The sequence below is a fragment of the Panicum virgatum genome, chromosome 8K, assembly GCF_016808335.1.
Source record: "Panicum virgatum strain AP13 chromosome 8K, P.virgatum_v5, whole genome shotgun sequence".
Lineage (NCBI taxonomy): Eukaryota > Viridiplantae > Streptophyta > Magnoliopsida > Poales > Poaceae > Panicum > Panicum virgatum.
This window is the reverse complement of record NC_053143.1, coordinates 10,857,394-10,928,585: the sequence shown is the minus strand read 5'-3', so window position 1 is coordinate 10,928,585 and position 71,192 is coordinate 10,857,394. Positions and strand designations below refer to the sequence as shown.

General features: G+C 43.9%; 4 protein-coding genes and 2 long non-coding RNA genes across 9 annotated transcripts; 4 read left to right on the top strand and 2 right to left on the bottom strand.

The window, feature by feature from the left end:
- Positions 1-1,247: 1,247 nt before the first annotated feature.
- On the top strand, positions 1,248-7,246 carry LOC120643915. The gene is made up of 4 exons (XR_005663243.1): positions 1,248-1,498; positions 2,408-2,488; positions 4,954-5,065; positions 6,570-7,246. It is a non-coding gene; the product is annotated as an uncharacterized LOC120643915 (long non-coding RNA).
- Positions 7,247-36,172: 28,926 nt separating this feature from the next.
- LOC120645431 lies at positions 36,173-37,221 on the bottom strand. Its single transcript, XM_039922215.1, has 4 exons — positions 37,053-37,221; positions 36,833-36,931; positions 36,587-36,734; positions 36,173-36,501 (listed from the first exon to the last, which is right to left on the bottom strand). The coding sequence occupies exons 1-4, from the start codon at positions 37,092-37,094 to the stop codon at positions 36,173-36,175; spliced, it is 618 nt and encodes a 205-aa protein (XP_039778149.1). The 5' UTR covers positions 37,095-37,221.
- A 227-nt stretch (positions 37,222-37,448) lies between these two features.
- On the bottom strand, positions 37,449-38,022 carry LOC120646149. The gene is made up of 3 exons (XR_005664295.1): positions 37,967-38,022; positions 37,735-37,869; positions 37,449-37,648 (listed from the first exon to the last, which is right to left on the bottom strand). It is a non-coding gene; the product is annotated as an uncharacterized LOC120646149 (long non-coding RNA).
- Positions 38,023-49,601: 11,579 nt separating this feature from the next.
- Positions 49,602-51,003, top strand: LOC120643914 (cysteine proteinase inhibitor 8-like). Its single transcript, XM_039920430.1, has 2 exons — positions 49,602-50,276; positions 50,929-51,003. The coding sequence occupies exon 1, from the start codon at positions 49,650-49,652 to the stop codon at positions 50,172-50,174; it is 525 nt and encodes a 174-aa protein (XP_039776364.1). The 5' UTR covers positions 49,602-49,649; the 3' UTR covers positions 50,175-50,276; positions 50,929-51,003.
- Positions 51,004-52,643: 1,640 nt separating this feature from the next.
- Positions 52,644-56,344, top strand: LOC120643913 (putative F-box/LRR-repeat protein At5g02930). Of its 4 annotated transcripts, none has more exons than XR_005663242.1 (4): positions 52,644-52,988; positions 53,064-54,167; positions 54,263-54,462; positions 55,355-55,487. XR_005663242.1 is itself a non-coding variant. In XM_039920427.1 (4 exons), coding segments are annotated over exons 2-4 (1,269 nt in total). In that variant the 5' UTR covers positions 52,644-52,988; positions 53,064-53,090; the 3' UTR covers positions 55,965-56,344. The 4 variants fall into 4 exon arrangements, 3 of the variants coding, with proteins under 3 accessions (XP_039776361.1, XP_039776363.1, XP_039776362.1); XM_039920427.1 differs by lacking the exon at positions 54,263-54,462 and adding an exon at positions 55,964-56,344 and having other exon boundaries at positions 55,355-55,545; XM_039920428.1 differs by having other exon boundaries at positions 52,645-52,988; positions 54,263-54,276; positions 55,206-55,497.
- A 6,360-nt stretch (positions 56,345-62,704) lies between these two features.
- LOC120643912 lies at positions 62,705-65,872 on the top strand. The gene is made up of 3 exons (XM_039920426.1): positions 62,705-64,939; positions 65,019-65,137; positions 65,234-65,872. The coding sequence occupies exons 1-3, from the start codon at positions 62,953-62,955 to the stop codon at positions 65,375-65,377; spliced, it is 2,250 nt and encodes a 749-aa protein (XP_039776360.1). The 5' UTR covers positions 62,705-62,952; the 3' UTR covers positions 65,378-65,872.
- The last annotated feature ends 5,320 nt before the right edge of the window (positions 65,873-71,192 follow it).

Below are 71,192 nucleotides of genomic sequence, written 5' to 3'. Positions count from 1 at the left end.
CCGACGAAACGAGTCCGGCACCGTTACCTAGTCCTAGGAAAGGGGATGAAACCGCACTGGGACACCTTCGTTTCTTCCGCAGATCCTGGATGCGGCGATTTCCTCGGCAGCGACGGAGCTCCCCGCGCGCCTCCTCTCCCTCTGCTCCCGCGATCACGCTTCCCCGCGCTCGTGCCCGCAGGCGTCCGACAAGGGACCATGCCGTGTGCGGCTTGATTTCCATGGCTATCGTTGGTCAGGGGATCGGAGATTATTGCGTCGCGCGTCCACAAGCCACGGATAAGATTTTGGAGCTGTCTGCCAAATCTGGTGGTTTGGTTATCTAGAGTATTCTAGTGTGTGAGTTCTAAACATATACAAGTGGCTACGGTAATCATATGGAGCGGTAGATCACAGCACCATAGTAGCAGTAATATTATGGGTGGCCTAAGAAACTGTGAGACGAAACTGTGGCACTGGGAGTTTTAGTTTCATTTACCAGTTTCATTCTCTTGAGATAATGTGGCACCCTTGGAAACTGCAGTATGAAATCCTGCATTGGGATTAGCCTTAGGTTCAACTTATTACTCCCTCCGTTCCAAATTGTAGGTCGTTTGATTTTTTTTTACTACAAGTTTGACCACTCGTATTATTCAAAAATTTGTGCATAATATCACTTCTTTTGTTGTGGGTTTCTTTATCAATATAAAATCTTCAAAAATGACTTAAATTTGGCAATATTTGCACAAATTTTTTAAATAAGACGAGTAGTCAAATTTAAAGTCGAAAAAGTCAAACGAATTACAATTTGGAACGAAGGTAGTACTTTTTTGTTCTTGTCTCACGAAAATGTATATTACTCCTTTTGCAACACAAAATATGTCAGCGTTAAATGATTGCTGCATCCAGGACGGTCTGAAGCTGGTGCTGGCGATCGGGAAGAACCTTTTCGGCCGCCGTCATGTTTTTCACACGGACGTCATGTTTTCGTCACCGTAAACCCTTCTTCTAGCTGTAGTTCATCGTTGATTCACACGGCTGCCATGGTAGTTCAATGTTTCGCCTTTTGGTCTTGGGCTGCGGCAGGCAGGCTCCTCTCCTGCCGGCATTTTTTTCTTCAGATTTGCTCCTTTTAAGTTGACTGAAATCTTGTTTTGGCGTAAGTCACCACTGTGAATCGTCCGATTACTGTTCGACGCTTTAGATGCTCATAGTCTTATCGGGCCCGCTCTGTTGTGTCGTCGCCTATTTTGATGGCTTAGCGAGTCCACTTTCATTTATCTTCCTGTCTCCCCCTCTCATTTCCTCTATCGCTCTTGTCTCTCCAGTCTGTTCCTTGTGTGGCTCTCTGACTCCTCTCATTTCCTCTCTCGCTCTGCTCTCTCCAGTCTCTTCCTTGCTCTCACGCGCACAACAGCAGGAGGGCGGGAGGGAGTGCTGCTTCATCCATCACCGAATCGGGCGCCGCCTGCTCACATTGGAAGCAGGGGATGGCCCTGGACATTGCCGATTGTTCCTGGTATTTTCGGGTGATTTTTTAGGTGCCTTTTGTTCCTCAGATTCGAGTGCGATTTGAGGAAATTTTTTGGGGAAATCGGTGTTAGGATATTTGTGATTATCGCCAGGGAGATCCCCTAGCAAATTCTCCACTTAAGCTTCACGAATTTATTGCCCCCCCTGATTTGTTAGTCACCTAGGGTTTGATGAAATTCACAAAACTGATGGTGGTTTCATGATCCTTTGAAGTTCTTCTTCCTGGATCTGTTTTCCCTAGATGAGAGGAGCTTGTAGTTTAAATTAGGTGCGAATCAGAGTTGTTTAGATTGAGATTTGGCATATTGATGTGGAGCACAGGCCTATTGTTCGTGTCTTGATTCTGTTCATGGCCTGCAGCTCAGTATTTGTTACCCACTGATTCTTCAGGTACACTAAAATTGCAACTCTCAGTCATATGCATCTGATTGAAACTAGCACTTCTAGGTACAACGAGAATTATCTATAGTGTGTTTGTTAGAATCATGCATGACTTTATTTGTATAACGCCCATGAGAGGCATTAATGGGTCTGAGAGTGTTAAATGGATTTTTACATTTTGGCACGGGAATGAACAATATGTTGGCCTACTAGTATATGACTCTGTCAGTTATAATATTCCCCTGTTGTGGCCAGTAAGTGTTAAATTACTCTGTTCCCTGCGAAAAATTCAGGGTAGACTTGCTGGTGTAGCTTTGTGAAATTTGAGAGTTTTACTGGGCCAAACTTTTTTTTTAACCAAATCATGTGTGATCGTGTCCTATAAATGTACAATTCTTGCATGTCGAGGTCTTGCTTGCCTATACAAATATCTTTCTGTATCATGGACAACTCCTTTTTCTGGGTGCATCTTCTCCAGTTTACTAGTTCTTATGGGGATGAACGGATGATGCAGTAATCAATTACTCCTTGGGAGGTACGAGGCACACAACCAAGTGCAGCTGAACACCAACATTGCAAGTGTTGATTCAGAGAGGTAGTGTTTTTGTTGCTGTCATCATGCCAGTTTGTTTGGTGTTCCTGTTAACACTAGCACTGTTGTTGTTTTATTCTTTGCTGCTAGTGACTCACTTTTCAAATAGGTTAATTATTTTAGAAAAACTGGATGGCACTAGTAGTGTTTAAGCTGCATATCTCTCTATGAGTATCAAAACTTAGAGCTTATTGCACATTCTTTTAATGTTCTTGGTGTCAACATATTTAATGTCCCACCCAACCCATCCTCCAATTTCTTGAAATTATTTCATTTCTTTAGTTACTAGTCCACAGCACATTATACTGTGATGTTTCGTGTAAGTATTTTTTTTGTTCCTCTTATGTGCTACCTCTTCTTGTATTTGTGCATGTTACGCCCACTTGACCAAGCATAGTGATTTTTCTATTTCTTTTTACCTGTTGTTGTATGGAAAAAATTGTTTACAAACAACCATTAGTTCTTTGTCAAGTGTAACTTTTTATTATTTTTCATGATTATGCTAATTGTAAGAAAGACTTATGTGAGTGGTATATTTGTATGGGTTTACGAAATCACAACTTGAATATTAAAAAGCTACATAAAGTTTTCTTTGTATCTTGTAATTGTGTTTTTAGTGGTTAACAAATCTTGTAATTGTCATGGCCTATTAGGTTGGATTTGTGGTCTATTAGTGTTGGATTTGGGTATTCTAGGTTAGGATATGGTTTTTTTTCTACAGGTTGTTGGGTTTTTTTTTGTTGCTAATGGTTTGATTTGTGGCATGTTAGTGTATGATTTGTCTAATTCCAGTTGGTTTGTGTCCGATTCATGGCCAATTAGGTTGGATTTGTGGTGTGTTAGTGTTGTATTTGGGGATTCTAGGTTGGGATATGGTCTATTTTTCTACAGGTTCTTGGATTTTCTTTTTGGTTACTAATGGTTTTCAATTCATTTTAATTTGCGTGGTGCGTTTGGCAGTTCCTATTGGAAAAATTGCATGCTCATTGTTCTAAATTTACATCTGGAGAAGTTTGTGTAATTTCCATATTTCTCCTATGTATTTTGCATTTATGATTCTTATGGCTTTAGAAATGCTCATTGACAAGGTTGATCGTGAACTCATGACAAGTGGAAGTCCTTGTCTGATGCTGTGATTTCTTTTTGCTTCCCGTGCCACCCTTAACCATTCATATGTAGTTAGTTTTTTATGTGCTTTGCTGCTTGGCCTCATGATGAATGCTCTGCTATAATTTTGTCACAGTTTTGCGGTCCCTGTGGGTGTTGAAATTATATACTTTTCGAAAATGAAAATTTTATTGTTTCTTCAATTGAAATTTAGGATGGTTTTTCTCTTGATTATAATTAAAACTTCACCATGTGTCATGTTTCTAGTATAAGTTACTTTTCATTTCCATTCATGTTTCTGATCTATACATTCTTGTAGCCAGGATTCTTGTAGTAAAGGGTTTAACCTATCTATATGTGCTAACCTAACTATGTGTGCAATACCCCTTTTTCTCATGAATCTGACGACAAATGACAATGTTGCTTTAATTTGTTCAAGCACTATGTGAGTGAGATATCCTCTGGATGTACCCAATCTGTTTTTTTATGTTTGATATTTTCTATGAATTTGTTAATATGATGTCCTAGCAGACTTTTCTTTATTCCTCTTTTTTGTGTGTTTTAATTCTTCACACACCCTTTTTATATTTTTATAGCACACTAAATTGAAGATGCTCAAGAGGAAGCTTGCAAGTTCACTGAAACACAATGCCAGCATCCTATATTTTTTAAGTAGCATTTTCAACCTAATGAATATCTGTTTATCCTACATTTTTATTTTTGGAATGTATAGTTTTATTTACATACAAAACACACTACAACGACAATATGCGTGACACTGTAATTGATGTACAAATGAACTGTAATTCCTATTTCCTTTGTGTGCCCTTTGTGTCAAGGTATAGATTACTAATTGTAATGACAATTGTTTATTTCATATTTATAGATTATGTATATTTTCTGCACCCTTTGTGTCATAAGGTTGTAGTGCTTAGTAATTAATATTTTTTGTCTGATGCATTTGCAGAATAGCCAACCCATTAATGTTATTTTATTACTTTTGTGTCTACCTAGTGCATGATTCTTGTATTTCTGCCAAATATATACCTACTCTTTGAGTCTTTGTTGAATATTGCATGTAAATATGCTGAAAATTTCTTCAAATGTGCTTCACTCTAAATTAGCTATTTGTCATATTTAGTTTATCTGTAGTGTTCCATCTTACCTTAAATTTTTAATGTCTAGTTCTAGTTGACTTATTACATACAAAGCATACTATAATGACATTGTGTGGTACACCGTAACTATTATGTAAATGAACTGTAATCCATATTTCTTTTGTACCGTAACGACACATTTGTAAAACATTTGTTGTCTTCTTTCTTTGTTTGGAGCTAATTATTTAATACATATTTTTGTAGTTGTTAAAAGGCATTCCCATCGTAGTGCTGCTGTCAACTTCTAAATGGAGAACCAATCAACTTGTCTCCATGTTCTTGTTTTGATGCTCTTGGGATCCGAGGTGGTGCGCAAGTGAGATTTATGCTTGCTTATGGTTGATTTCTTCATACTATATGAATTTTGTACATATAAACTTATTCTATATTGTTTTCTGCTTACTTTATACTTGTTTCCTAGAAGATATTTTTGAAGATTATAACTAGAACATAATAGATAAGATGATGTTGTTAAGGTTATTTAGTTCTGTTTTTTATACTACAGACCATTCTTGCATACGATTTTGCGTTTACTGTACTTCCACTAGTGTCAGCTTTTTTTAGTGCTGCTTCCTTGATCTGTTTTTCCCCATTCCCCACCGGTTGGATACATTAGAAATTTTAATATATACAATTGACTTGCTGCTTAGTGTTAGGTTGTATTAAATTTTCCTATCCTATATTTTGTCTCTTTGAGTTATGCATGTTGCTATTTTTCTCTTTGTTACATTCAGGCTACACTAGGCAACAGGATCGTATACTACTTCTAATAGGATCAATAGCTCTAATTTGATGTGCAATGTATTAATAAATTTGAGCTATGACTTGCTTACACTTTTCAATTCTCTGCCCTCCTTTTACCTTCCACTTTTATTTATCCCCCGGCCAATGCCTATGGAATTTGTATCCTATATGTATTTTGTGCCATTTCTAAGTGGTAGAGAGGAGGTTTGTCATGAGCGTTCTCACTTTTGTCTTTCTTACTTTTACTATTTCCAATCCTTTTTTAATTATATTTTTTATAGTTTCCAAACATGCACTCATGCAGTCTGCTCGTTTTCATTTTAGTGATATATGTTCATCCACTGCATAATCAAATGAATGAAATTTTATTGGTAACCTAGTGCATTCTATATAAGTTTGTTCACCTTATATTATATTGCAATCTATTACTGTTCATTTTAACTCTTGAATTTGAGTTACATGTACCTTTTGCTGGAATTATAGTTTAGATACTTATAAGTTTCAGTTCATATCCTGGTGTAAATCTTGAAGAATTATCATGTAAGTAGAGTGATACATCTATATTGTTTTAATTCCTATTCTATTTTTAATATTTGGCTACATGTTCAAAATCTTTCTTTTAATTGATCGACTAAGAGTTTAAAAATACATTTATGTATATGAAAGGTGATTTATTTCTAGTTTTTCTTTATGTTCCCTTCAACCAATTACACTTTTAGAAATTGTCTGTTGATATATATTATTATGGTTTCATTTCTTATCAGTTCCAGTTTATAATATCTAAAGTTACAGTGGTGATTGTACCGTGAGATGTATGTCAACAATGTGTAAATGATGCAATATTTCAAAAATTTCCATTGAACACATTTGTTTGGGAGAGTGCATTTGTTCCTGGTATTTTGCATTATGTCCAATTTGCATCTGACTGGGTTCCTCAGGCACCATTGAAAATTTTGCATCTTACTGACTATAGATAAAACCTGTGAAGTTGAAGTTTGCTTTTTCTTTTGTTTTTTTATTCTGAATTGATTTAGCTTCTTGTGAGTGGGCTCTTATGTTTTGGTTGTTTTCTTTAGGTTGTCTTTAGACATGCCGACTCGAGCTCTTCAACCCAATGCTTTTGTACGGGAGGACATTCCAGTTGCTCGGGACATTTTCACCTATCTTTATTGAAGAAGGTCCTCAGTCTTCTCTGATTCTAGGGTGGTAACCTTCTAAAGATTTGAGCATTCTTTTAATGTTGTCTGTTTGTGCTTCGGGACGGTTGGTGGGATCTGCTAATGTTCCAGATTACCGTATTGCTGTTGACCAGCTCGCAGTTATGCATTCATCCGATGCCCTAATGATGTTGCTGCTTAGTCTTTGAGGGCTACGAATGTTACTGTTGGCAGCTTTCAAGTTCTTCTTTGACTTGGTTAAAAGTGTTGAGATGATGCCTTTCTATGATGACATCAACCAGCACCCAAGAGTCTGCATATGGATTGAAGATCAGGGTGGCTCTTCTTCTATTTTGGATGGCAATTTGCTTGGTGCGAAATTCTGGTCATTTTCTGTTGACATCTTTTGATGGGCTTTGTCATATGAACATGCTTGACGTTCTCATGTTTTCTTATCTTTTTCTTGTATGAAACAGTAAGGAGAGAGCAGCACCTAAGGGCTTTGTCATATTTGGGTTGTTAATATATGTTTGGGCTTTGCTCCTTGTAATTTGAATTCAACACTTACAAAACATAGCGAAGCCCACTTATAATCAGGCTCCCTAGGATGGACATTCAATGGTCCAGGGCATTGACTTACACATTAGCAAAAAATAAGTTACCCAAAAAATACAGTGACTTATACATAATAAAAACTCAGTCACTTTACACGGAGGCAGACCCTTTTTTTTAGATAAAGGAAATCTCCTGCCGGCATGATATGGGAATTTTCTAATAGCCTCAAATCAGTATAGACATAGATAGATATAATATAGATATAGGTAGATATAATATAGATACAGATACGAAGATAGATATCCATACATAAATAGGGTGCAGATTTGAGTATCTATATTTATCTGTTGACATCCCAAGCATCCATCACGCAGAATAAATAAATAAATAAATAAATAAAAACAAGTACAATATCCTAGGTAGACCTCGCTTCCATTCCTTTTCTATATATAGAGAGGTGAGAACTGCACCACACTCTCAACTTCAAGACACAGCACGAAGCTTAAACTTGGCCGGCCCTGCTGGTTCATCAAACTAGCCCAAATCCCAGACTAGCACCGATATAGTAAGATGTTGCCTGCTGGGAAAGCAGCCTGCTTCCTCCTCGTCATGGCAGTGTTCGCAGCAGCTTGTCTAGATCGCTCTGTGACTGTGAGTGGCAATAGGATCTGTACCGAGCAAGACAAGAAGGACGTCCTGGTGAACTGTAAGCTGAACATCAAGAACGGGAAATTCACCCCGCCCGCGCCCAAAACCGGCGTCTGCTGTCAGGTGGTGAGGCACATGCAGAGCAAGGACAGCAAGATGATGGACTGCATCGTCGAGATCCTCACGGATGACGAGAAGAGGGAGCACAGCGCGGTGAAGATGATGGAGCTTGTAGGAAGATGCGTGGTTAATTAACAAAATCAATAAGTTGTAATCTTCTTGAAATGTATCTTTCACTGGATAACAGTGTGTTGGTTATGGTTTCCAGTTCCATGTTTATGCTCTCCAGCATAATAAAGCATATTCTGATAACTTTTTGGAAGCAATTTCTAAAAATGACAATACATAAGGGGAAGCCGGCTCCAAATCCGGACAGGGAAGAAAATTTTGACTAAAAACCTTAATAGGGGGTCAAGTTGCAAGTGGGGCGGGTGCAGCAGCCCGCATAGCGCTCCTTTGCTTTTGCGGGTTTATATGGCAGCCTGCATGTATCCACTGGTACTGACGATACTGTATGGTTGTAGCTAGCAGCTGGATTTTGCAAGTATCCTTAATTTTAGGTATACATAGTTCATGTGTTGTTCAAGCTACACTGTTTTGCACAAAATATATGCTAGTCATACCGATTCATCTCCAACAAATTTTAATAAAAAATTATAGTGTGAACGTGAGATTTTATTTTCAGAGTCCGGCTCTTGACATGGGGTCCACGTGTAGTTCTAGCCAATCTGCTTTGCATAGAGTAGCTGCCAGTCATACTGAGTCATCTCCAACAAATTTCAACCAATTTCGATAAAATTCTTAAAATATCAGTACCGCCGTGCTGCCATGACGGGGGATGTTGTCAGCGCCTCATCGTTGATTCACACGGTTACCACGGTACAATGCCTAGGTCGGGCTCCTCTCCTGCCGGTATGAGATGGGAATTTTCTAATAGCCTCAAATCAGTATATATACAGATAGATATAGGTAGATATACTATAGATATAGATAGGATATGCATATAGATAAATAGGGCGCTCATCAATGCTTGTTTATTTCAATTCGGCGGATAGATTATATTTCATGTAGGAAAACGAATCAGGTGCAAACCAACCTCTCCGTGCAAACTATGAAAACTCCAATCTGAGTCATTGAATCAACATTCAAGTGGTATGGGGATTGGGTAATTTTACAATCTGGACCCGCCCTTGGATTGGGTAATCAGACTTTTGCAAATCCCCCCTCCCACCTCTCTGCGCCCCTCCCCCTTGGATATTAATCTGATGGTCCAGGTTGAAGTTTCTATAGTTTGTACGGAGAGGTTGGTTTGCACCTGATATATTCCCTTCTTGTAGAGCATGATATCTATATATCTGTTGACATCCCTTGCATAGTTGCATCATCACGCAAAAAATAAAAAAATAAAAACAAGTATAATATCTAGATAGAGCACGCTTTCATTCCTTTTCTATATATATAGAGAGGAGAAAAGAGCAACCTACTGAAGTTCGATCAAGACACAGCACGAAACTTAACTTGGCCGGCCCTGCTTGTTCATCAGACTAGCTAGTTGCTGGTCACCAAATCCCAGACTAGCACTAAGATAGTAAGATGTTGCCCGGGAAAGCAGCCTGCTTCTTCCTCCTCGTCATGGCAGTGTTCGCAGTAGCTTGTCTAGATCGCTCCGTGAGTGGCATTAGGATCTGTACCGAGCAAGACAGGAAGGATGTCCTGGTGAACTGTAAACTGAACATCGAGAACGGGAAATACACTCCGCCCGCGCCCAAAGCGGGCGTCGTCTGCTGCTGTCAGGTGGTGAGGCGCATGCTGTCGTCGTCATCAGATAATATTTGTTGATTGTGTGTGTGTATATATAAGTTTTTTCTACACTCATGTGTAGTTACTCTCATCATCAGTATATGGTCCTCCTTCTTCTCATGATGTATGATGTATTTATCACTTCAAGTATATTAATATACTAAATTTAAGATACTTCAAAGGATATATATGAAAATTTTGAAAGGAAACCCTATTTTTTATAATTATACCTTAATACTAGACTACTACTATATAAAAATAAGTATATCCATATACTCTATGTATGGTCGCATACCCAATGTATATACCACCGTAGATGTTCTAGTATAATCACATACTCCACGCGCATACTCTTCGTTGGGTCAGATATGCCATACATCATGAGATACACATGTGGGAGTAGCTATACAAGCGAGTGTAGAAATGAATTTCTCTCTCTCTCTATATATATATTCAGTTTCCTGCTACTCCTTCACAACATAGATGCATGTGCGACAAGGTATAAAAAAGATTGATCATGTTTTCTCCGACTGGTCGTGGCATAAATGGGGTCTTGCCATTGATGGAGGAGGGCATAGCTATGACAATAAGTTTAGAGAAGATACACCCGGTGGTTATTTAACAAAATCACATAGGTTGTAATCTTCTTGAAATGTATCTTTCACTGGATAACAGTGTTGGTGATATGCCCAAGAGCCCATCATCACAATACGGTTTAAAGGCCCAAGTGGATATTGATCCAAGAGGGATTAGGGTTACTAATGGGCCTATGAGATAGAAGCCCATTAGTACGCCCTATATATATGAGGGAGGGGCTAGGGGGGCGATGACCTGAGCCGCGCCACCTCCCTAGCCGCCGCCCCTCCCTCTCTCGGCCGCCGCCCTTGCCGTGCGTGCGGTGCTAGCACACCGACGCCCGGCGTTTCATCCCCGTACGTGTGGACTCCGTGGAGGCGCTGCTGCGACTGCTGCGCTGATCGGCTGCTGGGATCAAGTACGAGGAGCTCGGTTCGTGGGACGTGATCGACTACTTCCTCTACATCGACGCGCGACTTCTTCCGCTGCGCTGCGCGTCTAGTGGTAACGATCTATGATCTTCTACTCGCAAGTATCTTGGGTTTATGCGGTAGTAATGCTAGCGTAGCCTACCCGTTTACCTAAAGTGGTACCAGAGCCATCTTGCGTAGTTTTTGGTCTGGATCTTTTGCATATAGGTGATATGTTGTTGTAGTAGATTGGATCTATTACTTTTGCACGGTTTGATTAGATCAATTGGTCATAAGGGGTTAAAACTGGAGCGAGTTGATTGCGCGGCATATGACAAAAGATTAGTTTGTGTTCTTTCTCTGTTATGCATACGACATGTCCCTACCGGCTGGAATCACCATCGGGACTAACTGTGTGCATAGTCAGCATATTGAACCAACAGATCAAGGTCATGTGTAGATGCAGTCTTCTCAAGTGCAAAGTTTGCACGGTCAAGGTGATTGACCTAGTGAAAATTGAGGCATTATGAATGGCTCGGATTTGAGGGACCGCCGTTGCTTTCTCGCTGTAGCGGCTTCTCAAGCGCTACTTTGGTAGAACACGTCGTACGCCTAACTTGTTTTTGCAGGGTGTGATGTGAATGGTATGGCCTCAATGTCATGTGATGATGTATGTGATGATTTGTGCGGCCTGCGTGTCGCAAGTTAACACAACCGGGTTGAGGTTGCACCATTATTGTATAACGACCTGCGTGTCGACTTGTGATGTTTGAATCCTCATGTAATTATTTCACTAGCTATTAGATGTAGTAGCTTAGTATCTTTTCATGGAGGCTTTAATCATGATGGCGATGATGATCACCACAAGACAGGACGGATGGCAATGGAGGTCACCTTGGAGCCATGGCGATGGTGCCCATTGTGATGCAAGAGGCCATACTATTCACAATATAATATGATTATATGCTTGTGATGTTTATTTTCCTGTCATACTATTCTTTCATGCTTTTACATATGGTGGATGCTTTAATCATGATAGAATAGCTTCCCTCAGAAAAGGTTGAGTTTTTGATGCCTTTTACCAATAGCTGCACCTATAAATTTTGATCGTTGTGTGGTAGGTTTACCAAAGTAGAGTACCCTCAGCTATCACTTTTGTATAGGGTGGATGTCGGACATTCACAAGCATAGTATTGGTTTACTCAGCAAAGCTATCAAAACAGTTTTGGGCTTTAAGGCATAGGGTTGGGGCCGGGGCATTGGATGCCACCCAACAAACAAGAGTCGCATAGAGATGTGATTAGTAATTTGTTACTTACCTGTATCACTACTTTTCTAGCCGTGATGCTAAAGCTCACTAGAATTTTAGTGATTATGGATCTTGAACCACTATATGTCATTAGAGGGAAGATGACTTTGATATAGTAGGTTGTCTTTTGTTAAATCAGTTAATGAAAGTCTTTACACAAACTTAGTGCTGAAATCTTGCTTTACTTTAATGTTGTAGATCATGTCTGCCAGTAACAATTCCGCTTTCAATTTGCGTTCTGTTCTTGAGAAAGAAAAGTTGAATGGAACAAACTTTATTGATTGGTACCGCAACCTGAGAATTGTTCTCAGGCAAGAGAAAAAGGAGTATGTTCTTGAGCAGCCATATCCTGATGATCTCCCTGACAATGCAACTGCTGCTGATCGCAGAGCTTATGAGAAGCACTGCAATGACTCACTTGATGTCAGCTGTCTGATGCTCGCCACCATGTCCCCTGATCTGCAGAAGCAGTATGAGCATGCGGATGCTCATACCATGATCGAGGGGCTGCGTGGGATGTTTCAGAACCAAGCCAGGACTGAGAGGTTCAATATCTCAAAATCCTTGTTTGCGTGCAAGCTGGCAGAAGGTAGCCCAGTCAGTCCTCATCTGATCAAAATGATTGGTTACATTGAGACTTTGGATAGACTTGGTTCTGAACTTCACCAAGACTTGGCTACTGATGTTATTCTCCAGTCGCTCCCGGCGAGCTATGAGCCTTTTATCATGAACTTTCAGATGAATGGCTTGGATAAAACATTGAGTGAGTTGCATGGGATGCTAAAAACAGCAGAGGAGAGCATTAAGAAGAATCCCAATCATGTGATGATGATTCAGAAGGGGAACAAAAAGAGGAAGCGTTGGACGCCTCCTAATCCCAAAGGTAAAGGCAAGGAAAAGAGTTCCGGTGGTGAGTCCTCAGGCTCTAAGCTAAAGCCAGCACCTAAGGCCAAATCTGGCCCTACTTCTGAAGATGAATGCTTCCACTGTCATGAAAAGGGACATTGGTCTAGGAACTGCAAGAAGTACTTGGAAGAAAAGAAGAAGAAGAAGGGAAGTGAGACTTCCACTTCAGGTATAAATGTTATAGAAATAAATATTGCATTATCTTCTAGTGAATCATGGGTATTTGATACTGGATCGATGATTCACACTTGCAAATCGTTGCAGGGTCTAAGTGAGACTAGAAGATTTGCAAGAGGCGAGTTGGACGTTCGGGTCGGCAATGGCGCAAAGGTTGCGGTGTTGGCGGTCGGCACCTACCACTTGTCTCTACCCTCCGGATTAGTTTTGGAATTAAATAATTGTTATTGCATTCCTGCTTTGAGCAAGAACATTATTTCTTCTTCATGTTTGGAAGAAGTTGGTGATTTTAAGATTGTAATTGAGAACAAACGTTGTTCTATCTTTTGCAATGGTATTTTTTATGCTCATTGTCCATTGGTGAATGGATTATATGTTCTTGATCTTGAGGATAAATCTGTCTGTAACATTAATACTAAGAGGCTTAGATCAAATGATTTGAATCCCACTTTTATTTGGCATTGTCGCTTAGGTCATATAAATGAGAAGCGCATTGAACAACTCCATAAAGATGGATTGTTAAGCTCATTTGATTTTGAATCATTTGACACATGTGAGTCTTGTTTGCTTGGAAAGATGACCAAAGTGACTTTCACTGGTCAGAGTGAGAGGGCGAGTGACTTGTTGGGACTTGTACATACCGATGTATGTGGACCAATGAGCTCAATAGCCAGAGGTGGTTTTCAGTACTTCATTACTTTCACTGATGACTTTAGTAGATATGGCTATATCTACTTAATGAGGCACAAGTCTGAATCGTTTGAAAAGTTCAAAGAATTTCAGAATGAAGTACAAAATCAATTAGGCAAGACAATTAAATTTCTGCGATCTAATCGTGGAAGAGAATATTTGAGCTTTGAATTTGGTGATCATTTGAAGCAATGTGGAATTATTCCGCAGCTAACTCCGCCCGGAACGCCTCAATGGAATGGGGTATCCGAACGGAGGAACCGAACCTTGTTGGACATGGTTAGGTCCATGATGAGCCAAGCTGATCTTCCATTGTCATTTTGGGGTTATGCTCTTGAAACTGCTGCATTCACACTGAATAGGGTTCCAAGTAAGTCTGTTGAGAAGACACCATATGAGATATGGACTGGGAAGCGTCCCGGATTATCTTTTCTCAAAGTTTGGGGATGTGAGGCTTATGTCAAACGTTTGATGTCAGATAAGCTCACTCCAAAGTCAGACAAATGTTTCTTTGTGGGGTATCCTAGGGAAACCAAAGGATATTATTTTTACAATAAGGCGGAAGGCAAAGTGTTTGTCGCTCGCAATGGTGTTTTCTTAGAAAAGGAGTTTCTCTCAAAAGGATTTAGTGGGAGCAAGGTGCAACTTGAAGAAATTCAGGAAACACCCGAAACTGTTTCAGCACCCACTGAAGATCCACGGGATGTGCAAGATGTTGCACATCCCGTAGTTGAGGCACCAGCCCCACGAAGGTCTATAAGGGCACGTCGCGCTACTGACAAGCTCAACCTCCTTATTACGGAGGAGCGCCATGTATTATTGATGGAAAATGATGAGCCCTTGACCTACAAAGAAGCAATGCTGGGACCCGACTCCGACAAATGGCTTGAAGCCATGGAATCCGAGTTAAAATCCATGCATGATAATCAAGTTTGGAACTTGGTCGATCAGATTGACAGTGTAAGACCTGTCGACTGTAAGTGGATTTTTAAAAAAAAATTAGACATGGATGGAAATGTTCACATCTATAAGGCACGATTGGTGGCGAAAGGTTTCCGACAAATTCAAGGTGTTGACTATGAGGAAACCTTTTCGCCCGTCGCAATGCTAAAGTCTGTTCGGATTCTCCTAGCAATTGCCGCATATTATGACTATGAGATATGGCAAATGGATGTCAAAACCGCTTTTCTTAATAGACATCTAAGTGAGGATGTGTATATGACACAGCCTGAAGGTTTTGTCGATCCTAAAAATGCTGGGAAAATATGTAAGCTTCAGAGGTCCATCTATGGATTGAAGCAAGCATCTCGGAGTTGGAATATTCGTTTTGATGAAGTAGTCAAAGGGTTTGGCTTCATCAAGAATGAAGATGAGCCTTGTGTTTACAAAAAGGCTAGTGGGAGCGCACTTGTGTTTCTGGTCCTATATGTGGATGACATATTACTGATCGGAAATGATATTCCAATGCTTGAAGCCGTTAAAACCTCATTGAAAAAGAGTTTTTCGATGAAGGATTTAGGAGAGGTGGCTTATATTCTGGGTATTAGGATCTATAGAGATAGATCAAAAAGGCTAATTGGATTGAGCCAAGACACGTACATTGACAAGATATTGAATCGGTTCAATATGCAAGATTCCAAGAAAGGTTTCTTGCCAATGTCACATGGCATTACTCTAAGCAAGAGTCAGTGTGCTACGACACCTGATGAGCAAAAGAGAATGAGTACGATTCCTTATGCTTCAGCCATAGGGTCGATCATGTATGCTATGCTTTGCACGTGCCCAGATGTTTCCTTTGCTCTAAGTGTTACGAGCAGGTATCAGTCAGATTTCGGTGAACCTCACTGGACAATTGTAAAGAGTATCCTTAAGTACTTGAGAAGAACTAAGGATATGTTCCTAATATTTGGAGGCGAAGATGAGCTCCTTGTAAAGGGTTACACCGATGCTAGTTTTCAAACAGACAAAGATGACTCCAAATCGCAATCCGGTTTTGTTTTCTGCCTCAATGGTGGGGCAGTGAGCTGGAAGAGTTCCAAGCAAGATACGGTGGCTGATTCGACGACAGAGGCCGAGTATATTGCAGCTTCCGAAGCTGCAAAAGAAGCTGTTTGGATCAGAAAGTTTGTTTCTGACTTGGGTGTTGTTCCTAGTGCGTCCAGTCCAGTGGACCTCTATTGTGATAATAGTGGTGCCGTTGCCCTAGCAAAGGAGCCTAGAACAACTAAGAAGTCCAGACATATACTGCGAAAGTATCACCTCATCCGTAACTTTGTTGAGAGAGGTGATGTGAAGGTTTGCAAGGTGCACACGGATTCAAACGTTGCTGATCGGTTGACGAAGCCTCTCCCACAACCAAAGCATGAGGCGCACATGAGATCTATGGGTATTAGATACTTACATCAGTGATTCTAGTGTGCGTGGGAGATTTTGTGTCATGAGTATGTTTATGTAATGATAAATAATTGTTATTTGTTCCATGGATGATTATTTTACATTGATTATCAAGTATGTGACTTGTTCGTGAAACTCTTTGTTGAAAATGATATGATTCTAAATTATCCCTAGTTTATGTCGTTGTGTGGGACAACAACGACGTTGAGACTAGCACATGCATTAATTGATGATCATGTTTCACGGATCATGGATATGGAGATATCGGATTAATGATGTGGACACATGTTGGTGAACATGGTGTTGGATTGACCCACGCCAAGACAATGTTGGGATTGTTATTTTGTATGTGCCATCAGTTGTTCTTGAGTGTTATACCTACTGAATCCTTAGACCTGAGATCGCCATTGTTTCTCATTGTGTGTAGTGGTGCATCTTGGGGCTGCTAAACGCTACTCCGTGACTGGGTAGTTACAAAAGCAACTTACAGGTATGTCATGAAACATGGAATGGGATGTGAGCGGATCAAGATGGAATTTGCCCCTCCTAGATAACGGGAGAGATATCTCTGGCCCCTCGAGATAGTTGGATTTGAAAGTGCATGGCCATGCCAAAGTGATTAAAGAGTTAATCATGATGACTAAAGGTTAGTTATGAATAGAATCCACTATTAGATCGAGAGAATGGTCGAGCTATCACAAAGGTGGCACGCATCTCGCTTTGAGCTTGACTGGTATCGTGTGGCAAAGGGATCGGTGTATGAGTATATCTATGGTTCGGCCGATATGATCTTTATGTGTATTTGTGAGTCACTATGCCCTGCTAGGTGCCGCTATTGACTTGTGATTCAGAAATGATTTCCGATCACGACCACCTACACATGAACCTAACGGGTCACACACTTAAGGGGTTTGGAATGTTGGAAAGCTTGCATGTATGATTGTCTCTAGTGCAAGTGGGAGATTGTTGGTGATATGCCCAAGAGCCCATCATCACAATACGGTTTAAAGGCCCAAGTGGATATTGATCCAAGAGGGATTAGGGTTACTAATGGGCCTATGAGATAGAAGTCCATTAGTACGCCCTATATATATGAGGGAGGGGCTAGGGGGGCGATGACCTGAGCCGCGCCACCTCCCTAGCCGCCGCCCCTCCCTCTCTCGGCCGCCGCCCTTGCCGTGCGTGCGGTGCTAGCACACCGACGCCCGGCGTTTCATCCCCGTACGTGTGGACTCCGTGGAGGCGCTGCTGCGACTGCTGCGCTGATCGGCTGCTGGGATCAAGTACGAGGAGCTCGGTTCGTGGGACGTGATCGACTACTTCCTCTACATCGACGAGCGACTTCTTCCGCTGCGCTGCGCGTCTAGTGGTAACGATCTATGATCTTCTACTCGCAAGTATCTTGGGTTTATGCGGTAGTAATGCTAGCGTAGCCTACCCGTTTACCTACAAACAGTGTGTGTTGGTTATGGTTTCCGGTTCCATGTTTATGCTCTCGAGCATAGTAGAGCATGTTATAATAATTTTTGTCGAAGCAACCTCCCAAAAGGGCAGGGAGTTCCTAACTACTCATTAATGTCATAAAAGGATTTAACCCAGTTTATAGGGAAAATTGGCCCCAACAACCGCACAGGTGTAGTGTATATAGTTTATTAAAGAAAATTTGGCTAAAAACCTTAACACGGCAGCCAACCCACAAATCAACCAACCAACATATGCAACGGCAGCACTGTGTAAGAAACATAATATTGCTTCAGATTTGGAACAAGTTTGCTTTAGACATCATCAGCAAATCAACTCACAAATCAACATAGGAGATCCGGCGTTGAATGGTATTGAATCTTAAACATAATATTGCTTAAGGTTAATTATATGGTATAAATTTTTGAATAAGGCGTGTGGTCAAACTTAAAGTTAAAAAGTCAAACGAATTATAATTTAAAATAGAGAAAGTACATCAGTATAGAATGTCACCCAATATCCTTAACATGGTAATTTTAATGTTAGAAATATCTTTTGGGTCCCCAACACATGCAGGGACGTCACAAGGGTGGGCTACGGGGCCTAGGCCCGTATACATGGTGGACTCTAGGCATTACCAAATTTTTTCACCATAAAAAAAGAAGAAACATTAAAAATATAATGGCCTCCGCATAGTTAATCATTTATTTTGGCTCAGTTTCCTGTGGTAATTGAGTAGCGGCTTTGTTTCAAAATTTTGTCAGAACGAATTTTGAGGTTTGGATTGCACTTTTTTATATTTAAAATCCCTCTTGGCCCCTGGAGACGGTTCCGCGCACATGTTTTAGAAAACCTAATAAACAACATTTATATGAATAAAAATCTAGAAAATAATAATTTTATATTTGTAGTAAGATAAGGACGTATTTCGCAAAACCTAGATAGATAATAGCCAATGTGGATCCTCAATGTTGACGATGAGTTACCGGAGGGCAGCATATATATCAACTATGCCACCTCAATATGCTTCAAAGAGTGACACTACTGGACACTGCATACGTGTGTTACCGGTTTCAAACTGGCTCTGCAAATAATTCTTAGGTGTGCTTGATGTGTTCTCGAAATACGGTTACGTTTTGCACATAAGCAAAAAAAAAATACTGGAGATGATGCTAGGTCATTAGCTCTCTTGATGGCAAAGATTTAATATGAAGGGAATTATGGCGGTTCAGAACCCATATACGGGCCTTTCTGACATCTGTTAGCATGTGTTGTTGCCATCTGGACAGAAAACGAAGATGTGTGCATGCATGCCGAACTATGAATTGGTACCGGAAATGATTATTTTCAAAGGGGGCTTCTGTTCCGACCCGCCTCTAAAAAGAGAAGCATTTTTTCAGGGCAGGTCGAATAATGAATCGTCAGTAAAAATAAATTCTGAAGACCGGATGAATCGCTACGGTGCACGGACAACCTCTTCGGATTCCTGGGTTTCATGTTAAAATTAGACCTAGCTAAAGCCTTTGATCGATTAGAATGGTCCTTTGTTGCTCAGGCTCTTCGACGTCAAGGGTTTCATGATCATTTCATCGATCTTGTCTGCACTTGCATGACCTCTACGTCCTTTTCTGTGCTTGTCAATGGTCAGCCTTTTGGAGCTTTTAGTGCTCAAAGAGGAATACGACAAGGCTGCCCTTTGTCCCCATACCTTTTTGTCACCGCTATCAATAATCAATGAACTGTCCATTTGCCTTCAGGAAGCGATGGATAATGATTCTGTCTCGGGTATTCGGTTAGGTCCTAATGGTCCCCCTATTCATTCGTTGATGTTTGCTGACGACCTAATTATCTGTGGCAAAGCTGACCCTACTGAAGTTGCAACCATAAAAAACATTCTACAAAATTTTTGCCAAGTTTCAAGACAGACACCAAATTGGAACAAATCCTCCATTCTCTTCAGCAAAACAGTAAGTAGCTCTCTCAAGCTTCAGCTCAAAACTTTTTTCCCTGTTCCTGATCTTCAACCAAATACTATACATCTAGGACACCCTTTGATTATTAACCAAGCTGATAGGATACAGGCTTATGACATTATCTACCATAAATTCAAAAATAAGTTAACAACCTTAAAAGCAAACAAACTTAACCATGCTGGTAGATTGGCTTATATTCAATCTGTTTTTGCTTCAATTCCTATCTATTACATGCTCATGTTTTGCTAAAAAAGAAGCTTCTTGCAAAAATTACTGCCGTTATTAGGAATTTCTGGTGGGCAGGAGTACAAGAAGAGGATGCTTCACAACCTTTGTATCTAAGAGCCTGGGAAGACATTTGCAGGGACAAAGCACAGGGAGGCCTCGGCATCAAAAGAATTGACCTGGTAAATAAAAGTCTATTGATCAAAATGGCCTGGAGCAAAGCTTCTCATCAGGACCCATACCTCTCTGCTATTCTCAAAGCTAAGTACTATCCCAGCAACACTTTTTGGACAGCGCCCTTGCACACTCCTCGATCCATTTTCTGGGCTTCTATCTTGAAAATAAAAAAAAATTACATGAGCATAGCTTCTACCAAATAGCTAAGGGCAACACAAACATTTGGTCTCAACCTTGGGTAGCCTTCTGGAACGATATGCATGATAGACTACAAGATAATGCACATCGCACCTTCATGCCCAACATCGTTTCTGACCTTTGGATCCAGCACACAAAACATTGGGACACACAAAAAATAGTGCTCTTCTTTGGACCTCAAAGTGTTCAAGAGGTTACAAAAATCCAGATTATTAATCACCACCATGATGATTACCTTTGTTGGGACACTTCCATCTCAGGCACCTGCACTGCTAAAGAAGCATACCTAATGTTAGCAAATCAAAACCCGGCTCCTATTAACAATCAAGGCAGTCGTGCTCTTCCACAACCTATCTTGCACATTCTGAACATTATTTGGAGAAACAGCTTATTGCAACCAAGACTGAAGACTTTTACTTGGAGACTTCTTAGGCAAGCGTTGGCGACAGGACAAAGAGCTGGACGCTTTTCCCAACATATTGATGAAAAATGCGCATGTTGTGGAAACTTGGAAACTGATAATAATCTTTTCTTTTCATGTCATTTTGCTAGAGCTATATGGTTTGCAGGAACGCCTTCCATCAGAACAGACCTCCTACCTCAAGGACCACAAGGAGTACAACAAGAAGTAAGCTCACTCATCACCCCTACTACCTCTATGCAGGAGATTCAGAGGCTGATTACCACTATGTGGTTCCTCTGGAAAGCTCGGAATGATCTCAGGTTCAACAAAAAAGAGTGGAAAGTTTCACATGTCCTTCATGCTGTTAAAGCAGACATCCATATCTCACACACTATCACACAAGAGCTGCAAAATCAACCTTCTGCACCCACCCAGCCACAAAATACAGCACCACCACACAACAACACGCTCCCACCTTTTTCAGGAACAAGATGCTATGTGGATGCAGCAATCACACCAGACGCACAGAGGTTGAACCCAAGACAAGCTGGCCTTGGAATTTTAATCAAAGGAGCACAACAAGCTACGCTCAACAATGTCTTCATTCAGGCAGTTACTGACTTAGCGCTGAATCCACTACAAGCTGAGACACATGCCCTAATGCTAGCTTCAGCAATCATCAAGACCTTAGAGATTAATCAAGTGCAATATTTGACAGATTCTAAGCTACTTGCAACAACCCTTCACAAACAAGACCCGGTCACTCAAGCCGCTGACTGGAGAATGTTGGATTGATCTCCTTCCTAATAGACCCAACGGTCTATTAGGGCCTTAATCCACGCCCTGATCGGGGGCGCCCAACCCTTAATGGTTGGTGGGCCCCCGCTGCACAGCGCCAAAATAAAAAGGGGGTGAGGGGCCGGGGCACACGACACGAGGATCGTCGCGCCGCCAGCATCCTTACCCACATTCTCTAACCCTAGCCGATCTAGAGAGAGGCGCTGGAGCAGTGGGAAGTCTCACCGCCGCCACCATCAACCCTGGTTCATCGTCGTTGGCGCCGTCGTCCACGACAACGCCGCCACGACCGTGAAGCCGCTGCCCTAGAGCAGATCTTCATCAGCGAACCTGTGATGGACACCTCAAGCTCCTCCGGTGGTGATGGTCTCTCTCTCCCTCTCTCTCTGTACTCTAATGTACTCTAATGTACTCTATGTTCTAGATCTAGGAACCCTTTTGCACTCGTGAAAAGGAAAGATGGAAGATACCCCTCTTGATCCGTGTCTAGTCGATCCTAGAACCCTCACTGATTCTAACAATGGTATCAGTCGTCATGCTAATGCATAGATCCAGTAGGGGCAAAGACGGATTCGGACTTGAATCGAAAGAATCAAAGAAAGGTCCAATAGAATCGATGCAAATCGAACTCAAAAGCAAAACCCTAACCGTAGGGGAAAAGAGTGGCGGGGCTTACCAGGGCCTCACCACCGTCTCGAACGCAGAGCTCTACACAGAGCCGGTTCGCCGGCGCAACAGAGAGAATGGACCGCCGCTCGCCGGGATCCAGTTGCCGGTGCGCGCGCAGCTTCAGGCGCCACAGCGAGGCCGCTCGACGACGGCGCGCTCGCACGGGGGCGAGTGTGCACGCCGGCGAATGGACCCGCGGCGGCGCCACCACCCTTCCCGGCCAGCTGTGCCGTCATCGCCTCCACTCAGTGGCTGCCGCCGCTCGTGGAGAGAGGAAAGGGGGAGGGAGAGAATGATCCTAGGGTTTGGGGCGCGGCGACGACGACGCGGTTTTTGATCTGGCGAAAACCGCGGACGACCGTCCGATCGTGATCAACGGCCGCGAGAGCGCCTCGCCTTTTGGGCCGGCAAGCGGCCCATTCGGGCGGGGGAGGGGACGCCGCAGCGGGCCAAATCGGCGGCCCGGCCGTTGGCTGTCGGGCCTCGGGCCCATGAGGAGGTGGCTGAGCGGGACGTGGGCCGTTTTTCGTCTTTGGGCCACCCAATGATATTGATATTTCATTGTTTTTTCTTTTTTCCAGAAGCAAAATTTCAATAGTTTTTGAATGGTTTTTTATTATAGTGTGATCTCTATTCAATTTTGCACCAACGTGTTTATTGTTTAGAGATAAAAGTTTATAGTTTTGCTTATGGAAAAAGAAATTCTTACATGTTTCCGCTGCAAAGTTTAAAGTTTTTGCTCTCTAATTTAATTCGAACCAACGAGACAATTAAAATTCAGAGCATGTTTAAAGTAATTTTGAGGATTATGGTATTGTTAATTTTCTGACCAACGTTGTTAATTACAATACTATAATTTTATAGTTCTTGTGCATTTATTTCTATTTCTGTCCAACGGTGATATAGATTTAATTGCATAAACAGTTGTATGTTCTATTTTAACCAACGTTGGAATTTTACATGCAATTATTGTTATTATGTTCTCACTATTTTTTGAAATTTTCAGCGGTGATGAACTTGATGGGATTCATCAGTCACATCCCGACTCTAAAAGGAGACAACTATGGCAAATGGATCAAGAAGGTTGATCTTGCTTTCGTCTGTGGAGAAGTGGATGAGATAATCACCACTCCAAAGCCCACTGAGCCACCGGCTCCAGTGAGAGGAGATTCTGACACTGATGCTGAGTGGCAGAAAAAGCAAAGGGACTTTGCTCCCTTACAGATGGCTTATGATCTCGAAAAGACAAAGTGGAATAACGCCAACAAGAAATGTGTGGCAGTTATAAAGAACACAATTGATCCTAACATTTTGGATTCAATTGGAGAGTGTGATTCAGCTGTTGAGTACCTTGCAAAGATAAAGAATCAGTTTACTGGTTCTTCAAAGACTTATGCTACACAGATCATAGAGCAGTTGGTCACAAAGAGGTACTATGGCAATACCGGTACAATAAGAGATCATATCATGGGGATGTGCGCTTTGAACTCCAAGCTCAAACCAATGGACTTGGATCTTAAAGAAGAGTTTATGGTGCACTTGGTATTCGCTTCTCTGCCAAAAGAGTTTGCAACATTTGTTGTAAACTATAACTCACAGCCAGAGAAGTGGAACATGGAAAAGGCAATTGCCATGTGTGCACAAGAGGAAGATAGACTCAAGAAACAGAATGGTGGGTCTGTCAATTTTGTGCATAATAACAAGAAAAGGCCTTTTCATGCTGCTTCTTCCCCAAAGTCCAAAGACAAAGCACCTATGCCACAGAAGTATCAGCAACAGCGCCCTCCAGCACAAGATGAGTGCTTCCACTGTTTTGACAAGGGGCATCGTAAAGCAGATTGTCCCGCTTACTTAAAGATGATAATGGCAAAGAATGGTGAGAATGTAATTTCATTTGTTAATGAATCCCTGTATTTACATTTTTCTAAATCTACTTGGTGGATTGATTCTGGTGCAACTGTGCATGTTGCAAATTCTTTACAGGGATTCCGTTCGACAAGGACTACGCAAAGAAGCGAAAGACATATTAAAGTCGCGAACGGAGTACAAGCAGATGTTGAAGCTGTTGGCGATGTCTCCATCGAGCTAGTTAATGGTTTCATGCTTGTATTAAAAGATGTTTTATTTGTTCCTTTGCTTCAAAGAAACTTGATAAGTGTATCACGCTTAGACACAGATGGTTTTGGTTGTCATTTTGCGAATGGCAAATGTGAACTATGGTTTGATAATAATTGTATTGGTGATGCTATCCTTTACAATGATCTTTATTTATTATCTATGCGTGATAAAGTGTATTCTGTATGTAATGTGAATGTGCATGAATCCTTGTTAGAGAAAGAAACAAAGAAAAGAAAGAGAACACAAGATACTTCATCGAAATTATGGCACTGTCGTTTAGGTCATATTTCGAGGGGGAGAATTGAAAGATTAGTGAAGAGTGAAATTCTTCCACAGTTAGAGTTCTCTGATCTTGAACAATGCATTGAATGCATTAAAGGAAAATTTGTAAAGCAAATCAAAAAGGGTGCCACACGAAGTGCAGGAATATTAGAAATAATCCACACTGATATATGTGGACCGTTTCCTGTGAAAAGTGTGGATGGCTATGATTCGTTCATAACATTCACAGACGATTACTCCCGCTATGGTTACATTTATCCAATTAAAGAAAGATCTGAGGCATTGGATAAATTTAAAATATTCAAAGCTGAGGTTGAAAATCAGCTTGACAAAAGAATTAAAATAGTAAGATCAGACCGTGGAGGGGAGTACTACGGTCGACATACCTCTTATGGACAAGTTCCTGGACCTTTTGCGAGGTTTTTACAGGAAAATGGTATAGTTGCCCAATACTCTACACCGGGGGAGCCTCAGCAAAATGGAGTAGCTGAAAGGCGCAACCGTACACTAATGGATATGGTGCGCAGTATGATGAGTTATTCCATATTGCCATTGAGTCTGTGGATGGAGGCGTTAAAAACCGCCATCCATATTCTCAACAGAGTGCCAAGCAAATTGGTGCCAAAATGCCGTATGAGCTATGGACAGGAAGAGAACCCTCACTGACTCACCTACGAGTCTGGGGGAGCCCAGTTGAGGCTAAAGTGTTTAATCCAAATATTGGAAAACTGGATCCCAAAACTGTAAGCTGCCATTTTATAGGCTATCCTGAAAAATCGAAAGGTTTTCGTTTCTACTGCCCAGACAGACATACAAAGTTTGTAGAAACGAGACATGCTGTCTTTCTTGAAAGTGAAATGATCAGGGGGAGCATAGTACCTAGAAGCCCCCTATGGAGGAGGAGGTGCTACAGCCCCCTATGGAAAATGTGCCAGAAGTTGAGGCACAAAATGTGCCACAAGCAGTGGCCCTTAGAAGGTCACAAAGAGAAAGAATGTCGGCTTTTTCTAACGACTATGAAGTTTATAATACAGAAGAGGTTCATATGGAGGGTGATCCCACTTCATATGAAGAAGCCATGAGAAGTATTCACTCATCTAAATGGCTGGAAGCTATGAAGGATGAGATGAAATCAATGAGTTCCAATGGTGTTTGGGACTTAGAGGAAATTCCTAAAGGAGCCAAAACAGTAGGCTGTAAATGAGTTTACAAGATAAAACATGACTCCAAAGGGTATGTAGAAAGGTTCAAAGCACGACTCATGGCAAAAGGTTTTACGCAAAGAGAAGGGATAGACTATAACGAAACCTTTTCTCCGGTTTCGTGTAAAGATTCCTTCAGGATTATAATAGCATTGGTGGCACATTATGACTTAGAGTTACATCAGATGGATGTAAAGACGGCATTCCTCAACGGGGATTTGTATGAAAATATTTACATGGTAAAACCAAAAGGTTTTGTCGTGAAAGGAAAAGAACATATGGGGTGTCGTTTAAAGAAATCCATTTATGGATTAAAGCATGCCTCTAGGCAGTGGTATTTAAAGTTTGATGAAACCATAAGAAAATTTGGGTTTAAAGAAAATGAGGAGGACAATTGCATTTTTGCAAAGTTCAGAAGTGGAAAATTTATTTTCCTGATCCTATATGTGGATGACATTCTACTTGCTAGTAGTGATGTTGGTCTGCTACTGGAGACAAAGAAATTCTTGTCCTCAAACTTTGATATGAAAGATCTCGGTGAAGCTTCATTTGTTTTGGGAATTGAAATTCACCGAGATAGAACAAAGGGGGTATTAGGACTGTCACAAAAGGCATACTTAGAAAAGGTTCTAAAGAAATATAGTATGCATATGTGCAAGCCTTCACCTGCTCCAATAGTCAAGGGCGATAGATTTGGGAAATTTCAATGTCCCAGGAACTAGTATGAGATCGATCAAATGAAAGCGGTTCCATATGCTTCAGCTGTCGGAAGCCTACAGTATGCTCAAGTTTGTACACGCCCTGACTTAGCATTTGTTACCGGGATACTTGGCAGATATCAAAGTAATTCAGGACAGGCACACTGGATTATGGTAAAGAAAGCATTACGTTATGTGCAAGGCACGAAAGGCCTTATGCTAACATACAGAAAATCCGATTCCCTAGAGATAGAAGGGTACTCAGATGCGGATTTTGCGGGGGGCATCGATGACCGAAAGTCCACGTCCGGTTATGTGTTCACACTCGCAAGGGGAGCTATATCGTGGAAAAGCTCCAAACAAAGCGTCACTGCATCATCGACGATGTACGCTGAATTTGTGGCATGTTATGAGGCCTCGGGGCAGGTTGAATGGTTAAATAAATTTATACCCGGTTTAAGAGTGGTAGACAGCATTCAAAGACCACTCAGAATGTACTGCGACAATGAACCAGCAGTGTTTTATGCTCACAACAATAAGTCAAGTGGTGCTGCCAAACACATTGACATAAAGTTTTATGTTGTGAAGGAGAAAATCCAGAATCACTCTATTACACTCGAGCATATAAGTACAAAGAAAATGCTTGCGTATCCGCTCACTAAAGGCTTACCACCCAATGTGTTCATGGAACACATAGCCGGCATGGGTTTAAGAGAAAGCCTGTGATTTCTGGAGAATAAAAAGGGCCCAAAAGATAAAGAATTTGTTTCAAAACAGTGATGTGTATGGTAGCTGTTGAGTCTATCGGTCTTGGACCGTGACGATAAAGCATGCTCTATTTATTAATCTGTGATGGAACAAATAAAGGAAAAAGTTTCATGTTAAAGTATAAAGTTAAAGTACAAAGTGAGATCAAGGGGGAGAATGTTGGATTGATCTCCTTCCTAATAGACCCAACGGTCTATTAGGGCCTTAATCCGCGCCCTGATCGGGGGCGCCCAACCCTTAATGGTTGGTGGGCCCCCGCTGCACAGCGCCAAAATAAAAAGGGGGTGAGGGGCCGGGGCACACGACACGAGGATCGTCGCGCCGCCAGCACCCTTACCCACATTCCCTAACCCTAGCCGATCTAGAGAGAGGCGCTGGAGCAGTGGGAAGTCTCACCGCCACCACCATCAACCCTGGTTCGTCGTCGTTGGCGCCGTCGTTCACGACAACGCCGCCACGACCGTGAAGCTGCTGCATCACTCGCCGCTGCCCTAGAGCAGATCTTCATCAGCGAACCTGTGATGGCCGCCTCAAGCTCCTCCGGTGGTGATGGTCTCTCTCTCCCTCTCTCTCTGTACTCTAATGTACTCTATGTTCTAGATCTAGGAACCCTTTTGCACTCGTGAAAAGGAAAGATGGAAGATACCCCTCTTGATCCGTGTCTAGTCGATCCTAGAACCCTCACTGATTCTAACAGAGAACAAGACCACTGATTGCAGATTTTCTCTGCAATTCTGAACAAGCAAACTTCACTGTCATCAAGATTCCAAGACAAAGAAACTCAACTGCACACGATCTGGCAGCTCAAGCTAGATCTCAAGCTGACCTTCCAGCTTGCCTTTTTGCTTGTAACAATGCTAATCACTTGGCACCTTGTCATGTCCATCTAGCTCTACAAAGCATACATTGGGGGCACCTACCGCCTCATTTCTGTATCTTGTATTTGATATTTCAATAAAGTCCTTAAGTAACAAAAAAAAACCTCTTCGGCCGCTAAACCACACTCACAAATAGTTTTTGTTGTAGTGTAGGTTTTTGCATCTCCTATAGCAAAATTTACATTAAAAAATATGGACGACACAGGTGGCGCATAAGGAACATCATAATTGACGTCGCATAGTCGTAGAATCCGAATAATAAGTTTAGGTATACCCTCATCTGTACGATATACAGCACCACAAGAAGCTATGTAGCAGGAGTAGATCCCGGCAGATTTGTGTTGTGACTTTCTTCTCCGGTGATAAACTAGCCAAAGTACATATGGTAGTTGAGCCATCCCGTTCATATGGCACTATACATACTAATTAGCTTACTCTTGATGCATGACTAGATGGCCTACTCTTGCTAGCTTAGCTTGATGTTGTCACGATGAAATCATGGTACTATTTTCATATCAATCGTCTCCATCAGCCGACCCTAATTCTCATTGCTTGCTCCTGTGCACGGCGCCACATGTAGGCACCTTTTGGTAACAAGACTTTTGAGTTGGCACCGGACACCACTATTACAGTATTGCATGCATTCACTCGTGTTCCACGGATAGATATATAGCTACCACCACATACACTACCGGAATCTGGCTCTTTGCCGTGTGCTTTATTTCTATCGGGCACACGGCAAACAATCTTTTTGCTGTGTGCACATATAACAAAGATGTAACACACGACAAAGCAAAAACTGTATCTGTTAGCGAGATGGCATGCAAAAACTACAATACCACCCAGGAATACGTGTGCCACTATTTACTATCTGTATGTGTACGTAAGCAAGAGGTACGTGTCCGGCCACTTAATTAGTTACATCTAAAATACGTACACATCACAGTGTGACTCGAGGACTGAGATCACACCTAATTCCCGTGATTTGGAAGCTGCTTATACATCAGCCACTTACTATACCCTATATGTCAGTACACCGGTTTTCGAATTTACGTCGGTAGTGACAATGGCGGCTTGTGTTTGGTTCTTGACAGTGGCAGAACCCAGGGTTCGAATGGAGCCCGGGCAAATCACTAGGCAATTGTTTCTTCTTATCTCCAATTGAACTGATGAACTATGGCCCGCAGTTCTTGACGCCTCCCATATATATGGCACTGAGAAAGTAGGAGCATCTAAAGAATCTTTTTTTAAGTAGTATGTACTACTTCCTTCCCAAAATATAGCTATTTTTAGGTTTTTTCCAAGTCAAACCTTTTAAACTTTGACCGCAGATGGTAAATAGAACATAAAGATTGACAACATATATTCGTTTTATTCGTAATAAAAACAACTATCATAAAAGTTGTTATATTTTGGAACCTGTTTATTCAAAGGTGTCTCTTCTGCTTCCAATGAGAGGTGGTAACGAAACATAATAATTCTTTTAATTCCCTTTACAATCCAATTCAGTGCTTAATCATTCTTAGCTTGAAAATATATAGAATACGAGCCCAACCCTTTACCCGCCCTACCTCCAGCATCATCCAAGCGATTTCTTGATTTATTTATTTGCTAATAAATACTAGTTATTTGGAAACTGATTTTTAAAAATTGCCTAAGCAATGGTAATGTGCAGGACCTATGTTCACTTGTTCCATATCCAAAATGGAAGTGTATAGGATGGGCGCGCCAGCTGCACTGTTGGCGTGCCTCCTTTTCACACACCTTCTCTCAGAGGTTAATTAACTTGCTTTTTTCTGACTTCTACTTAGTTTGTTTCATTTTCCTGCGAAACACAGCAACAACAACAATATCATCGTTCTCATCATATCATGCTAAACTTTACCACTGCTGCTTTTTCCCCCCAACTAATAATGAGTTTTGTATTTTTCGAATGCATTGCCGAGATTGATGTCATGTTTCTCTCTTTGCCACAAAACACTCGACTTATTGTTGTTCAAATGGTTCGGCATCAAAAGATGCCTAACCGGCAGAGAACTCAGGTCCAAAATGAGCATGATGAACTTGGCAACATCAAATGAAACATCATTAATTATTTAGAAGAATAATTCCAGAGTTTTTTTTTATGTGTGCCTTTTCCTGATCATGATCTACGCATGTGCAGGCCAGGATCACCGGTGCCGAGACCGTGAAATTGACGACCACCCCAATCTTCCCTCAGATCCCACGAGGCCAGACAAGCAAAGACTTCCAGGTCCTGGTGCGCGTCGAGGCGTGTCCCCGTCGACCTCGCCGTGGTGCTCAATGTCGGTGGCGGCATGGCGCTGCTGGATTCGGTGAAGAAGGCCGTCCTGTTTATCATCAGACAGCTCCGTGACGACGATCGTCTCGCCGTCGTTGGGCCGTCCAGCAATCGGCTCTTCGGAGAGACGGCCACTGGTTTTCTCGACATCCGCGATGCGCGGCGCAACGCCGGAAACTCACTGGACAAGCTGCAGCCCCGTCCCCGTGATGGCCATGCTCAGCAAGGCTCTGGCTTGAAGGAGGCCATCAAGGTTTTTTTTTTTTGGGAAAAGGAAACGTCTTCGGTCTCTGCAACCACACACAACTAAATTTTTACAAAATTCTCAGCATAGAAGCTGACAAACGTTATGGAGGACATGTCGCGTTTTACTTTTTTTTTTTGAAAATGACGTCAATAAGTTTCTGGACTCTGTGACCGCGCACGGTCGAGTTTGAATTTGAGAAATGGCCGTGTACACCTGCTGCTGATCTTGACTGAAATCGTCGCAGATGCTTTCGGAGCTGCCGGCGACGACGAGTAGCCGCGCGAGCTTCATCATCTTGGTGACGGACACCAAGGAGAGCAGCAGGTTCAGCAAGCTGCCTCGCGAGTTCCTCAAGAACCACCCCGTCGTCCACACGATCGGCGTGGGTGCGGCGCACGACCCCAAGGCTCTGCTCTCCATCGCCGAGGAGTCCCATGGCACCTACTCCTTCGTCGCCGACGGCGAGAGCACGAACAGCGTCGCCGGCGCCGTCGCCGTCTGCCTAAGCGGGATCAAGGCCGTCGCCGCCGTCGGCACGCGCGTCAGCGTCGAGGCGGCCGTCGGGAGCGGCGTCAGGGTCGAGAGGATCGAGTCGGGGGGATACGGTAGCGCCATCTCCGGCGACAGGGCGTCCGGCGAGGTCACCGTCGGCGTGCTCTACGCCGGCGAGGCGAAGAGCTTCATCGTCCACCTCAACGTGCCTGCTGTTCCCGCGTCGACGTCGGCCTCCGTCGACGGCTGCTGCGACAAGCAAGAGCTGCTCACCGCCAGCTTCTTCGGCCACCACCGGCTCCGGCGTCCCTTCTCCACCGAAGATCCAGGCCACCTTGTCGGTGCAAAGGCCGCCGCCGGAAGGCGTCGCCATCGCCGTCGCCGCCTCGCTGCAGAAAGTCCCCGTCCCCGCGGTGATGGACCAGATCGTCCAGTTCGGCGTTCTGGACATGGTGACCACCTTCGTCGAGAACGAGATTTGGGAGCTCAGCTCCATCACGGCGGAGGTGGGCGCCGCCATGGCGACGAAGCTGCAGAGCCGGTGGGAGGAGTTCATGCAGGCCCGTCAGTTCTGGAGCGGTCTGGACCTGGGGGTCCTCGAGATCGAGATCAACAAGATGGTGACCGTCCTAGCGGCAGCCGGGAGCGGCGGCGGCTCGTCGTCCTCGCCGCTGTCAGCGACGGCCTACATGCTGTCGTGGTTGTCGAGCTACCAGACGCAGCGGCCGACGGCGATGGGCTCGCCGGGCAGCGTCGCCCCGGCGTTCGCCACGCTGAGCGTGCAGCTCACGGTGCAGGAGGCGGCGACGATCGTCGTCACGGCCGCGCCTGGTGGAAGCTTGGGCGGCGGCTGGCCGCCGTGCCAGTGCGACGACGGCTGCGTGGAGCCGCGCCCGCCGCCGGTGTTCCTGCCGTCGGGGCGCGACGACGACACCTACCGCGTCAACGCGTCGTACCCGGTCCTGCTGCTGGACGCCATCAACCTAGCTGCTAACCAAATGTACCTGGTACGTGCCTTCATAAACCTCACTCACTACCGGAAACCGGTAATTCGCGGTGTGCCTAAGAGTTCGCCGTGCGCAAACCATCGGGCACACAGCGAAGAGAGCCTTTGTCGTGGGCCAAACACAGAACACACGGCCAAAATAAAGCCCACGGCGGAAGGAGGCTTCGCCGTGTGCCCTAACCTTGGCACACGGCAAAATGATTTTTGCCGTGTGCCTCAGATCGGCACACGACAAAGACAGGGCCACGTGGCCAGAGCATCACGGTCGGTCAACGCCGTCACATTTTGTCGTGTGCCTCCGTTAGGCACAAGGCGAATTTACATCTGTACCGTGTGCCACATAGAGGCACACGGCAAACATAGCGCCACGTGGCCCGTCGATCACGGCCGGTCGACGTCGTCATATTTTGCCGTGTGCCAAGATCTATGGCACACTGCAAAGAATCTTTGTCGTGTGTCCTAGATCGGACACACGGCGAACTCCCGCGCACTTATTAACTCTCTGGCTCACTGACGCTCTCTCTGGTCTCTCTCGCTCACTCGTTCACCGCCGCGCCGGACGCCCCGCCCCGCCCCGCCGCCGCCCCTGTGCGCCGGCCCGGCCGGCCCCGCCCTGCTCGACCCATCAACCACACGGAGCTGGCGGGGGCGGGATTGGGTCACGTGCCACCACCACCAGCGCCTCCGCCTCCGCCGATCGCCGGACGCCACGCCGGTTCACGCCTGCGGCCCTTAGCCGCGCCCTGCGCCGCATTGTCGCAGCCGCCCCCTTCGCCAGTTCGCCCTTGCGCCACCTCCGCCGGCCGTCGGATGCCGCCGTCACCGGTTCGCCCCTGCGTCCCTGTGCCGCTTCTGCGGACCGCCAGACGCCGGTTTGCCGCTGCGGGATTGCTTCAATTTTTGGTATGAAATTTGTGAAATTGGAACCCTAATTGTAGCTCTGCAGCTCATAGGATTTATGGATTCATGAATCGATTGATTTTGATGCATGGATTCATGAGTCGATTGATTTTGATGCACTTTCATACTTTGTTTGTACTTTGTAGATCTCATTTAAGTTCAAAATAAACTTTGTAGATCTCGTAGACCAGACAAGTAGCTTTTTTTTCCATGAGCATTAGAAATCGGAGACCAGTAGCTTTTTTTCATTTGAACTAGTATGTTAGAAGTATTTGTATTATAATTTATGCAACTTTAGTATTTAACTATTTAATTTAAGATCTGGAATGTAATTTATGTTCATGGTAACCATTTTTTGTGAGGTTTAAATTTTATTACCGAATTATATATGGATTGTACCGAATTGCAAGTGAAATAAAATGTCGTGGCATACCCTTTTTGAAATCCTAGGTTCGCCACTGCCCTGCCCGGCCCCGCCGCCACCCCTGCGCATCGGCCGGGCCCCGCCCCGCTGCTGCTGCGTGGCGCGCAGCGCCGTCGACCTGCAGGAGCCGCCCCTGCTGGAGGTCTCGCGCCTCCCGCCGTCGCTGCTGGAGCCCGCGCGAGGAGGTCCCGCGTCGCCCATCCCTGCTGGAGAGCCGCCCGCCGCCGTCTCCTGCGCCTGACCTCCGGCGCCATCCGCAGCTCCTCCTGCCACGCCATCCCGCGAGGAGGTCCAACGCCGCCAGGCCTAGGCTCTCGTACTGCCGCGCCACCGTCCGCGGTACGCATAAAACTGAACTTTAGGATCACTTGCTTCCACAAACAAAACCACATATTTAGACTTCCTAGCACACGGATTCAGAAGAAAGGGGGTGAAACAAACTAGTGGAATACAACAGCAGGCTTCAGTATTTAATTTTATATTTTTCAAGTGTACAGGTGCTTTACCTAATAGGATTTCTTAGAAATTCGGCTTCTACATGCAATTCCATTTTTTAAAAAAACTGTCATGCAGTTCCATTTCTTTTAAAACTGTCATGCAGTTCCATTATACACAACTCCAATAATTAATTTGTGCCAGTTATTCTCCCAACTCAGTTATTTTTTTCTTGGGACTCAGTTATCCTTGTCTGACCACTCAGTTATTCTGGTATGCGGCCTCAGTTATCCCCCCTCCCAGGCACCTCCTCCAAATCCAAGACCGCGGGGAGGCCACCTCCACAACCTCCTCCACATCGGGCGAATCCGGTACCCCAGATCTTTACATGCATTTCTAATCATCGCATTCTACCTACAACAACATCAGCAAACCCAGATCCACAGGTGAAATTTGTCTGTGTTTGCTTTGGTGGAGCCATTCAAATATCAAAGTTCTCACCAAATCCTATGACATTACGGAAGAAGTTCTCCAAGATGATTAGCTGGTTAGGTGGGTGTCTGCCATGTAGCAACTGTGCGACCCATGTCAGCTGCTTCTCCAGCACCAACCACGACAACCCCGTCGTCACCATCAACTACTATGGCAATACTCCAAGGGAAGGAGAAAGTAGTGGTCACGGTAGCCAGATGGAAGGAGGAAGCCAAGGTCGCGGTAGCCAGCAAGATGCTTTGCCGGATCTTATATCGATGTAATTGCTGGAAAGGCCTTGTAAGATGGATTTCTGTTGCCTGATCTGTATGCATGTACATCTAGAGTATCAGTTTGCATGCTACAGAGTATGTGATTTGTTATGGACTTGTTTGGTGATACTTGTGAGCTTGGTGGTGGACTTGGTTCGATTTGTGGACTTGTGATGATATCTATGTACTATATGTGTGATATGTGGACTTGTTTGGTGATATATGTGATATTTGAGACATTTGTGTGATATATGTGATATTTGAGCGATATGTGTGATATGTGAGGTGTTTGATTTGCAGGAGCTGAAACTAAAAACAAAAATAAAATTGAATTTTAGACAGCTTTGCCGAGTATTTTCGCTAAAACACTTGGCAAACAGGCCCTTTGCCGAGTGTTTTGGCCAAAACACTCGGCAAATCTAGGTGCCGAGTGCCATCACTTTGAATTTTTTTTATTTTAATCCTTTTTAATCTAATATTTTATAAATAACCCGTACCGATCTAAATTTGCGAAAACTAGCCCTTTTGGTCGATGGGTGTGCGTGGAGCGACTCTTTGTTGAGTCCCGCCAAGCCTCGTGGCGCGACCATTCAGCTGGTCCCGCCAAGTTTATTGGCGCGACTCTTAATATAGTCACACCGTGGAATTTGGCATGACTTGTTGGTGCCATTTTGGCCCACGGCAAAACTGGTCGATGTCTGTGCGTGGCACGACTCTTTAACGAGTCACGCCACACCACGTGGCGCGACTTTTAACGCAGTCACGCCGTGGAATTTGGCGTGACTAGTTGGTGCCATTTTGTCCCACGGCAAAACTGGTCGATGGGTGTGCGTGACGCGACTCTTTACTGAGTCACGCCACCCCACGTGGCGCGACTCTTAACGCAGTCACGCCGTGGAACTTGGCGTGACTAGTTGGTGCCATTTTGGCCTAAGGTAAAACTGGTCGATGGCTGTGCGTGGCGCGACTCTTTACTGAGTCCCGCCACTCTACTCGGCGCTACTCAGTGAAGAGTCACGCCACACGCAACCACTGACCATATCTGCCGTGGGCATATTTTGTGCCAACTGGTCACGCCAAGTAAAATAGCGCGACTCCTCGATGAACAAACATTTAGTGAAATATTTCACATTCATTAACACATAAATAACATAAACACATACTCCAATTCATTGTCACTTTTTTTTCAAAATAAACCACCAAAGTGACTATCCAGAATAAACAGCCACTCTACCAAATGGCTGAACATGTCCAGAATAAAATCTGCTGATAATCTTACAACATTCCACAATAGAAGTTGCAACTAAAATGGCGCGACTCCTCGATGACCCAAGCATCCAGCCGCAATAGCAAAATAGAAGCATCCTCACCAAAGTTGTTCATATCGGAGGTCACAAGCAAAAGATATCAACCACACTAATACAAGAGGTCCAGTGACAAACTAAATTTAGGCAACATTTGATTCAACAGTACATCGATGTTAGCCAACATGTTTCCATCTAAGTTACATAGTTCCATCTACATCTACTCATACTTCACTCGTACCCAACATGCTTGTGGAGGCTACCAAGCCTTGTTCAAACATACCTAGTACCATGCTAGTCATGGGACGGATGTGGGGTGAAAGGTTTCTTGGGACGACGAGGGTGGCCCGGCTTAGTAGCTAGGACGTTAGCGCTCCCGACATCAGTGTGATCCCGTGCCCGTGCCCTTGTCCGCCTCTTTGGTCGTGGAGTATCTTGCGTGGGCTCTGGAGCGTCCGGAATCTGTGAGAAGCCAATCTCATCGTGGCCGTAGTCAAGATCTTCACCATCTGAGCTTGATGTCTCCTCAGACTCCTCACTGACGATGTCTTGAGTGGGTCTCTCCTTGCCCCTCCTACGAGGGGTTCCAATACTGAGAGCACCGGATCGGCTGCGACGTCCTCCTATTAGAGAGAATTGTTTAACATATATGTAAGTAAAAACAAGCATAAAGTAGTAGAAATGGAAATAACATTGCTAATGTCCCACCTGTAGATGAGGTGCCCAATGAAGTACTCGTGCTTCTTGTACCGCGATGGCGTGACCCGGAAGGTTCACCATCATCGGCCGCTGGTTGTCCTTGTCCCGCTATGCAGTTCAGTTTGAATGCCATTTTTTGGCAACCCCGTCTAAACCTCTACATTGCATTTCAGCACAGAATTCGAAAGACACTAATCATTGAGAACTGAAAACTAAATTCATTAGACATATTAGAGGGAATTGTACATATTCTACCTGTAAGAATCCCCTCAGCACGGTGGCCTCATCCGGAGATCCTATTGGCACCCTCAACGCTTGTCCCGCCTCGTTATCAAAACGACTAAGTTGCTGCCCCTGCAAATGCATAGGTCGCACAAGTTATTATGCCATAAAAATTCTACAAACTACTTAACAAGTTAGGTCATAAAGATGTAGGACATTGCAATATTTTCAAGTGTTGTGCACTACAACTTACAATGTAGTCTTCAAAGGGTCCTCGCTCGGGCTGCGTACCCATTCTCGTGTGAGCATCATATTCGGCAAAGACATCTTCGGGGTCCGAAGGTAGATCCTCGATGTGGGTATCGTCCAATGCAGCCTTGAGCTTTAGCCGTGTGTTTTGCTTCAACCAGTCCAAATATATATTGAACTGGACCTCACGGTGAACAGGGCCACCATAAACTATGTTGTTGCCTCGACCATTCCAAGCATTCACATATGCAAGGTTCTTCTCCTCCCAGTTTTTGGCACCCCACTGCTTCCGTCTATCAGTTCTACATATAATGTATGCAAGAATTAATGTATTTGTAAAACATGCAAATATTTTCCATAGAATGAGATTGCATAAAATAAATAACCATACCCGTGCAAATCATGGCTAGTATTAATATACTCAGGCGGACAAGACTGAAGTATTTCAAATTGGCGCATCACCCAATTTGGAAGGTGGTACTCAACAATGTAATAGCAAATAAGAGGGCAAACTGAGCGCCAGTATTCATTATCCCTCATGCATTGCGGACTAAGATTCATGTTTTGCACCTCCATGCGATTGTATGGTTGCCATTCAACCTAATACGACATGTTCAATATGATTACAACAAATTGAGGACGATATATTACACGAATTGCGGTAGACGAGGTGGTTATAGGCTTACGTGTGCAGCATTTAGGCAATCAAGGGCATTGTTGAAGTCTATGTACCGCCTTCCTGGATTACCCTGCACGGTACCAATATTGTTCCATAACCAACCCACTGTAGCCACAGCCTCTCCCTCGTATAATGGCGTAACCTTAGATATAACAATAAATAATGACATTAGCGAATTTTAAAGATTACCCAAACCTAACAACAACAATGCAAAAGTAATGAACAAATAAAATACTTACTCCATGAGCATAACGCTCCGGCCGGCCAACAGGAAGGCGCTCCCACATCCACAGTTGTAATAGGTAAGCACAACCACCAAGATTTGCACTATCTTTGCTCTGCCTACAAGTATCACACAGCTGACGGTACAACCACCCAAGTGTTGCGTTCCCCCAGCTGAAAGTGGCAATATTGTCCCAGTCTTGACCAATTAGTTCTAGCCACATCCATGAGATTGTGTTCCCGCTCGAATCAGGAAATAGAAACCTGGCGATCAAATGCCATAGCCATGCCCGAGCGAACCTAGCAACCATCCCGCCATTAGCATCCGCTCCAGGTGGTGTACCAAAATGTTGCGTCAACCAAGCTGAGGTCACTCCTGTAGGCCTCTTATCATTCGTGTCCTCCGGTGGTTCGGGTGGGTGCACTCCAAACAACAGCTCCACTCTTTCTCTCCATCCATTTGGACAGATGCTACCAGTTACGGCTCTACCATCTATACGAAGCCCAAATAGCATTGCCACATCTTGGAGTGTAATTGACATCTCACCGCTGGGAAGGTGGAATGTGTGTGTCTCAGGCCTCCACCGGTCCACCAGAGCTGTTAAAGCTGCATTGTCCATACCGGGGAGGCCCTCCTTGACTAGCCACGCCAACGGGAGGAATCCAGCCTGTTTTAGGTACGGTGCGTACCTATCATCCCACCGCAGAGGCTTGTGAAGACGGGGGCGTAGAGGCTTCAAAACCTACAAAAATATCAATGAACTTTATAATCAACTAAAATCAAATTAATGACTTCACAAAAATAAAAACGAACACAAATTCACCTGCGTACGCTCTTCTTGTATCTTGCCACGGTGTCGCTCATCATAATGCATCTCCAGGAGAGGGTAGCGCGGGTGGTGTGCCATCTACATACAAAAAGTAGGGAACCAGGGAGGTAGGGAAGCAATATCATCAGGGAGGCTTCCATTGAAGTGATTTCCAGAAATATCAAGCACTTGAAGACTCAAATTTTTGGATGAGGAACCAGGCATAGTAGGCTAGACTCACCTCTGTAATCGAGGGAACCAGGGGCGGATCTGGATCCGGCGGCATGAATGGCCCTGGCGGAGCGGCAATGGCGGCGGCCGGTGGCGGCTGGTGCTCCGCAATGGCAGCGCTAGGGGGCGCGTGGGTGCAGGGCGCTAGGGGCCGGTCGCCAGACCGCGGGTGGGGGGCGGCTGCAGGGCGGGCGGCAACGCCGGCCGCGGGGGAGCTTGCTGCAGTGCTCCGGCGGCCGCAGGTGGCGAGCGGCTGGGTGGGTCGCGGGCGGCGGTCAGCCAGGTCTCCTGGACACAAGATAGAAGATAGGGAACTGAGGAATTGGACTAGGGTTTGTCGGTGGGCCGAGTCAAAATCGGCGGAGTCGCGCCACGGAGCATGGCGCGACTCAGTCGCGCCAAAGCATGTGGCGCGACTCTGCCTTGCCACGACATCCGCTGCATCGCGCGTGAGCCAGCGTGACAGCATGGTCTTGCCAAAGCATCTGGGTGGAGTCTTTGCCGTGTGGACAGGTTTGGGCACACGGTGAAATTTATATGTTTGCCGTGTGCCAAGAACTGTGGTACATGGCAAAGATGAATTTGAAAACAAAAAAAAGGAAAAAAATTTTTGCTGTGTGTCCTAGATTGGACACACGACGAACTCCCGCGCACTTATTAACTCTCTGGCTCACTCACGCTCTCTCTCTCTCTGGTCTCTCTCAATCTCTCGCTCACCGCCACACCGGACGCCCCGCCCCGCCCCGCCACCGCCCCTGTGCGCCGGCCCAGCCCGGCCCCGCCCCGCTCGACCCGTTGACCACACGGAGCTGGCGGGGGCGGGATTGGGCCACGTGCCGCCACCACCTCCGCCTCAACCGACCGCCGGACGCCACGCCGGTTCACGCTTGCGGCCCTGAGCCGGGCCCTGCGCCGCACTGTCGCAGCCACCCCCTTCGCCAGTTCGCCCTTGCGCCACCTCCGCCGGCCGTCGGACGCCGCCGTCACCGGTTCGCCCCTACGTCCCTGCGCCGCTTCCGCGGACCGCCAGACGCCGGTTTGCCGCTGCGGGATTGCTTCAATTATTGGTATGAAATTTGTGAAATTGGAACCCTAACTGTAGCTCTGCAGCTCATAGGATTTATGGATTCATGAATCGATTGATTTTGATGCATGGATTCATGAGTCGATTGATTTTGATGCACTTTCATACTTTGTTTGTACTTTGTAGATCTCATTTAAGTTCAAAATAAACTTTGTAGATCTCGGTTACCAGACAAGTAGCATTTTTTTCCATGAGCATTAGAAATCGGAGACCAGTAGCTTTTTTTTTCATTTGAACTAGTATGTTAGAAGTATTTGTATTATAATTTATGCAACTTTTGTATTTAACTGTTTAATTTAAGATCTGGAATGTAATTTATGTTCATGGTAACCAATTTTTTTTTGGTGAGGTTTAAATTTTATTACCGAATTATATATGGATTGTACCGAATTGCAAGTGAAATAAAATGTCGTCGCATACCCTTTTTGAAATCCTAGGTTTTCCACTGCCCTGCCCCGCCCCGCCCTGCCCTGCCGCCGCCCCTGCGCATCGGCCAGGCCCCGCCCCGCTGTTGCTGCGTGGCGCGCAGCGCCGTCGACCTGCAGGAGCCGCCCCTTCTGGAGGTCTCGCGCCTCCCGCCGTCGCTGCTGGAGCCCGCACGAGGAGGTCCCGTGTCGCCCGTCCCTGCTGGAGAGCCGTCCGCCGCCGTCTCCTGCGCCTGACCTCCGGCGCCATCCGCAGCTCCTCCTGCCACGCCATCCCGCGAGGAGGTCCAGCGCCGCCAGGCCCAGGCTCTCGTACTGCCGCTCCACCGTCCGCGGTCGCATCAAACTGAAATTTAGGATCACTTGCTTCCACAAACAAAACCACATATTTAGACTTCATAGCACACTGATTCAGAAGAAAGGGGGTGAAACAAACTAGTGGAATACAACAGGAGGCTTTAGTATTTAATTTCATATTTTTCAAGTGTACATGTGCTTTACCTAATAGGATTGCTTAGAAATTCGGCTTCTACATGCAGTTCCATTTTTTTTTTGAAAACTGTCATGCAGTTCCATTTCTTTTAAAACTGTCATGCAGTTCCATTATACACAACTCCAATAATTAATTTGTGTCAGAGCAGGATTGCTCCAGGGAAATTTAGGATGTTCAAATTTGATATAAGTTCCAGGTGAATCCTAGTCATCAATTCCAATTCGAAACAATAGTTCCTGCGCTTACTTCTACTTCTATGAGAGCCTACCATAATTTATGGTGGGGAATAATTATCTTTTATCATCCAACCAACCATATTCATCATCATCATCATCTTTCACTTCTTACTCTATGTGGCAAAAGGGTTAAACAGTCCAAAACAATGAGAAGCAGACGATTCGAATCGAATTTGTTAACCTGGACAGGCAGACCTAACACACGCATGGGGATCGACATCTCGCTTCGCCCACGCGACTTTTCCCTTCAATTCCCGCTGCACGGAACAGGCCCACCACCCTCGACTACAAGAATCCACGCCACGGTACGGCGCCGGGTCGTGAGTCTCCTTGCACCCACATGTGGCCGCATGAGAACAACGTTCAAAGACGGTGGGGAGGTATGTTCCGGCCTCGGTGCAATCCAGTACTTAAGCTTACCGATTATCATATTTCTCGACATGTGGTTAGTACGTTCAAAAGCTTAACCACCACTACCACACCATGCGGTCTTACCCATTTTCACTAAACAGACGGGGTATCACAAGTACCACAACCCCGCCCGTGAGCCTTATAGTTGCAGTATGTAGTAGACATTCAACTCCTATAATTCTCGCGAGTGACAGGAAATCACTCGACTTCTACCGAACCATTAGCCTGGCCATCTAGCGACCTACACATACTAGTGTTCAAGCATAGGTACCTGGGATTATGCAGCTAAGGTTCCAAGCAACTCCTGTAAACTTAAATGCGCAAGTAGATAGAAACAGTAATAAGTTGCATAAATGTTAAAATAGATAGGACATGCTCCGGGGCTTGCCTGAGAATAACACTTGGTCAGTGTTAGTTAGAGAACAACTTCTCGGCGAGCATCTTCCTTCGGTCATGCACATCGGGATCCATCCATCCATCTTCTAGATGTGTCTACCATTCACCATCTTCTGGCTCGGCTCCGATATCACGTCATTCACGCGGTTCTTCTATTGTACCTAAATGAAATGCGACAATGCATATGTATGAATGCATAGTTTCGAGTTGCGCAACAATGTATATGTTATTATTTTTCCTTCACGATAAAGTTGTAGTCCACTTAAGTGAGTTCGGACATGATACTTCTTAATTAACAAATCATGGGCAGTCATTTATAGAGTAGTAATTTAACTTGACTTAAACTTATAGAGCAAGTTGGATTTCTCATTTTTGTCTTTTGTCATTTTTCACATAGAAAATTAGTTTATTTACTATCATTACTAGGAAGAGTTTATGGTGTTGAAATTTTTATGCAAAGAACAAAATTAAACAAAAAGCTTACTATAAAAATTTCAGCCATTTTCATTGATCATATCTAACATGAAAATTAAAGTACACAGATTCTTCTATAAAAAAGATTCATTTCTACAGGACGGAATATGATAGTAACGGTGCTCATGATTTTACAGAGTATTCCAGATATACTAAGAAGCCTACTGTAAAAGTTTCAGCAAATTTTAATTAGCAAATTAATCGTGAAAAATAAAACAAATAGACACTGCTAGAAACAAAACCTATTTATACAGAACAAGGTATAAAAGTTATGGTAACAAAAACTTTTCTGAATATTTATAATATGGTGTAAAGTATTCTGTGAATTGTTTATATTTTTCTAGTTAACAGAACTATTTATCATGAAATAGCACTATTAAACATGGATTAAATCACATATATATCTAGACCGATCAAAAATTAACCAATCTTGGACAGTGGTGTTTACCTAGCATTACAACAATATGGAAAAAGTTTCATGCACATTTCTATAGTATAACATCCAGAAATAAATAGCAAGTTGTTATGCTAGATCTAGCAAAGACTAGGATTTCATCTTGTTAGGGGAGTTAACTGGTGCTCAAATTTTTACACAAATCTAAGCATGGCATGAAGTAGCTATGAGCCAAAAATAACCCATAAACACTGAGCAGAACTCCTAAAATAATTATAGTATATGTATTCTAATCTTTTTCCTAGATTAAAATATAAAAATAAAATAAATATGTGCATGTAAAGAAAGTTGTAGATCTAGTAACAAAGAACTCAGATCAATTGAGTTTGCATTTTTCTGATTTTTCTTCATATTTATATCGATTTTACAAGTTCACTGCTTTGGAAAACAAAAAGGAAAAAATATCTTTTTGTGCAGAGGCCCCTGGAAGAAGTGTTTTCCTCGCAGATATGCCCCTAGCCGGAGTTTGAAGCAGGGGAGGTGGCAGGCGGCTGGAATCCGGCACCTGCGGTCGCCGGCAGCGAGGGGGAACAGGGGGAGGAGCAAGAGGGCGGTGAGAGCAACCTCGGGGTGGCTTCGGTTGAGCGCGGGACAGCCGGAGGCGGCTCCTCCGCAGAGCAGGGGCTCCGGCGGCGACGGTTAGCGGCGGCGGCGGCGGTCCGGCGGGTCTGGGCGGCGGCGAGCGAGTCGGGGAGCACCAGCAGAGCGTGGGGGAGCTAGCTGGGGTGTCGTTCGGGGTGGAGGGAGGCCGAAGGGGTGAGCTCCGCGGCGGCCATGGTGGGCGGCGGCGGCCGTTCCCGACAGAGGGGGCACGCGGAGCTTGGTGCTCGAGCTCAGGAAGGAAGGAGAGAAGGATGGGGACGTCTCGAAGCTCACGGGAAGGGTCTGGGCGGTCAAAGATGCAAGAAGAGGCGAGGCGCGGTCGGCCGGGTCGTCACGGCGTCGCCGTGGCGCTTCGGCGGCCATCCTCGGCGTGCTCGCAGGGGACGACGATGCGTGGCGAGGCCGAGCGGAGTGGGGAACGGTTTGGGTGAACCCGGTGGTGGGGAGGCGGTCTGGCCGGGGAGAGCGGCGCACGGCCGGTGGCATCGGCTCGGCCGGCGCAGAACAGAGGAGAGAGAGAGAGAAAAGAGAGAGTAAAGAGAGAAAGAGATTTGCCTGATTCCAAATTTGAATTTTTCTCAAAAATTTCTATTGAAATATGGAAAACTTTGAATATGAAAGTTGTAGAGAATTTCGAATTCTACTCTTTTTGTTTCAGGCACCAGTTCGTTTGAGACTCAATTCAAAAGTTAATTTGAAATCCCGACGAAAGTACATTATTAGTCGATTCGAGTTTGAATTCAAATTTTCTTCAACTTTTGTATGGAAACTCGAAAATATTTGAACATGAAAGTTGTTTCACATTGAAAATGCTACAACTTTGGTTTTGGGCAAAATTTCGTTTGAGCTATGGTTCAAAAATTATTTTCAGATCACGTTTGGTAAAATTTGAATTTATTCAACATTTCATGTGACCTTATTCAATTGGAATTTAATTCTTCATGCCAAATTTCTAACATCACCTATCAAGGATATTGATGTATTTTGTTTTGCACTTCATGGTGAGTAGGAAAAAATTACACTACTACCCTATACCAGATGTATCCCACCCAAGTACAAGCGCGCGCACACACACATGCATTGCAACCATAAATGTATTTAATTTGGTTTTTCTTGGTTACTAATGCATGATTTGGTTCTAATTACCCTAAATTGGCTATTTAAAAACCTGGGCCGTCACACTAATACAACCTGGTGGTGATACCTTGTGAACTCCGCCGGTCTGTAGTATGAACTGGCTGTGTGTTCACTATCACGGCCGGATTCCAAAGAGAACCGACAGTGATAGACTACATACTACTAGAGAAAGGGCTATAAGTGCCGGTTGAAAATGGCATTAGATACCGGTTTTGCAATCGGTACTACGAAAGCGAGATCAAATGTGGACGCCTAGGATACCAAGCATTTTACCCAGTGACTAAGGTCTCTTTTGGTACCCGGTACCAAAGCATTTTCGGTAAAAAAAAAATATGAAACCCGGTCTTCTTCATATCGGTACTTTTGGGTGGACCTTTGGCGTGCTTTCTAGTAGTCACCGCCGGTTTGGTTCAAACGGCGGTGATAAGGCATTTCAATGATAGGTTCTGTAGCAGTGAACTTGTTGAGTCCGCACATCTTTTATCGAACAGCTGTTAGAATTTTAGCTTCCTTGTGCACGTACACTACTCAATACTCATGTCTATTTTATTCCTTCATGTATTTATGCCGTAAACATGTGGTTCCCGTAATTATGGCAGTGGCAATATAAATAGGGAAGAAGTCTATTTGCAAAGTGATATTGATAGGCAGCAATGCCCGTTGGTAGTGTGGCGTCTGATCTTCCAGCTCAGTCTCAAAGAGATGATGCTTATAAGATTAGTCCATAGTGGAGCCAAGGGGGCTACCAGGAGCCCGTGACCCTCACCGCTAATATTTTTGTAAGTGTTGATCCATTATACTTATTACCAGCAAGCTGTGTGCTTGTGTTTGTTGTTAATTGCTTTTTCACGGGTGGTGAAAAGGACTACAAATGCTTTCTGCAATGCTGCATTCCAAAGCTAGCACAAGTAGGCAAGAAATAAAAATCACCATCTATGAACCTGCTGCAGGCTAGCTGAAGGTCAACTGAATCTCAAAGCCTCCAGGGTCAAACTATATGTCGCTTGATTTCCATCCCTTAATCTTCTGACTGGGCGATCACCCTTGTCTACTGCAGTAGTGTTGACACCCAAAATTGGCATAATTCAAGTTTGTTTGACAATCTGGGTAAACTAGTTAGACCGGTTATGTAAACCGGTCAGACCGGTCTGGGTAATATTATTAAATTGCCAATTGGACTACACTATTACGTAGATCTCGTCGAGACGATCGAAATGCATATATAGAACGTCCAATTTGGTGTCGGGATAAATAAGTTATGGTTCCAGGATGACCTGCACCTCAATCAGACTGGTTAGACCGGTCAAAGGGCGGTCAGACCGGTTCAGAGACCGGTCAGACCGATCTGAAAAGCCCAATCCTAGTTAGGAGTTGAATTTTGACACGGGATTTGTAAGTGTTTCGACTCCTAATGGGTACAAACCACCCCACACTATATATATGAAGGGCCACGGCCGATTGAGGGTAATCCCAATCGATTCAAACATTTATCCTTTACTTTTTACCTCTAAACCCTAACTTTTCCAACCTCATCTGCTGTTCTTCTTACGTCTCTACGTCATTCGAGGGCGTTCTGAGTGGCCTACCGACCTCAGAGCAACCCTAGATCCACGAGCTCCGACGGGTCCCTCCCAAGCTCGAGGTTTTAGGTCTTCACCATCTTCCTGAAGAACCGGTATGACCGGTCTGCTATACCGGTCTGACCGGTCGGTGCAGGGAGGCTGCCGGTGTTGATCGTTTTGACAATCTTGCTGTGCGTTCTAGCACATTCGAGTGTGTGACAAGATTTTGCGTCAACACACTTTTTGAAGACTCCGATCCGCTGGGGAGAGAAGATCTCGGTTCTTGAAAACCGATCTAATCTACCCTAGAAAAGATGGGCGTCATCATCGACCTCGACGAGGGCAACATCTCCACATCTATCGAGGAACTCAGCAAGGAGGAGCGCCAGGATTACTTGGTGGCCAGGGAATACTTCAAGGCGCAATTCTTGAAGGGATTCAAGAAAGATCAAAAAGGCCAAGTCACAAGGGTTCAAGACTTCGTGATGCCCTCCTTCACGCTCAAAGACAAGCAAGTCGAGGTAATAAGCGATGTAAGCATTTCATCTACCAACTTGCTCAGCCAATTATCATCTATTATGGATCAGAAAATTGTCGATATGTATAAACCCAGTAATGATTTTCTTACTAATCTAAATGGTCAATTAGACATCTTGAAAAAAAGCAAATTTATAGATGGTAATTATTATTTTTCAAATTACTGATCCTAGCTTATCGGCTGCACCAGCACCTACTCAGCAACCACCATATGGCATTCCGATGAGCTAGGGCAAACATCACCCCCTTCATCGATCCACACAGGACCGGTCAGACCGGTCCAGGTGACCAGTCAGACCGGCCACATGACCGGTCAGACCGGTTCCGTGGTGCCCAACCCACCATCACCTATGCCGCTTGCATCGATTCCTAGTTCGGATGCCCCTAGCCGAACCAATGAGATGGTGACTTATACGCCGCCTCATACTTCACCAGCAAGCAGTGCACCGCAGGGATCCGATCCTTATCATGGACCGATTCCTAATGATACACAGACGATGGCGCACACTAATCTTACATCACATCGTCTTTTATCTTCAACACCGGCTTCAACCATCAGTAGATATGAAGCCGATCTTGTTAGGTTAAAAGAAGATCTTGCTGGTATGATGAAAGCTAAGCTGGGGGGATATGGGGAATTTTCGTTTGTATCAAAAACTATATCATCCTGAATTTGATTTTGTTTCTTATCCTACTGGTTGGCATGTTTCCGAGTTCACTAAATTTAATGGTGATGACAGTAGAATGACTTGGGAACATGTAAGTCAATATATTCTTCAGTTGGGAGAAGTTGGTTTCAATGACGCTTTGCGTGTGCGTTTATTTTTTTTTATCTTTAACTGGAACCGCTTTCTCTTGGTTTTCTTCACTTGCTCCAAATTCTATTCAGTCATGGAATCAACTAGAGCGTAGATTTCATTATCACTTTTTTAGTGGAGAAAATGAGGCAAAATTGACAGATTTGACATCGGTTAGGCAAGGCAGAGATGAGCATGTCTCTGATTATTTAAGAAGATTTAAAGATATAAAGAACCGATGTTTTAATTTGACATTTTCGAGAAAGATTTGGCGGATTTGGCCTTTGCGGGTTTGAGTTCGCATTTGAAAGAAAAATTTAAAGCTTTGATTTTCTTTCGGTTAATCATTTGCAAATGAAAGCCGTGGGTTTAGAATATAGATTTAAAAAAAGAGCAAGAAAGTTGCAAGACTCATCAGTCTAACACAGATATCATTGATTGTAAATCTGATAGTTCGGACGATGAGAAAAAGGAGTTTATGTTGCTGAATTTGTATGGCGATCTGAATCTAAGTCACATTCTTGCTCATCACTTAAGTCGATTCAAAAGAATCGGCAAGGAGAAGCTCGTTTCACTTTTGATGTTTCTAAATGTGACCGCATATCTGATGAATTGCTTAGAAACGGAAATATCAAGTTGTCTCATGCCATACCGCCGCTTGAGGAGTTGAAGCGGCGTGCATATTGCAAGTGGCATAATATTTTTTCTCATGTAACTAATGATTGCAATGTTTTTCGTCGAAAGATCCAATCGGCCGTTAATGAAGGATGATTAGCTATGCATGAGATGCAAGTTGACAAGACGTCATTCCCTGTTCATACTATTGATCTGAGCAACGCCAAGGTGCTCAATCAGCCAGTTATAGCCATCGGATATTATAGTAGCTAGATTACTCGTAAGATCTCATATCAAATATAACTAAAAACAAAAAACAATAAATGATATATATCAATGATTGTCATGTTCATATCCAACTTTCTAGATTAATTTGAATATTTTATAATAAATAAAATATAATCAATTAAAAAAGAAACAACTACAATGATCATATAATGGTCTAGCATAATTAAAGATGAATGAGGACATTACTCATTAGGTTTTCTCTAAAGGACCATGTGAATTGAGAAAAAAATATCTACACTGTACCGTTGACTACTTTTATTGAGATATAGTCTATATTAATTGAAGTATTTCATACGAACTACAACTAATATAAACAGAAAATTCAACATTGTTAACTATTATAAGATTAAGTTGCATAATTTATCTGCAAATTATTCTTAGTCTGAGTCTTGTAATAATAAGATTGCGCTCAATGCAAGTTCATTAAAGAAAAAGATAGAGGATCGATAATCATATAAACTGGCACGAGATACTATATGAAATTTTATGGGCTCACCTCATATGTAGGCGCATGCTACTAAAAGTACTCGTACGGACTTGTTTATGTGTGATTGGGTGTATTCGTCACAATCATCCTATATGACTCTCAACTACAACAGTCTGTTATAGTAAGATAAGAAAAATCAGGTTTCAATGTTACGAGGAACTGTCATTTTCTCAAAGAAAATGATTTTTCAGGAGTGCCAAAAGAGCGGGTGCTGCATCCTATTCAAGCCCAAATCAAGTCATGCTTCACGTGTGCAAAGAGATAGACAATCCACCTGGTATTGATGTGCAGCAAGATCATCAGCACTCATTTGGGTTTTTGTGGCAAAGGACCACAAACCATAACAAACGTGCACAACATTCATACAAGGTTGTTTTCATGTTTTATTGCTTGTATGAGGTGGTGGATCATCAGTAGATATATACGGAAGATCCGCCAGAATATGCTTCAAGCTCGATGTCGTGTGGACCAAACAAAAGTTGGAGTTGGAAGAACTGATTTACTAATAACTCCTCTAACCGTATCAAGGATTTACCACGAGTGCGACGCATGGCTAGGAGCAGGAGTCTATTTATAGCAACGACTTCAATCCATCGATCGCAAGCAACACAAACTAACCGCCACCCAAAAACAGAGCAACTATCTAGCATCCATCCGGCTAATGGCATCCCTCACCACGAACGCACTGTGCGTCCCCACCATGGCGGCGGCAGCTGCACCGCGCCTCCACCGCCGCAGCCTCGTCGTGGCCAGAACTTCTGCGGCCAAGCGTGACGAGCACCAAGATCGGCCGGCAGCCAAGGTTGCCGCCGCCGGCGGGCGACGCCAAGCCATGGTGTTGTTCGCCGCCGCCGCGGCCATCACTGTCTCGACAGCAGCCGCTGGCCAGTCCGCGAGAGCCGCTGTGTCCACGAAGACCGGGCAGTGGGCGGAAATAGAGAACGTGACGGACCCTTACGTTCAGGATCTCGGCAAATGGGCTGTCACGGAGCACAACAAGCAGTCTGGGGAGAGTTTGGAGTTTGGTAAGGTCGTCAGAGGCAGGCAGCAAGTCGTCGCGGGCATGAACTACAGTCTCGAGATCGAAACGAAGGGACCGGCCTCCCGTTTCTACGAGGCGGGTCTGTTTGTTTACCTGCCGCCGGAGAAGCGTCAGCTCAAGTCCTTCACGCCCTTGCTTGGGTGATGGGAACAGGTTGCTGCAAGCTGAGGAGGGTCATTGCATGCTCTGAGTCTCCCTGATGTGTGTGTTTGGGCCTTGCCACTGTTCCCCAATGTCTAAAGTCGTACTAGTGTTTTGCGCGCCCATGCGCGCGGACAAGCACATAATTTAGGAAGTGATTATAATAAAAATGAAAGTAAGGAGGTAGTAGCAAGTATATTACAGCAGCGAGTCTGTTCGAACTAATTAGATTATGTTAATTTTGGACAAATTTTTTTGGAAACTTTTACAATACTAATTAGGAGTATTAAATATAGACTAACTATAAAACTAATTACATGGATGGATAGGAAATCACGAGGCGAATCTATTAAGACTAATTAATTTATCATTAGAGATTGTTTACTGTAAAATAACATTGTCTAATCATTGCATAATTAGGTTCATTAGATTCGTCTCGTGATTTTGCCCGGAGGTTATGAAATGGGTTTTGTCAAATATTTTCATATAATACTTCTAATTAGTGATCAAATGTTAGAAGTTACTGTAGTGCAGAAAATTTTTTGGAACTAAACTGAGCATAAGATCGGGACTGTCACGTCACGTCACGACAAAAAAAATTAAACAGTGGGAGAGAGCAGAGCTTGTGTCGATCGGGAGAACTTCAGCCAAGAGTTAGTGGCCGCGAACCACACAATGACAATCGCACGGCTCATAGGATTTCGGGCGACGTGGCCCTGCTTGGCGGGCGCCTCCCCCGCCGCGTTTGTTATTAGAGATGTGGTGTTCTACTAATAATTTAGTTTTGCAGAATAAAGGGAACAAATTAAAGTTGGCTTGTGTTTTTCTTTTTTTCAAATAACTATGTATGTTTTCGTGCATGCATGCAAGCACATGGCCCCGAGGAAGGTTTCATGAAAATAAGGTCAAGTACCAAAAATTGAACATGCCAAGTACAGATTTCGAATTACTTAGACAAAAATTGAACATGCCAAGTACAGATTTCGAATTACTTAGACTAGTTCAGTTAAATTGTTGATAGATGTTCATAACGGCTTAATAAAAAAGTATACAGGAGTGTTAGATACTCCCTTGGGTCTATAAAGAGTGCAATTCTAAGTTTTTCTTCGAACGGACCATTGTTGGTTTCAAATGGCCTCCATGCCTTTATTTTTTTAAGTGAAAAGTCTGATTTACATTCTTGAATTATCGCAAAAGTCTAATTTTCAACCTTAAGCTATAAAACCGGATAAGATAGGTCATTCAACTATCGAAACCGGGCAATTTTTAGCCTTAGGGTGGTTTCGAAGGTGGTTTTGTATTTTTTTTAAAAAATAAAAAAATTCTAATGACATCTATAAAATCAAAACTAAATTATTTTAAAATAAAAAATATGAAACTAGTATCAAAATTTTTCTTAAAATGTAATCTATCTATTATTGCTCTATTTGAATCTTATTTATTAAAAAAATAATAGGCATAACTTCAAGCAACCAAATACTATGAACATAAAAAATGTATTCAAATAAATGACAAGTACAATGCCAATAGATAGGTTACATTTTTAGAAAAAGTTTAATACATATTTCGTATTTTTTGATTTAAAATGAATTAATTATAATTTTTTAGTTTAAATTTGAATAGTTTTAATTTTCATAAAATAAAAAACAACCTTCAAAACCATCCAAAGAGCCAAATTTGCCCGGTTTCAATAGTTGGATGGTCTATCTTATCCAGTTTTGTAGTTTAAGGTTGAAACGATAGTTCAAAAGTGTAAAATGGACTTTCCCCTTTATGTATTACATGCAACAACTAACCAAACTTCTAAAAGTTCTGGATAGAAGACATTTCAACATGCAAAAAGGATCTAACCATTAAATTTGGTAGTTGTTGCTAAATTTCTAGAATCGCACTCTTTGGTGTGACTTTTTTTTCCAAATACTTTGATTGTACTTTTCATTGAACGGAGGGGCTAGTAGTGAATATACATATTCATGTTGATACGGAGGATAACAAATTAGACACCTGTCTATAAACAAATTTTCTGACAAATTACTAGTTCAACGACAATCTCAACCTTGTTTAGATAGTGCAAAGGTTTGGTGCACAGTGTCACATCAGATATTCCAGCACAAATTTAAATAAATGTGGACTAATTACAAAAAGATCACATAATTCATCAGTAAATTACGAGACAAATTTATTAAGCCTAATTAATCTATTATTAGAGCATGTGTTATTGTAGTAGTTTAGTGTCTAATCACTGTCTAATTAGATTTATTGGAAACTGTAATTTACCAGCAAACTGTGCAATTATTTTTTTTATTTTGTCTATATTTAATTCTCCGTACAGGTATTCGATGACACTTATATAAGTTTGAATTTTGAATCTAAAATACTCGCATGTACGAGAAAAGTTGGGTCGGGAGTGTCGTTTCCTCTTTAAAAAAGTGCCGGGAGAATCTATGTACGAGAAAACCTACTCCTCGCCCATTGGCCCACTGTCATCCAAACACACTGCCACTTCACTCGTGATCCCCTATCCTCCCTCCACCCCAGCCGCTCTGAGCGCGCCGGAGCTCCCCGCCTCCACCAGCCCGCCCGCGGCTGCCGGATCTCCCGCGTGATGGCGATTCGCCCATTCCACCGCTCCCCCCTAGCTTCCTTCCCTCTATAGCGACGCCGAGCTTGAACTCCGGCCACGGGCACCCCGCCCGTCATCTCAGATCTGTGCCTGGCCGGCGTCACCAGGCCACCCACCGCCGGTCTTGTCCGGCCTTGACTGGCCGTGGGAGGCCCTGAAACTGACCGCGTCCGGGTTGTGAAGCTGAGGCGAAGGTAAGCAGCCTCGGCCTCCCTAACCCCTTCCGTTGTTCCACGTTCCTCAGAATCGCGTTTATTCCCATCCCGCAGCATTACGCGTGGCGCCTGCTCGACGAAATGTCGGGCCGCCGGAGCAAGAAGGCGTCGAGTGCGGACGGCGGCGACCGGATCAGCGGCCTGCCGGACGAGGTCTTCCACCGCGTGCTGTCGCACCTGCCGGCGCCCGAGGCCGCGCGGACGAGCGTGCTAGCCAGGCGCTGGCGGGACCTCTGGAAGTCGAACAGCCGCCTGAGCGTCGCTTTTCCTTGGACGTCCATGACTGTCAGCAGGACCGAGAGACTCGCGAGGTTAATATCCCAGCACGGGCTCGGTCGCAGCCGCAGCCACAGTCTCCGCCGGCTTCGGTTGAGTATTGCACGCCTGCTGAGTGTCACTGGGGATAGGACTGCGCTGGCTGTTGACAGGCTGAACAGGATGGTGAATCGCCTGCTTCTGCTCCGAGACCCTGTGCCGCTCGATGTCTGCAGCTTCAGCTTTGACAGTTTTCCGCGTGTGGACGGTGCCGAAGTCGACGTCTGGATCTGCCACGTGCTGTCCTGGCAAGTTCCGGTGCTCATTGCCCGGCTTGGCACCAACGTTCACACGCAACTTGGGAACCATTCTCTTGCCTCAGCGCACCTGAAGAGGCTAGAGCTTAGTGAGGTGAAGTTGAAGGGGAGTTTTCTTGATTTCTCATCATGTACGGCGTTGGTGTATCTGAGGATGCATGCTTGCATTATTGGTGTTGAGAAGATCATCTCCGAATCACTCATATGCCTCAAAATCACACACTGCAACTTCGACTTTGGTGCCGTAACGATTATTTCTGTCCCAAGTCTTCTTTTTCTTGTCTTAGCTTATTGTGAAGGTCAAACTCCTATGCTTGAAGTCATGCCACGGTTGATAAACGCATCGATCAAGCTTGGATGGTTTGATGAGGATCGGTGTGGTAAAGATACCAACGAGGATCACTGTGGTGAAGGTACTGATGAGGTTCATTATGGTGAAGGTACCAATGAGGATTATCATAAGCTTTGCAGGAACTGCTGCGGTGTATGTGCAAACTGTTGTGGTAATGACAGCAACCGTGACTGTGTGCTTCTAGGGGGTTTGTCAAGTGTTAAATGCTTAAGATTGGATCCTTCCTATCAAATGGTATGTCTATTCTATCATATACTCTTGTTCACTTGACTACCATCGTAAACTATACTCCAAAGTAACCTTTAACTGCCTTCTTGCACTTTCTACAGTTCACTATCAAAAGGGATTTGCAATGTTTGAAAAAATGTTATTAATCGTACGCCTAGGCGTACTTAATTGCGAAACGGAGCCCCAGCATTTCGTTTAGGGCATAAACGCCCAATTAAACGCTGGGTGAACAGAGGAACCCATGGATGGTGAAGGAAGCAAGAGCAGAGGAGATTTGGATCGCAAAATGGGTTGTCAGGGGGTATGATTCCATCTATGCTTACTTCATGGTGTCCATATTGCTCAATTTCGCCCCTCAGCTTGATTTTGCCGCTGGGTCGTACGCCATGTAAGGAGCGGATAGAGCAGGGGTGGTGCCATGGAGGAGAGCGGATGGAGCAGGGGTGGTGCGCCGTGGAGGGGAGGCGGGCTGCTGCGCGAACCACCGCCGTGGATGTGGCCAGCCCGGAGAGATCCAGCCTGCAGAGGTGAGAGGAAGGAGATGCGACTGGGGGAGATGCGACTGGTGGTGGCGGCTGTCTGTGTCGTGTGCTCGATTCTACTCGTCCTTTGCTCGATTTGGTGCGAGCGGAGCAGAGAGGTAGAGCAGAGGTGGTGCGAGCAGAGCAGAGAGGGAGGAGTGGCGGGTGCAGAGGAGGCTGGCGGCAGGCGCTGGGAAGAGAGGGAGGAGCGGCGGGCGGCGGGGGAAGACGACGGCTGCTGGGAACTGGTAGGGCATCGATGGGGGTGGGGGTGGTAGGGTGTTTAGATGGGCTGGTGGGCCGCTAGGAGCCTAGTGGGCTGTATTGGGCTGTTGAGTCATTCCTCTTCATTTCTCATTTATTCTTTCATATATATATATATGCATCTACATCACTTATAAATCCAAAAAGTAATATATATTATGGAAAATAATAATAATAAATTCACAAACGACTAATCACGTTTAATCTTTGTTTAGAGGTCTAGCACCCGCCTAGCGCCTAGCGTTTTCTTGAACCTTAGGGATTTGCAATGCTGCCCCAAGTTTTTCAATTTAAGGACTTTGGTACTTGATAACTGGCGTTTGAACATTGGCTTGGAAGCACTACTCTGTTTTCTTCAACACACACCACTCCTGGAGAAGCTTATTATTCTGGGGTTTGCTTGCTCAGGAACGTGATCAGTGCAATATCGTGGACAATGAATTTTGCAATTTCATTGAAAAATACGTTCATCTGCCATATCTTAGTGTTGTTGAAGTTAGGTACAGAAAGGATGGTTACAAGATTTGCCATTGGGAACTTTTGAAAATCTTGGAAGTCTCTGCAGAAAATCTGAAGCGATTCAATATCATCAGAGATTGGTACGTACCAAACTACTGATATAATTAATGAAGAAAGTTCCTCCTCTTCCCATGAAGTATGTTTCAAAAATCTGACTAAAATACGTGTTAGGGCATAGTTTAGGTTTGCGTTGGCAAGTGCATACATCAACCAATCGTAGATATGCTACCTTCTTTGTTGCAGACTTGCAGTATGCTGCAAATGTTCATGCAGACCTAAGTTTAGTGAGGAATATTTAACAAGAATCCTGGACAAATATTTCTAACAAGAATCCTTGGTTAGGTCATTAGCCGAATACCCATCCAAATTTGCAATAATTACACCAATTTTGTGGTTGATTGACAGCTGCATAGAGTAGCGCTGATTCTTGTATTGCACTCGAGATCTATAACCAAGGGGCTAGAATTTGTTCATGCTTGTACTGGTTCGATCTTGCAGAGAACCGTTGGAGTGTTGAAGTCTCAAGGATGGTGGGACTGCTGGCAACTATCCGGGGAGGTGTGTGGATGAAGCTCGTGGCCTTGGTGTTTGTGTCACCATGTTTTGTAATTCTCAGATGTACCTTTACCTGGTTTAAATGGTCCCTCACCTCCCTTGCAATTTCGTTCATGTATAGCTTTGCAAAAACTAGGGTACGTTACTCAAGTATGTGGTCACCAAATATTTCTAATGTTTGAAATTTGAAGAACCAACTGTTAGGATGTATAACGTTTGGTATATGGTGCTCATAGCTTAGAAAAGGATCTGTGAAGGCTTTTGCCCCTCAGCTCCAAGCACTTGACGAGGCTTCATCTTAATGATGTGTTCTTAAATCTTAAAGGATGAGTATCGTAACTTCTCGAGCTGTCTGGCATTGCAAATGCTGGAGATATTACCGAGCGTTACATCCTTTAATTTTGTGGCAATTATTAGCCAATATCTCGTCCCGGTCCTTAAAACACCAGTCACCAGAGCATTACCACGGTGTCGCCAAGGGGGGCCATGGTGGATATATAGTCGAAGCTTCTTTGCTGACTGTGTGCTGTTCCTGAGGCGCCCTAGCTGCGCCTGCATTGTCGACAAGAGGCTGCTCTGCCTCTATGGGAGCAAGTTACCACTCAAGCCGTGCCATTTGTTCAGGTATAGCTTCCAATAGTTGCGACAAGTCTGAGTTTGTGGAGCGCAAGTCTGATGACGATTGGAATAACGATGGCTATATGTGGATCACGCCACAACCTGCCATTTCTCTCAACTGAGGTTACAGTAGATCATGCCCCTTGCTTCCATTTCTCCAACAGAGCTAAATATTTGTTTATGGCAAACCCAAACATATTATTGTGCATTCAATATACCTTATAACTTCTGTAATTGATACATTTACTTTAATTAATGTCGGTACATATATACACTTGATCAGCGACTCATAATAAGTTCAGGGAGCTTAGGAGCAACTTTATTATTTTCCCACAATATTGCACTATTGCTAGCCATCCTTTTCAAAATGATCCAACTTTATTTTCGAACAAGTAACAGTCAAAGCCTGAAAGGTACGCTGCGGTTACAACTCAAATTGCCCTGTTTGCAAGAGAGATGAAAAAGCTCGTAATACAATGTACTTTTCACTAGTTGGTGGTTGATCGCACTATATTTTCCAAGAGAAATTCCTCAAATTCCCATCTTCTATTAATCGGAATATCATCCACCTTATTAAACAACCTTCCTTTCAATACATATGCAGAAAATTCAGGGGAACACTTGAGGCTTCAAACTGAAAAAGCCTGCAGGGCTTCCACCACAGTTTGGGGCATATTTCAAGATCTATGTGGTGGCAATCTACCACAAAATATAGATAGCTACCGACTGCATTAGGGGTGCAAATTGGTGACTCTTAGGCCAATTTCAGTGGAAGTTTCATGGGCACAGTTACCAAGACTAGAAACTAGGTAACTGTGCCAGATGAGTTTCATAGTGATGAAACTCTCCTCACAACCCATGAAACTCCAGCATTCTCTCTCCTTGCTATGTCAGCAAAATTGATGATATTTAATACTATGAAACCCTACATGAAACTCCTATTGAGACTGGCCTAATTCTCCTATGGTGTACCTCAAACTCTTTTTAGTTCAAAATTTTATACTAATTCTCCAAAATGAGATCTCAATTTGGAAAATTAGTATAAAATTTTAAATTAAAGAGGATTGAAGGGGCCCTAAGGTTCACCAATTGGAACTTCTAGACTGCATGCATGCAGCAACTCATCAGCTAGCTTGGCAAGGTTGCAGATGCGAGGGTTATGTGCCACAGAGGAACTGGCCGTTCACGAGGGTTCGGGTTCGTTACCATGGCAGCCACAGACCACAGTGAGTGATGAACCTGCTCAGCTCCATGGACTTTACAGTACTTGATACTAGACTGCAAATAGTTGTTGTATAGTTCTAATAAAAATTAATTAATCACATCCCTGAGTTTGATTTGGATGCAAATTTACATGGGCAAAAGTGCTCCAGTTGATGGCCACAGCCGCTGCCTCGCAGTCGACCACAGTAGGAACACGGATCCGCCTCAAATGGTCTTCTCTGACTTGGGTCTTGGGTAAAATTGCTGATGAATGTAATTCAATAATTACCAATGGTAAAATACTAATTAAATACAATGACTCTGTTCGGCTGGTGTTGATTTGTTGTGAGAAAAAAATATTGCTAGCTAACTGGTGGTGATTTAGTGTGAGAGAAAAGCAATGCTGGCTAGTTAGCTCACAAACCAGCTAAACAGAGTCAGTATTTTTCAAAAACAATCAGAGAGACTAAAATTGTAAACGATTTCGATTTTGGCTTTTATTGTTTTCAGATTTTTTTAGTAACCAATATCATTTTCATCTCATTCTAAAATCCAGTAAAATCTTGAAAACAGCTCCGGTAATCAGAAATTACCGTTTTTGTTTTCATCCCTAACCAAAGATAGCTCCTGATTCAGCCTGTTGCTAACACATCCTAATTTCATCCCCATTCAAATAATATAATTTTTTGAATCTTGTGTGACTTATTTGTCTACTATATTTCAATTTTCAGAAAGATTTCCTAACAGACATGGTCAGGAGTACATTAGCATACATCACAGCTACGAGTCACAAAAGTAATACAGCAATGGAACAACAGGAGAGTGATATTGCATTAGCAATTCTAAAACTGGGAAATTGCACGAATCTAAGTTACAAGGCTGCAAAACCAACATAGCAAGTTAAAGAAGGCCTAACCTACTAGATGACTCAAACAACTAACTGCAGACTCTCAACCTTTTGATATGAGTGAAACTGAAAGGGTTCACATAGACAGGGAAAAGAACATCATCCTTGTTAGCCTTTGCTCCCTATGATAGAGTCCGGTCTTCCATTTCTTGTTATACCAATTAGTGTAGCTTATTTGTCTTTGGTTCAAACCTTCTACCCCTGAGGACTGAACCTTAGACTGGATGGCTAGTAGTGATTGTGTTTAGGCGGCCCACGTAGTTTCAATATCTCTGCGAATTGCAACCTGCATGTCTCACTTTCTGCTACTCAAAACTGGAACCTGTACGAATCTAAAAGCAGTAGTTTACAAGGAGTGTCAGAAATGAAATAAAATAAAACAAAGGCAAATAACTTGAGTACAATAATAGACTTAAGCACTAAAGAAGCTTACTTTCCCAAATTGCAGAATATCAAATTATTCCAAATATTTTACAGATGTTTACTAAAACAGGAAGTTTAACTAAAAAGTCATGCGGGACATCCAGGCTGTCTTTGACAAGTATCTTTAAAAATTTTATTTCCATCAAAAAATATTATGGTATCATTCTGCATGGACTGTCTATATATAACTTTGCACATTGATGGCGAAAGCTAAGAACTTTTGTTGCATATTTCCTACAATAAAAATATGTAATCTGTTTCTGCACGATGGTAGTATTACATTCAGTTTTGAGCAATGGCATCCAATAACCTCAACACCAATAGCAAGAATCAGAATATCAGATGACTAGTATTACATAATTCTAGCCAAGGATACGGGTATGTAAGACAAGTAAACAGAGGAAGCCAAATGAAACTGTTATACCATTGAAACTGTTATACCATCAGCAGTTTTTACAAATTGAGTTGCATTTTTTTCAAATGTTCAATGAGTGGAAATAAGGAAAATAAAATGCAATGACTGAGCATGTCGCAATAAAGACATTGAAGCATAGAGGAGCAACAAAGAAAAAATGGAGCCCTAGTTTGAGAACACAGAAGACTCAATAACAAATGGAGCAAGGACCAGGGGTGACACTGTTACCTTTGGGGAAGATGACCAAGATTGGTGATGCAAGAGTCCTTGATGTGTATATGTACAGCAGTGGCCATATGGGCCTAGAGAAGAATATGGGCCATGGCCATGGGCCTAATATAGATATGTTGCTCAACACCCCCCCCCCCCCTCAACCTCAAGGCGGAGGTGGAGGATCTGAAGCATTGAGTTTGAGCATATGTAACCGATGTTGTTCTCGAATTTGTGCTTCAGTAAACAAGTTTGCCACTTGCAGTTCTGATGGCACATACTGAAGAGCAATCATGTTTTGATGACAGTGAGACCAAGTGAAGAAAGCATCAACACCAATATACTTTGTAAGTTCATGCTTCACAGGATCTTTGGCAATCTGTATGGCTCCAGTATTGTCACAAAGAAGAGGTGTGGGAACATCACAAGGAACTCCAAAATCAGCTAATAACCATCGGAGCCATATAATCACAGAAGTGGTGGTAGCAAGTGCCTGAAGTTCTGCCTCAGTACTAGATCGAGAGACAGCTGACTGCTTCTTGGACTTCCATGCTAGAGGAGAAGATCCAAGAAAGATACAATAACCAGTGACAGAACAGCGATCAGTTGGATCACTCGCCCAAGTGGCGTCAGAATAGGCATGGAGACAAAGCGGGCTATTATGAGCATAGAATAAACACTGAGATGATGTCCCCCTCAAGTATCTGAGCACACGAAGCAAGAGTCCAAAGTGAATTGAAGTTGGAGCACTCACAAACTGACTTAAGATATGTATTGCATGAGCAATGTCAAGTCCGGTGACAGTGAGATAAACAAGGCTGCCCACAATATGCCGATATCGAGAGGCATCCTCTAGAGGAGTACCATCTGTAGGATGAAGCTGCAAGTGAAGGTCCATAGGTGTGGCAGCCGTCCGACTATCAATAATGCCAGAACGTGCAATAAGGTCCCGTATATACTTGGATTGAGATAGATAATATCCCTTGGAAGAACGTAGAACCTCAATCCCTAAGAAATAACTGAGAGGACCCAAATCAGACATCTGAAATTGCTCGCCAAGTTGTTGTTTCACATGATTAATGTGATCAATATCATCTCCAGTAATTTGCATGTCATCAATATAGAGAAGCAGCAAAGTACGCCCACGTGGAGAGAGATGGACAAATAAGGCAGGATCATGATCACTTTGTGAGAAACCAGCAGTTTGTATCGCCGATACAAAGCGTTCAAACCAAGCACGTGGAGCCTGTTTAAGACCATATAAGGCACGACGAAGATGACAGACATATCCTGGAGGTGCATTAACACCTGGTGGTGGCTGCATATAAACTGCCTCGTGTAAATCACTATGAAGAAAGACATTCTTAACATCCATCTGAGAGATATTCCAGGGCTTAGAAGCAGCCACAGCAATCAGAGTACGAACCGTGGTCATGTGAGCAACAGGAGCAAATGTCTCATCATAATCATATCCCTGAGTCCGCTGAAAACCTCTAGCAACCAGACGAGCTTTATATCGCTCAATAGAACCATCAGATTTGGTTTTAACTTTGAATACCCATTTACATGTGATAGGTACTGTATGGGGTGGTAATGGAACAATATCCCAAGTACCTGTGCGCTCAAGTGCAGCGAGTTCCGCAGACATAGCAGCCTGCCATTCCGGAATGAGAGAAGCCTCATGATAAGTGGATGGCTCCTCAAGAATAGAACTTGCACGTGGAAATCCCAATTTATCAGGTGCTTGAATAGTGGTGCGATCATGTAGATTGTAGCTTGGTCCAACCTGTGACTCTTTAGTAGCATTAGAATCAACCAAAACAGGAGCATCAGAACTGGCCGAGGGAGGAGGACTAGATGGAGGCTCTGGATGATTGGTAGAACGACGAGTGTAAACACGTGTGATGGGTGGTTTACATGGAGGCCTAGGTGGTGGAGACGGAGGAGAGGGTATTGGTGGAGGGTCATCAGGAGTGGATGGTGTAGGTGAAGATGCATTATCACTAGGCAAAATAGGAGGAAGGTAAAGAAATGACGTGGATTCTGTAAAAGAAGAGGATGAATGGGTAGAAGGGTTATAAAAGAAAGGACGATCCTCAACAAATGTCACATCACGAGAGACACGCATGCGACGAGTGGAAGGATCATAACAACGATAACCTTTATGCTCAGGACTATACCCCATAAAAACACATTCAGCTGACTGAGCTGCCAACTTAGTTCGCTCACGAGGTCCAAGTAGAACATAGCAGGTACATCCAAAAACCCGAAGATGATCGTAGCGAGGAGAAGTGCCCAAAAAAACTTCACCAGGGCACTTACCAGATAGTTTGGATCAATGTTTTCAAATCGAGCGATTAATCGACCTTATCGGTCCAGCGCACTCGATTAGGGTCCACGACTCGATCAGGAAGCCTAATCGACCGGTCGAGCGACTAATCGGCGACTAGAGGCGATTAATCGCCCGACTAGGGGTATTCTCGATCAGGTTTTGTAACTGGGCTAGATTGTTTGTGGGCCGGTGAGAAATTGAGAGGCCCAAAGCCCACTAGGGTTAGAACTCAAGAGAGCTCCCAGCGGCCAGCGCCACACATTCCGTCCCCGTCCGGCCGTCCCGACTCCGAGACTCCCGATTGCCGCGCTCCCTCCATAGCCGCCGCCGCCGCCACGGCCTGCCGGCGCCGCGAGCGAGCTCCCTTCTTCCCTCCGCTGATCCGCTCCCCGTCCCGACTCCGAGACTCTCCAGTCCCGACCGAGCCGCGCTCCCTCCATTGCCGCCACTAGGGTTAGGCCGCCGCTCCTCCATTGCCGCCGCCGCCACGGCCTGCCGGCGCCGCGTGCGAGCTCCCTTCTTCCCTCCGCTGATCCGCTCCCTCCGGCGAGCTGCCCCGACCCGCGACCTCCTTCTGTCGGCGCGCGAACACGAGGACGGGTGACGGGTCCGGCGAGCTCCAGAGAAGATGGCTTCGTCGTCCTCTGATAGTGCGGGTGAGCAGTTCCTTCTTCCCTCCTTTCCCTCCTCTGTTCCAGACTTCCAATGTGCCGATTTGCTTTCCCTCCTCTGTTCCAGACTTCCAGTGTGCCGATTTGCTGCCAAGCACCATTGCATCCTGTGATTCCTTTGCGTCTTGTGCAGAAGGGGAGCGGAGGCGCGCTATGGTGGAGGTTATAATGCCCGAAGCAAATGCACGCAGTGCTGGTGGGAGTGGTGACGCTGCCGACCGTCCTTCAGTGGTTGCCTCCACTGGTATTGTTGGTTCTTCTTCCTCAACTGCTCCAGATTCTGCAGCATATGCTGAGAAGGCTATAGCAAAACTGCCGCCACACCTTGCTGCCGAAGCCGTCGATCCGAAGAGGAAGGCAAAATCCAAAGACCCGGGATGGAAATTTGGGTGGTGGCCTGATCCAACAAAGAAGGACTTTGTGAAGTGCATATTTTGCCAGAAAACTATTCCTGCCGGAATCAAAAGGTTTAAGCAGCACCTTTCTGGTGGGAGTGCTGATTGCATCAAATGTGAACATGTGCCCGAATTAGTTTCGAGAGAGATGGATGCTTACTTGAAGAAGAATGCACGGAATGTGGTTGTGTCAATGCTATCGGATGAAGAAGGTGATGAAGCAGCGGTTGGAGAAGGTGAACTTGAACCTGAACCAAGTTGTGGGGCAAAGGTGAAGCAAGCAAAGAAGAGAATTGTTCAATCGGGCATAACATCATTTGTTGTTGCTGCACCAACAAAGCCACAAACTCAAAAGCACTCAAGGTCAGTGAGTTCATTGCTTTGCAAGTCCCCGGAAGAAGTAGTGGCAGAGAGGCATAAATCCAAAACCTCTCAATCTACTCTTGAGCATTGCACCAAAAAAGGGAAGGAGGCCAAACAAATTGTTGATGACCATGCCGCTGATTTCTTTTCTGAGAATAATATTCCATTGAACGTCATCAACTCAAGAAGTTGGGAGATATTGCTCGAGTCCATTGGGCAGTATGGTCCGGGCTACCGCTCTCCATCATATCATGAGATGAGGTGTCCTTTGATTGACAGGGCTGTGGACAGGACAGCAATATTGAGGAAGAAGCATGAGGAGGCTTGGAAGGAATATGGGTGCTCACTTATGTCCGATGGGTGGACCGACACAAGGCAACGTCATTTGATCAATTTTCTTGCCAACAGTCCAGCAGGCACCTTCTTTCTTGGTTCTGTTGACGCTTCAAGTCAAGTTGCAAATGCAACAATGTTGGCAGATTTGTTGCAGAAGGAAATTGAAAAGGTTGGGAAGGAACATGTAGTGCAAATAATCACAGACAATGGAGCTAACTTCAAGGCAGCTGGGAGGATTCTTATGGAAAGGATTCCACATTTGTTTTGGACACCTTGTGCTGCCCACTGCTTGGATCTGTTGCTGGAGGACATTGGTAAGATCAAGGAGTTCAAAACTTGCATCAATAATGCAAGGAAGGTGTCCAGATTCATCTACAAGCATGGGAGACTTATTGACCAAATGAGAGAGAAGATAGGTGGAGATCTTGTGAGGCCAGCTGTGACTCGCTTTGCTACCTCTTTTCTCACTTTGGCAAGTATGCATAGGAACATGAATGGTTTGAGAAATTTATTTGTTAGTGATGAATGGCATAATACTAAGTTCTCCAATACTACAGAAGGAAAACAAGTGGAGAATATTGTTCTTTCAATGCCATTTTGGAAAAATATTGAAGATTGCCTAAGAGCTTCACAACCACTTCTCATTGCTCTAAGGATAGCAGATGGAGATGAGACACCAGCGGCTCCTGAGATCATGGCTGACATGGATGTGGCAAAAAACACCATAAAGGAATCTTTGAAGCACAATCCAAGATTACTTGCTGAGGTACTAGAATACTATGGGAAGAGATGGGAAAACCAGATGGAGCAAAAACTCTATGGGGCTGCCCTATACTTGAATGCAGCCAAGTTCTTTGCCATAAGGGACCAAGACAGGAGACAAGCTGCAAGACTAAGATCCATGTTTAATGATGTTATGTGGAAGATGATAAGTGATGAGGATGAACAAACAAAGATTAGTAAGCAAGCTGATGACTACGAAAGGTCCGAAGGAGATTGCTTCTCAAAGCAAGGAGCAATAAGAGATAGAGATAAAAAAAATCCTAGCAAGTTTTCAGGAATTGTCTCCTTCCTTTCCTTTGTCCTTCTTTGTTGAAGCTAATGAATATTTCCTTTGTGTTGTAGTTTGTTGGTGGGGTTCATATGGTGGCCTAGCATTCGAGCTCCAAAGTTTAGCAAAAAGGATTATTAGCCTTTGTTGTTCTGCATCTGGGTGTGAACGTAACTGGAGTGTGTTTTCTAATGTAAGTATAAGTATTGTAAGCTATTAAATGTTGATTTGTTGTTGTACATCTGATCTGATCTGATCTGAATTTGCTTTTGTATTTCTTTTGTTGCAGATCCATACCAAAAAGAGAAACAGGTTGGAGCACAAAAGGTTGAACAAGTTGGTGTATGTTAGCTACAACCGGAAGATGGAAAATAGGTTTCAAAAAATTAGAGAACTTGGTTCCAAAGGAAAGAGAAGCAACCCTCTTGCTTGACGAATTTCAATGGGACAATGAATGGGTCTGTGAAAGTGATCCCGTTCATGAAGGTGATGATGGTAATATTACTTGGAGCAACGTGGATGAAGTTATCGGTGCGACGGAAGGTCTCCAAGGTCGACACTTCCCTAGGGCTGCTGCTGCTCATGCGAGTTCTAGCGCTGCCTCTGGTAGGATGATGACATATGTTTCTAAGAAGCGTCCAAGGAACCAACCAACTCCAACTCCAACTCCAGTTATCCCTGAAGATGATGACGGTGATCAACAAGATGAAGCAATGGAGGAGGATGACGATTCTGCTGCTGCTGGAACTGAAGAGGATGCAGGCTTCCATTTGAATGATGATTTACTAGAGTAGAGATTAGAGATTTATCATAAGCCTGGCCTAGTTGGCTTTTGTTATGTATTGAACTATGTTTTTGGCTTTGTGTTGGACCTGGACCATTGTTGCTTTATCCTTCATTGCTTCTTTATTAGTTTGGTTTTGTACTTGTTGCTGCTGGCCTGCTACTGTCATATAGTGCTCTAACTTGTTAATTCTTTGTTATTCCAGCTTCAACAGGACAACAGCAACAAGTCAGCAAGAATATGGAATTATGGAGTTTGCAAAGAGGATCAGGAGCTATGGATGGAGTATGGATTATGGAGGACAAGGAACCAATTTCAAGTAAGTCACCATTTGCTCTATATTCAGTAATCAGTACTAGACATAGAAAACTAGACACTTTCTTGGCCTGAAATATATATGAGAATATATACTAGTAGTTCAATACTTAACTCCTATACTATATTAGAATATATATATACGGATTCTAAATGTCCTGGACGACTAGGGGACGACTAGGGTCGATCAGACTCGACTAATCGACCCTAGTCGACGACTAATCACGATTAGTCGTCTGGTCCGCCCATTGTTCGATCAGACGATTAGGCGATTTAAAAACATTGGTTTGGATGACGGTTGTCTGTTAATAAGATAAACAGATGTGGAGACCGCTTCCCCCCAAAAGTGAGAAGGAACAAAGGAGGCAATGAGAAGAGTCCGAGCAGTTTCGATGATATGACGGTGTTTGCGTTCAGCTACACCATTTTGAGGATGGACACCAGGACATGAGAGCTGAGGAAGAGTACCTTCAGATATCAGAAACTGGCGAAAAACGTCAGACAAATATTCTCCACCAGAGTCAGAGCGAAAATTTTTAATAGAAGTGGAGAATTGAGTATGAACCATGTGAGTAAAAGATTTATAAATAGAACATAACTAGGACCGGTGTTTCATAAAGTAAATCCAAGTGTAGCGAGAGTAATCATCAACAAAGATAACATAGTATTTGTGGCCACCTTTAGTAGCAAAAGGAGCAGGGCCCCATACATCTGAGTGAATAAGATCAAAGGGTCTAGCAGAGTGAGAGACACTAGAAGGATATGGAAGCTGAATCTGCTTTCCAAGCTTACAACCCTTACAATGAAAATTAGACTCGACAGATGTATGACCTAAGTAGCCCTGATGTATTAGTGTGGACAAGTGAGACCCACAAAGGTCACCAAGTCGATGGTGCCACTTCGCGAAGGATGCTGGGGAGGATGATGAAACGGATGACACACGAGCAGCAGAAGAAGGAAGACGCAAGGTGTCCAAAATGTAGAGGTTAGAGGCACCCCTACGGCGATGGCTAGTCCCAATCACAGTCCTGCTTTGACGATCCTGAATAAAACAAGTTGAGTCATCAAATCCAATAAAACAATTATGATCAGCAATTTGGCCCACTGAAAGAAGATTCATGGACAACTGAGGTACACAAGAGACATCAGGTACAGAAAAGTTAGGATTATAAAGAGAACCCGATGAGTAATATAACAGTGTGTACCATCAGCTATCTGAATAGAAGCACCATCAATGATTGGCTTGCAGGTAACCAACTCAGACTGAAAAGATGTCGCATGAAAAGAGGCACCAGAATCAAGAACCCAAGCTGGCCGAGAGGCATTCATAGGTGAAGCAGCAGCAATAGAAACAGACCCATCTCGAATAGTGGAAGAAGTACCACGGCCACGAGAAGCATGAGAGGCCCGGCGAGCACGATACTCAGCTAATTTCTCTGGATGTGTAGAAGAACAATTTGCAGATACATGAGTAGTCTTGCCACAATGTCCACATGGCTCCGAAGAGGTACCTCTAGGTACATTGACCCGCTGAGAGGCTGCCAACACATTATGAGGCACTGGCACAGAGGAGAAAGAAGACATAGACTGCAGGCGTGTCTCTTCAGCAAGTAATTCAACCAAGGCTTGGTCCATGGTTAAAGTAGATGAATTATGAAGCAGCCGAGTACGAATGGAATCAAATTCTGGCTTCACTCCCATGACAAAACGATATGTCAGAAATCTTTCAATGAATTTGTGTGCTGGGCAGTCAGCCGTAGTGCACACATCCACCATGGAGGTCAAGGAACTCATCACACGATTATAAGCAGAATAATAATCATCAACAGACATCACCTTGCTCAATGACATGAATTTGCTGCATGAGATTATGGAGAAGAGCACCACTGTCCTGAACATAGCGTTGCTTTAAGGCAGACCATATTGCCTTAGCTGTTTTAAACTTTCTGAAACTCATAATCATATATTGTTTAACACTATTAACTATGGCAGCCATCACCCTCCCATCATTAATTTGCCATGTGTTGACAGCACTAGCATTCTTGCCATCCGATTGAAGCTCAGGTGGGTCATCAGTTAAGTGAGAATAAAGACCGTGACCCCTCAAAGCAGTTTCAACACAAAAGGACCACTCCGGATAATTTGAACCATCAAGACTGATATTAATAACAATGGGACTGAGCTGAGCCATGATGAAAATTGTAAGAACAGATAACAGCAAATAGAAGAGCCACAATTACAAGCACTTAAGCAGCTAAACCAGAGACGGACGGCCAGAACAGAGCAGCAGCAAATAGAGGTGGACGACTTCCGAAACAAAGGAGCCGCACATCCCCCCTGCCGCAATAGACAGATGGGGCGTCGAGAAGAGGAAACAGGCAGCAGCAACCAGCAGCGGAGGAGTCGCGACGGGCGGCTGCGACGGAGGCGCACGGACAGAGGGACGACGGCCACGCGACGGGCGCGGCAGATGGAGCAGAGTGTAGCCGCGCGACGGGCGGCGGCGACGGAGGATGGGCTCCGCGTGACCGGCGGGGCCCCCGGCAGTGTCCGCGACGGGCGGACGGCCGCGCGGATAGAGGCCCACGGCAGCGCGACGGGCAGCCCGAAAGATGATGGCGGCAAAGAGGATGATGGCGCGCACGGGGCAGGCACGGCGGACGGGCGACGGTTGAAAAAAATGGATCTAGGGTGGATGCGGAGGTGACGCTCCTTACCTTAACCCTACCTGGTTCCATGTTACCTTTAGGGAAGATGACCAAGATTGGTGATGCAAGAGTCCTTGATGTGTATATGTACAGCAGTGGCCATATGGGCCTAGAGAAGAATATGGGCTATGGCCATGGGCCTAATATAGATATGTTGCTCAACAGACACTATCTCTGTTTTCAAGGCGTCGCCTAGGCGACAAGGCGGTGGCGGCTCGCCTTGCTTAAGGTCTCGCTTTAGCCCGCCTTAGCTCGCCTTAGCCCGCCTAGGCGTCGCCTAGGCGATAAGGCAGTGGTGGATCGCCTCGCCTCGCCTTACCGCTTTAAAAACATAGGACACTATGTTGTCGTTGCCTGATGCACATGCACCATGGTGAAAAAGAAAATTCCTACTAGTTGGCTAAATTTTACCATGTAAATTACATTAGATTCCTTCTATCCAATGGAGAGTACACTAGGGTTAATTCTAACCTAGCTTCGGCAAGGACAGATAGAACACTGATGCCTATATAACCACATACATACTAGATTCTGAAGTTAACGCTGGCCCTTGTCCTATAACTCGTAAAGTTTGGAATCTCTAGTTCTGTTCTTGAAAGGATTTAACAGACTCTGTGCAAACAAATTCAAAACTCTGATCACCATTCTGCACAAAAATATCTAAATTTACCGGATAAAAACTGTATTAGTAGATTTATCACAAATAAGATGTTTTCAAATTGTTATACTACTAGTAATTTATAGTAAGATATATTCAAGCAATGTAACAATAAAATATAGTATATTGGAGACTATGGGACTAAAAAAAGGACAAGTTAAAAAGGAAGGAGAATTGAAGAAATCAACACATTGTGTCACAGCTTAAATGTTGAACACACATTTTGTGTTACGACTCAACAAATCCGTAAGCTGACAAGTAACATTGCCGCTACAGAACTACTTAATTCAACAGGATGTGTTACGACTCAACAAATCCTTAAGCTGACAAGTAACATTACCGCTACAAAACTACTAAATTCAACAGGTTAACGTATAATGGAATAGGATTCACTTAGACTCCCACATCCATTTTGTTTTGTACTTTCCTTTTTCCACAAATTAAATATAGAACGGCAGAAGGCTTTTATATCTCTGCAAGTGGCCCAGTATTGACTAATACTAATGATCTTAGGAATTTCGTCATAACTTGGTTTCCTATCCCATATGTCAAAGCAAACTTTAGAAATACAGAAAGTGTGAACAATGATGTTAGAGCTTACATATGCCAAGTTTATTCAGGAACTTCAGAACATTTAGCACTTTGTAATCAACCACTTCACATTTGACTTCCACTGTTTTAAGAAGCTCTGATATCACATTTGATCTCTCTGTTGGATCAGGGCTTCCTTTCATTTGTACATTACTTTTGGGTCCCTACAAAGTATATGAAGATATTTGAAACATCAAACAACAATCTACAACAATTTTAAAATATAGCTGCTGTATATCTAGAAATTGTATACCTCGCAAAATAGTTGAAGAGTGAGCTTCTCTAAAACCGGTGAATGTTCAAGGATACATGTAAGAGCATTGAAGTCATCAGGCACACACCAGTATTCATTGAGTGACAAAGCCTTCAAGTTACTAAATATTGGGCAACATTTCAAATCCCTTCTGAAGATAAACTGGGTATGCAAAGATGATCAAACCCACATATTAAACATGATTAATTTAAAAAAAGGGGGAAAGTGAAGAAACAAACTTAACATAATTTTATGATGTCAAGCATAGCATACCGTTTTAGTGTCAGAGATTAGCACCAAACTCTGAGCCTCTGATAAACCCTGGAGAAGCACGCAGCCAGTATCACCATCTACCCCATAACAACTAGGACAGTCCTTATCCTCACAGTCCCCAGAGTCAGCATGATGACAGAAGTCACCATCCATACCATCAATTCTGACAACTGCCTCCACTAGGGATGGCATTCTGTCAAGAAAAGGAACCCCGCCATAAAAGACCTCAAGCCACAATGAAACAAGATTTGGGGCATAAACATGAATGCGATGATCCACATTGAAACCACAGTAGCCAGTGATACTTAGAGACTTCAGGGATCGCGACGATATCCTATTGAGGTCAAGTATGTCACATTCTTTTTATCTGTATGACTTCCAACGCCGGGCAGCTAGAGAAGTCAACGAAGCTCTGATTGAGATGTAGAGCAGAAAGCTCTAACCTCTTCAGGTGTTGGGGTCAGAGGCAGGTCATCCATATAAAACCGTCTGCTCCAACAGTCCATATTAAATCTGATATCGAGGCTGAGCACCCGAACTCTACACAACTGAACATGCCGGATCCAGCGGTGTATTCTGCACATGTCATCATTGTCATCGTTTATATGAAGCAAGGTGAACTGGCACATGTCGAGAGGCGAGCCTCCGCGGAGGAGGAACAGATGG

Excerpts from the sequence above, each read along its gene's own strand:
- LOC120643912 (XM_039920426.1), top strand. The coding sequence starts at position 62,953 with ATGGTGGAGGTTATAATGCCCGAAGCAAATGCACGCAGTGCTGGTGGG. Across the intron at positions 64,940-65,018 it reads TAGAGATAAAAAAAATCCTA|TTTGTTGGTGGGGTTCATAT; the intron begins GCAAGTTTTCAG and ends TTTGTGTTGTAG. Across the intron at positions 65,138-65,233 it reads ACTGGAGTGTGTTTTCTAAT|ATCCATACCAAAAAGAGAAA; the intron begins GTAAGTATAAGT and ends CTTTTGTTGCAG.
- LOC120645431 (XM_039922215.1), bottom strand. The coding sequence starts at position 37,094 with ATGGGTACGCAGCCCGAGCGAGGACCCTTTGAAGACTACATT. Across the intron at positions 36,932-37,052 it reads GACCCTTTGAAGACTACATT|GGGCAGCAACTTAGTCGTTT; the intron begins GTAAGTTGTAGT and ends ATGCATTTGCAG. Across the intron at positions 36,735-36,832 it reads TGCTGAGGGGATTCTTACAG|AGGTTTAGACGGGGTTGCCA; the intron begins GTAGAATATGTA and ends AATGCAATGTAG.
- LOC120643914 (XM_039920430.1), top strand. The coding sequence starts at position 49,650 with ATGGCATCCCTCACCACGAACGCACTGTGCGTCCCCACCATGGCGGCG.
- LOC120643913 (XM_039920427.1), top strand. The coding sequence starts at position 53,091 with ATGTCGGGCCGCCGGAGCAAGAAGGCGTCGAGTGCGGACGGCGGCGAC. Across the intron at positions 54,168-55,354 it reads TGGATCCTTCCTATCAAATG|GAACGTGATCAGTGCAATAT; the intron begins GTATGTCTATTC and ends TTGCTTGCTCAG.